Raw genomic sequence first — 68,267 nt, 5'->3', positions numbered from 1 at the left:
GTGGTGGGAGCCCTGGACATCGAGGTGGGAGGAGGCAGGGCCTGGGTGCCCGTCAGACTCGGAGCTCTGCAGAGGGTGGTGTAGGGTCTCTGATTCCTGTGGGCCCATGCTGCACAGCTGCCTCCAAGGCTCCTGGCTCTGCAGGTGACTGGGCTCCTCTCCCGATAAACTGCTCCCAGGTCCTGGCTTGTCCACTACATCAGGCTGCCCCCTTGGTCCTCAGTCTCCCCGTTGGTGGGCCTGGCCTCTGGCAAACCTCTCTGGGCGGGTGGGCTCCCCTGGACAACGCCCTGTGCCCCGCAACTTCACAGGTCCAGGCAGAGCATCCTGGAGGGAAGGGAAGGGGAAACATGGCCCAGCTCTGAGAAAGCCCTGGGATGGGAACGTGGTGTGGAGGCTCCTGGGAGCCTCATCCCACCCTCTTCCTACACAGGAGGGGAAACTGAGACTGGGGGTGGGCAGGGGCAGCTTTGGGAAGGAGGTTGTTCAGAGGGGCCTCTGCTCCCACTCGGGTCATGGCCTTCACGTGCACCTCGGCCAGCAGGGGCCCCTTACTGGACTCGGCCCGAGCGGATGGACAAGAAGCTGCTGGCTGTGCCGGCCGCCAACACCGTCCGCTTCCGCTGCCCGGCTGCTGGCAACCCCACTCCCTCCATCTCCTGGCTGAAGAATGGCAAGGAGTTCCGCGGCGAGCACCGCATTGGAGGCATCAAGGTGGGCGCGGCAGGGTGGCTCTGGGCCTGGCAGGCGCGGTGGTTGCTGCCTCCACTCACTTGTGCCCCGCTGCAGCTTCGGCACCAGCAGTGGAGCCTGGTCATGGAAAGTGTGGTGCCCTCGGACCGCGGCAACTACACCTGCGTGGTGGAGAACAAGTTTGGCAGCATCCGGCAGACATACACGCTGGACGTGCTGGGTGAGGGCCTTGGGCTGGCATGGGTCTGGGGCCGCAGTGGTGGCAGCGGTGAGGGAGGGGTGGCCCCTGAGCATCATCTGCCCCCACAGAGCGCTCCCCGCACCGGCCCATCCTGCAGGCGGGGCTGCCGGCCAACCAGACGGCAGTGCTGGGCAGCGATGTGGAGTTTCACTGCAAGGTGTACAGTGATGCGCAGCCCCACATCCAGTGGCTCAAGCACGTGGAGGTGAATGGCAGCAAGGTGGGCCCCGACGGCACACCCTACGTCACCGTGCTCAAGGTGGGCCACTGTGTGCTCATGGGTGCTGCGGCTCGGGCTCCTGGGCTGGCCCCAAGGGTGCCCCATGGCTGGGGGTTGCGTGAGGATTGGGGACTAGGGGTTGGAGCTTCGGGGGAAGAAGCTGTGGGGGTGCTCGTGGGGCCAAGTCTCAGCCACCCCACACCTCGAGCCACAGGCAGCTGCGGTGGGAGCTGTTTCTGTGTCTGCAGAGGGCCAGCCTCGGCCACTGAATCCCTGACATGGAGCTGCCCACAGGGGCCTCTCGGGGGTGGGTGTGACTCGGGCAGCAGTGGTGCCCCAGGACAGGAGGGCAGTGGCCAAGCCCGCCAGGCCCCCTCTGGACCTCAGAGGCAGTGGCCGAGCCCCGACTTGGCCAATTGGCAGTCGTCAGCTGTGTGCATTGGGGCCCGAGCTTACTGTCTGCCCGCCTCCCGGAGCCCTTAGCTCTGTTCCCACGGCTGCCGGGTGGGGGCCACTGAATTGGGACAGTTGCGACACTCAAAGCCCAAAGAGAAACATCTGTTCAGAGAGAAGACGGTCTGATGGGGGCGGGGAGCAGGCCCAGGGCGAGGGTGGAGTCCAGACCCTGCCCAGAGAGAGGCCACCTCCGGCCCTGTCCAGGGCCCAGGTTCTGCAAGAGCCCCAGGGAGGGCAGGCCAGGCCAGCGACCAGGGGCTGTCTGAGGGTCTGGGCTGGGTTGTTGGGGTGGAGGCAGAGACGTGCATCCTGTGGAACCACAGCCACCGTGAAGTGCCTCCACGCCTCCTCCAGGCAGCCTTCGGGGCTGACGCAGCCCAGCCTCCGTCTGTACCTTGGGGGTCTCCCATATCCTGCCTCGTGCCCGGCGGGGCTGCCTCAGGGGCGTGCCTGAGCCGGGTCTCTTGTCCCCGCAGTCCTGGATCAGTGAGAGTGTGGAGGCCGACGTGCGCCTCCGCCTGGCCAATGTGTCGGAGCGGGACGGGGGCGAGTACCTCTGTCGAGCCACCAATTTCATAGGCGTGGCCGAGAAGGCCTTTTGGCTGAGCGTTCACGGGCCCCGAGCAGGTAACGACTCTGTCCCATGCCGGCCGGCACAAGAGCTCCAGCTCCAAGGCCCTGGCCGCGCGCCCTGCACGCCCCGCACGCCCAGCCCTGCTCGCTCCCGCCCCCGGCTCGCGCTCCGCTCGTGGCCGCCTGGGCAAGGCTGGCAGCTCCAGCCTCCACCGTGACCGTCCGCTTCGAGCCCTGTGGTCTGCGCCGACCCTTCCCGCACGCCTGCGCCCCGCACAGGAGGTGCCCGGTGCCCACCGGGCCGGCTCCGTGCCGTCTGTGAGCGCCCCCTTCCGCCTCTCCGCCCCCGCCCGCTGCCTGCTCGCTTCCGCAGCCTGTGTGTCCGTGTGTCCATCCTCCACCTGCACCCGCCCGGCTCTGCGCTAACCCGCATGCTGCCTGCCCGCCTGCCGCTCACCTGGGACAGAGGACTCGCCGGTGGAGGGGCCTGGCTTCGGGCTCGGTACCGGTGCACCAGGCGGAGGGCCCTCGGCCGCGTGGCGGTGACCAAGTTGGCGGTGGCTGAGGAGTTGGTGGTGGCGGCGTTTTCCTTGCAGCGGCTGGATCCTGCCGTGTGGACTCTGTGCGGTGCCCGCAGGGCGGTGCTGGCGCTCGCCTATCGCTCTGCTCTCTCTTTGTAGACGGCGGGCGCTAATACCACCGACAAGGAGCTAGAGGTTCTGTCCTTGCACAACGTCACCTTTGAGGACGCCGGGGAGTACACCTGCCTGGCGGGCAATTCTATTGGGTTTTCCCATCACTCTGCGTGGCTCGTGGTGCTGCCAGGTACCGGCTTCTGCTGCTGCTGCTCCGCACTGTCTCGGGGACGCTGGCTCGGGACATGCCACAGCCGCCAGGACGGACGGGAATCCTGTAGCTTATGGCCGCCCTGCTCCTTGAGCCCTCACACTGGCCCTGTGCCCGGTGTGGGGACAACGTTGGCCTGGCCCGGTCCTGGTCCCAGAGGGGCCCCATCAGCCCCCTCGAGCCCCCTTCCCGTCTGGGTCCCCAAAGGCCCCTCCTGCGGCTCTGGTGTCTCCTGGGCGCCTGGTGGCGGTGTGGGACTGGCTGGCTCTGCTGGGCTCCTCCTCTCCAGGGTCTGGCCCTCCAGACTCACCCGAGTTACTGACCGCAAGACCTGCCAGACAAGGCGGGTGCTGAGGTTCTGAGCCCCCTCCCGCTCCCAGTGGTGCCTGCAGCTCTGAGCCAGGGGCATCCATGGGGGCCCGGGGTGGGGGCCAGGCCAGGCCTCAATGCCCGTGTCTTTGCAGCTGAGGAGGAGCTGGTGGAGGCTGACGAGGCGGGCAGTGTGTACGCAGGCATCCTCAGTTACGGGGTGGGCTTCTTCCTGTTCATCCTGCTGGTGGCGGCTGTGACGCTCTGCCGCCTGCGCAGCACCCCCAAGAAAGGCCTGGGCTCCCCCACCGTGCACAAGATCTCCCGCTTCCCACTCAAGCGACAGGTAACAGAAAGTAGATACCAGGTTCCGAGCTGCCTGCCCGCCGGGCCTCCCAGAGTCCCCCTCGGCCCACGCTGGTCCTTGGCTGTGCGAGCCCTCTCTGCAGCCAGGCGGGCTCACCTCTCCTTGTCTTTGGTCACCATGTAGAGCCCAGGGTACTTTGGGACACAAAACATTCTAAAAATCTTCATTCAATGCTGGTGGAAGTCAGAATGCCCCCGCTTCCGGCCCAGCACTGACCCCCAGCTGTACCTCCACGCCCCATCGCCCACACGGCGCCAACCTGCCCCTGCTGACCCAAGCAGGTGTCCCTGGAGTCCAACGCGTCCATGAGCTCCAACACACCACTGGTGCGCATCGCAAGGCTGTCCTCAGGGGAGGGTCCCACGCTGGCCAATGTCTCCGAGCTTGAGCTGCCTGCTGACCCCAAATGGGAGCTGTCTCGGGCCCGGTCAGTGGTGCTGAGGGCTGGCGTGGGCTGTAGGGGGCTCGGTGGTGGGGGTGACACAGCTGCCAGGCAGAGGCCTGGCTGCGTTTAGGGGCCATCAGGGATGTGGTGGATGTTGGGTGTGGCTGGGGCTCTGTGGAGATGCTCCTGGGAGGGGTGCATGGCAGTGTTTCAAGGTGCCGTATTTGGAGGGGCAGCAAGGGCGGGAGGCCGTAGGTGACACTCTTCATCCTTACGAGCAGGCTGTAGGGGGAGCATGGAGGGCTTCCTGGAGGTGGTGGCTCTGGGCCTCAAGGGCTGGGCCAGGCGGGAGTGGGGACCGTGGTGGGCTGAGAGTGGATGAGCTTGCACGCTCATGGCCCCTCTGCCTCCACTGCCAGGCTGACCCTGGGCAAGCCCCTTGGGGAGGGCTGCTTCGGCCAGGTGGTCATGGCGGAGGCTATCGGCATTGACAAGGACCGGGCCGCCAAGCCTGTTACCGTAGCCGTGAAGATGCTGAAAGGTGAGGAGGGGGCGACCAGGGGTGCAGGGCCGGGCTGGGGGTGCCGCCGCCTGACACAGGCCCTCCCTCCTTGCACAGATGATGCCACTGACAAGGACCTGTCAGACCTGGTGTCTGAGATGGAGATGATGAAGATGATTGGGAAACACAAGAATATTATCAACCTGCTGGGCGCCTGCACGCAGGGCGGTAGGTGTGGTGGTAGCGGCGGTGGTGCCAGGTGGGCAGCCCTCCTGGGTCTGGCAGCCCCTCTGAGGAGCCCGTGCCCCCAGGGCCCCTGTACGTGCTGGTGGAGTACGCGGCCAAGGGCAACCTGAGGGAGTTTCTGCGGGCGCGGCGGCCCCCGGGCCTGGACTACTCCTTCGACACCTGCAAGCCGCCTGAGGAGCAGCTCACCTTCAAGGACCTGGTGTCCTGTGCCTACCAGGTGGCCCGAGGCATGGAGTACCTCGCCTCCCAGAAGGTGAGCAGGGTGGCAGGTGTGGGTGGAGCAGGCTGGGCACTGCCCTGAGATGCTGGGAGCAGCGGGGAGAGGTGGAGGGGTTTCAGCCCTGCCTCCCATCCCTTCCCCAGTGCATCCACAGGGACCTGGCTGCTCGAAATGTGCTGGTGACCGAGGACAACGTGATGAAGATCGCAGACTTCGGGCTGGCCCGCGACGTGCACAACCTTGACTACTACAAGAAGACAACCAACGTGAGCCCGGCCCTGGGGTGGGGGGTGGGGGCCATGCCAGGAGGACACCTGGTGCCAACACTGCCTTCCCACCCCCTCCCAGGGCCGGCTGCCCGTGAAGTGGATGGCGCCTGAGGCCCTGTTTGACCGAGTCTACACCCACCAGAGTGATGTGTATGTGTCCTCCAGACCCCTGACTTCAGGGGTGGAGGCGGGAACTGGGCAGAGCCAGGACCCCAGCTGCAGCCCCCACGCCTGTGCCCTGGGGCTCTTGGGCGTGGTCTCTACCCCTCCCTGGGGCAGCAGCGCAGCCCTGGCCTGTTCCCCTGGTGCCCGCCCAGGTGTCTGTCCTGGGAGTCTCAGGACAGCCTGACCTCGCCTCCCCCTGCAGCTGGTCCTTTGGGGTCCTGCTCTGGGAGATCTTCACGCTGGGGGGCTCTCCGTACCCCGGCATCCCTGTGGAGGAGCTCTTCAAGCTGCTGAAGGAGGGTCACCGGATGGACAAGCCGGCCAACTGCACACACGACCTGTGAGCGCCATCCCTGGCCCTCCACTGGCTCCTCGGGTGGGAGGCCCTCCAGGGCTGGGCGGGGTAGGGACTGGCAGCCCTTCAGGCTGTTCCCGAATAAGATGGGAGGCGGCGGGGCTCACACCTGAGCACCCTGCCCGCAGGTACATGATCATGCGGGAGTGCTGGCATGCTGCGCCCTCCCAGAGGCCCACCTTCAAGCAGCTGGTGGAGGACCTGGACCGTGTCCTCACTGTGACGTCCACCGACGTGAGTGCTGGCTCTGGCCTAGTGCCACCCCCATACCCCCCCTGCCCCCGGCCATCCTGCCTCCCAGAGTGCTGAGGTGTGGGGCAGGCCCTCTGGGGCACAGCCTGGGCACAGCGGTGGCTGTGCGAAGAGGGGCTTTGTGGGACAGCGCTCACCCCGCCTCCCACCAGCAGGAGTACCTGGACCTGTCAGCGCCCTTCGAGCAGTACTCCCCCGGCGGCCAGGACACCCCGAGCTCCAGCTCCTCAGGGGATGACTCCGTGTTTGCCCACGACCTGCTGCCCCCGGCCCCACCCAGCAGTGGGGGCTCGCGGACGTGAAGGGCCACTGGTCCCCAACAATGTGAGGGGGTCCCTAGCAGCCTACCCTGCTGCTGGTGCACAGCCACTCCCCGGCATAAGACTCAGTGCAGATGGAGAGACAGCTACACAAAGCTTCAGTCTGTGTGCATCTGTGTGTGTGTGTGTGCGCGCGCACATCCGTGTGTGTGTCTGCGTGCGTGTGCATCTCGTGGCCTCCAGGTGCAGAGGTACACTCTGGGTGTCCCTGCTGCTGTGCAACGGCCTCCTGACGTGCTGCAGTACCAAGGGGCCTTTGTTCTGGGGGGACCCAGTGCAGAATGTAAGTGGGCCCACCCGGTGGGACTCCCGTGGGGCAGGGAGCTGGGCCCAACATGGCCCCAGCCTCTGCCTTTGCACCACGGGACATCACAGGGTGGGCCTCAACCCCTCCCACACCCAAAGCTGAGCCTGCAGGGAAGCCCCACGTGTCAAGCACCTTGTTCCTGGGGGTGTTAGTGGCACTGCCCCCCGACCTCCAGGCTTTCCCAGTTCCCACCCTGCCCCTCAGAGACTGAAATTACGGGTACCTGAAGATGGGAGCCTCTACCTTTTATCCAAAAGGTTTATTCCAGAAACTAGTGTACATTTCTATAAATAGATGCTGTGTATATGGTATATATACATATATATAAAATATATGGAAGAGGAAAAGACTGGTACAACGGAGGCCTGCGACCCTGGGGGCACAGGAGGCAGGCCCCAGGGGTCTCACCCATGCAAGCAGAGGAGCAGGGCCTTTTCTGGCACTGCAGTTTTGTTTTAAAACTGGACCTGTATATTTGTAAAGCTATTTATGGGCCCCCGGCACCCTCGTTCCCACAGCCCAACACTTCTAGCATTTAGCCAGCCACATGGCGGAGAGTTTTAATTTTTAACTTATTAACAGCCGACAAGGTTTATCCTGCCTGTAGAGGGACAGCCAAGAATGTACATCCAGCCTGCCCCGGAGCTGGAGGATTCCCTCCAAGCCTAAAAGGTCGTTAATAGTTGGAGGTGATTCCAATGAGTAAGGATATTTTATTTCCTTTGTCCTCCTTTTCAGGAGGAATTAGATTTCTATAGGACTTTTCTTTAGGAGGATTTATATTTTGGACTTCAAAGCAAGCTGGTATTTTATACAAATTCTTCTAATTGCTGTGTGTCCCCAGGCGGAGATGGTTTCCAGGGAGGGGCCGGCCCTGCGTGCAGGTTCAGATGTTACTAGATGTTACAAGTTTTATATATATCTATATATATAATTTATTGAGTTTTTACAAGATGTATTTGCTGTAGACTTAACACTTCTTACGCAATGCTTCTAGAGTTTTATAGCCTGGACTGCTACCTTTCAAAGCTTGGAGGGAAGCTGTGAATCAGTTGGTTGGTTCTGTACTGTTACTGGGCACTGAGTCTGGGCAGCTGTCCCTTGCTTGCCTGCAGGGGCATGGCTCAGGGTGTCTCTTCTTGAGACCCAGTGCATGGTGGCCAGAGGTGTCACCAAACCTGCAGGTGCGATTTTGTTAACCCAGCGACGAACTTTGCAAAAAATAAAGACACCCGGTTCCTAACCTGGCTCTGAGGTTTCTGCCTCCCGTTCTTCTGGGATAGGGGAGGGAGGGGTCACTGGCCGCTGGGTGGTCCCAGGTGGATGCTGGCAGCAGCCACGAAGGTCCCTGGTGGTCTGGGAGCCCCAAGGGCGAGGAGACTACGGGAGGGCCCCTGGTGGGAGGGAGCAGGGTGCCTGGGGGTGCACTGCCCTGGCTGCTCCCAGCTCGTGGGTTCCTGAGGTGGTGGTGGTGGGGAGGGTCCTGTCCCACTAGCTGTGAGGCAGGCCTTCCTCATCACCCCACCCCTGGCATCCGCCTTCCCAGTCAACTGGGGAGCTTTCTGGGCGTCCCCCCATGGAGCCAAAAGTAAGCAAAACCCTCTTGGGGCCCTCGGGGGCTACACAGGTGGCCACTCTCTGGGTCAGCCTCTGCCCTCCCAGGCTGGGCAACTAGTGCCCCCACTGCCTTTCGCTCCATCAGGGTCCCCCACAGTGACACAGCACCTTGGGCAGATGAGGTGCTGATGGGGGTGCTGAGAACCACAGAGATGGAACCGGGCCCTTGCCCAAGTTCATACCCCTAGCAGGGTGGGAGGACAGCCTGGTGAGAGCAAGTCTGGGAAGGCTTCCTGGAGGAGTGCCATCTCCTGACTCCCCACACCATCTGTGTTGTCCTCCACCTCTGCTCTCCTCCCTCTTGTCCTCCCCTCCGCTCTCCCCATCTGTGTTGTCCCCACCTCTGCTGCTCTCCCTCTGCTCTCCTCCCCATCCCCTCTGTCCTCCCACCCTCCCTCTGCCGCTCTCCCTCTACTCTCCTCCCCCATCCCCTCTGTCCTCCCCACCTCCCTCTGCCGCTCTCCCTCTGCTCTCCTCCCCCTGTCCCCTCTGTCCTCCCCACCTCCCTCTGCCGCTCTCCCTCTGCTCTCCTCCCCCGTCCCCTCTGTCCTCCCCACCTCCCTCTGCCGCTCTCCCTCTGCTCTCCTCCCCCGTCCCCTCTGTCCTCCCCACCTCCCTCTGCCGCTCTCCCTCTGCTCTCCTCCCCCATCCCCTCTGTCCTCCCCACCTCCCTCTGCCGCTCTCCCTCTGCTCTCCTCCCCCGTCCCCTCTGTCCTCCCCACCTCCCTCTGTCCTCTCTGCCATACTCCCTCTTCTCTGCTGTCCTCCCCGCTGCTCTTGTCCCTTCTGCCATCCTCCTTGTCTCTCCTCCCCTCTGCTGGCTTGAGAGCAGGGTTTCCCAACCATGGGCTGCATGAACTTTCACTCTATACTCTGGCTCCAAACTCACCTTTCAGGTCAGGGGGTGTTCCTGGCCCCCGTTTCCTGGGCAGGCAAGGGTTTAACTCAACCCCATTCAGGGAAGCACATGTGGGCGCAGGCCTGGTGGAAGCAGCACAGTGACCTCACAAGGGGCTTTCCCTAATGCCCACACCTGCCCAGAAACCCCATGCTGGGCCCGGACGGTGGCAGGATGGGGAGGCCTACATGGGCCTGAAGGTCACAGGCTGAGGCCTGCAGGGTAGTGGGGCGACCAGGCCAACAGGCAGGCAGTGACAGCAGTCACACCAGGCTGGCAGAGCATGGGGCTCGGAGCGCAGGCCGGGGGCGCCACCTAGCGCTGGCTGGCAGTGTCCCTGCTACAACTTGAGGCACTTCTCCAGTCAGGGCCCTGGTGGACCTCTGGTGGGCACAGTGGGACCCTGAATGGGTGCTGGGGACCAAAGGGCTGGGCCACCGGGAGAACAGTGGCCCATGAAGGTGCTGGTGGGCCAGTCTCCTCCTCCTCAGAGCGCTTCCTTAGAGAACCCAGATGGCAGGGCATAGTCCTCGAAGCTGCCCCACCAGGGGCTCACCAGCTGCCTCCCCCTGTCCCATAAGAAGGTGAGCCCATGAGAGACCCCAGCTGTCAGCACAGCTGAACCTCCACCATCAGGGTACCCTCTAGTGGCTGGGCATGCTCTGGCTGGCAGGGTCCCCGCCCTTGCTGTCTGCTGATGGCTTTCTGAGGGGGACGTGTCTCATGGGAGGCCCGGCTTCCAGGACACAACTCGTGGCTCCTGGGGTCACCAAGGGCACCAGGTTTGTTCATAGCTCTTGGGGTTGCTGTCCCCATGAATGAGCACCTCCCACCCCAGCTGTGGGTCCATCATTTCCTCTGATCAATAAGGGCCTAAGGGTCAAGGGAGGCCCTGAGGGAGGACCCTTAGTGTGAACAAACCAGCAGCCAGGGCCACAGAGAAGCCCGTGAGGCACCCACAGGGCCTGGTCCCAGTGTGGGCAGAGCCACCTAAGGGATGGCTTCTGTCTACCGAGAAGGGTTGGAAGCCAAGACGCCGCGCTGCTACCCTGGCACTGGAACCATCCATGCACTCCTGCAGCCGGGCCACGCTGAGGCAGGTAGGCATCCAGAGGTCCGGACGGGGGCTGCCCTCCATGCCCCCAGGCCATCACACGTCCCTCAGGGTGTCTGGGCCCTGCCTGTGGGCTAGACTGCAGGCTGAAGGCCCTGCCTCGTCCAGGACTCCTTAGGGCAGTACTTGGCGCCCTTTCCCCTCAGCTGCCTGAGGAGTCTTTCGGAAGAGCTGGCCCTCCTGGGTGACACCTCGGCCAGGGTCCCGGCCGCTAACCCCAATACTCCCAAGAAGACACTGAGGTCCCCAGAGCAGGGAGAGCATGACCAGGTGACAGGGCCACTGGCCTGGAGAACGTCCCACACTGTTCCATGAGCAGCTCACACTGTCACAAGACCTGGGAACGTGGGCCTCCTGACCCTGCAGACCATCCTGCAGAGCAGGAAGCGTGAAGCCAAAGGCTAAACCCATGGAGGGCGGCCCAGCACTCAAAACCCCAGGGATGGTGAGGCTCCTTCCGGAACTGGCCTCGCAGCCACGCGCACCCCAAGGCCCAGCCCCTGCAGCCACGTGGACAGCACTGCCGGCTTCCACTAGCTCCTGTGTGCCCAACGGTTCAGAAATATTATTACTCTGCACTGTTACAGGAACAGATTTGATGTTTTAATAAAAATACGAGTTCTACAAAAGGTGCTTAACACGGCCCAGGACGGGCTCTCCGGTGGTCAGCCCTAGGACCCCTGAAGGACACACAAAGACAAAGCCGGCTTGCCAGCACGCTCCTGCCAGCACCGGGACCCACTGGGAGCCACTGCAGGTTGTCCTTCATTAAAAAAAAAAGTCTGGATTGTGACATTCCAAAAGGAGTCTAGAAGCTGTATGCCCAATTCCTGAATCCCTACGCTAGAACTGAGTTTAGGCTGGGCGCAGTAGCTCACGCCTGTAATCCCAGCACTTTGGGAGGCTGAGACGGGTGGCTCACCTGAGGTCAGAAGTTCGAGACCAGCCTGACCAACATGATGAAACTCCGTCTCTTAACAAAAACACGCCCGTAATCCCAGTACTTTGGAGGCCAAAGGTGAGCGGATCACGAGGTCAGGAGATGGAGACCATCCTGGCTAACATGGTGAAACCCCGTCTCTACTAAAAATACAAAAAAATATTAGCCGGGTGTGCTGGTGGGCGCCTGTAGCCCCAGCTACTCGGGAGGCTGACGCAGGAGAATGGCGTGAACCCGGGAGGTGGAGCTTGCAGTGAGCTGAGATCCTGCCACTGCACTCCAGTCTGGGAGATAGAGTGAGACCCTGTCTCAAAAAAAAAAAAGCCAGGCATGGTGGCGGGTACCTGTAATCCCAGCTACTCGGTAGGCTGAGGCAGGAGAATTGCTTGAACCCAGGAGGTGGAGGTTGCAGTGAGCCAAGATCGCACCACTGCACTCCAGCCTGGGTGACAGAGCAAGACTACGTCTCAAAAAAAAAAAAAAAAAAAAAAAAAAAGAAGTGAGTGTTTAGCTGGAGTGAGGAGGAAATACTGAATTCCCAGGTCAGGAATTCCAGTTCCATTTTCACCAGGCACAGATATCCCAGCTCCTGAAAAAGGTCAAGACTGACGGTCTGGCACTGGGCAGGTGTAAGAAAGGACGGTTTCAAGAACCTTATTACACAAAGCTCTTATTTCTGGATCCACCACTGCTTACATTTGCACCCGGACACCACTTTGAGGTGCAAGAAGAAAGGTCAGGACATAGAGAAAAATGCACACAGAACGATGAGAGAGGATGAGGAGGGAGCAAGCCTGCATCAGAGCACGGCTGATGTCTCGGAAGCCACCAAAGGCACCCACCAGAGCCTTCCCCACCTGCCAAGCCCCTGCAGCACCCGGAGGGCAAGCCGGCTTCCTGAGGCCATGCGGAGTCCAGGGCAGAGGGGACAGTGGGAGGGGCTGCCTGTGGCAGTGGCTGTTCACATCAACAGCACTCAGCCGAGGCAGTGAGGATGAGGACGAGAGCCGGGGCAGCTGACTGGGCCCAGGATACAGCTCACAGGAGGGGCGTCTGCACACACCTTGCAACTGCAAGGCTTCTTCTCAAAGGCAAGTGCACTTGGACAAACCAACACGAGGCTACTGACACAGGGTGAGAGAGTTCATAAATATTAATTAAGGATCTAAAACAAACTTCTTTCTCAAATAATTGAAATCTGAAAGCTTTTGGAAGCCAACTGTCCCTGAACAAAGTTTTACAATCGAGAAGTATCTCCTGTTCCTATTTTGTCAAGTTTCTTTGATGGCCGAACAAAAAGAAGCTTCAAGTAATGGAGAAGGCATCATCGGAGTGCAGCTGCTTTCCTGGCTGCCTGTGCCGCTCCTGTCTTCCAAATCCTATGCTTGGAGGCCCCCGGAGGGACATTTTTGCCAGGAACCAACCTGACGTTAAAAAGATGAGTGTGACACAGCTGGCTGGGCAGGAGGGTGGAGGTGGCCACAGGAGTCTGCCCATGCCCTGGCCAGCCCGACCATGCTGCCGAGTGCTGAGAGGCCGCCCCACCCAGAGGGCACAGGGCAAACCCTAAGCACTGAGAGTTTTGCCCGTGAAGCCTCAGGGGATGCCCTGTGCCGCATCCTTGTGCCTCGTTGACCAGCCTGCTTGCTAAAGGAGCCCAGGGACCTGAGCCTGCAACACCGTGAGGGGTGAGAAGAGCATGCTGCTGTGGGTGCACCGGACTCAAACCTCCCATCAGAAGTTACAAAGAACCCCAAATGCGCTTCAGAGTTCCGCCAACCCCTGAGCCAGGCTCATCCCTGACACAGCGAACCCACTGCAGCCCCCGTGGCGCACACCCCAAGCACCACCCAAGGGAGCCCCATGGCCAGGGCTGTGTCAGTCGCGCCGCTTGGGGCAGAGATGGCTCTTGGGGCAGGCAGACCGGTGTGGGAAAATTCTACGCCAATCAACTGCTTAAAGAATTGGGGAAAATAGAAAGTCAAGAAAGGGCTCCGATACACAAGGGAAACCGCATGTGAGAACCGGCACTCCCAGCAGGGAGATGTCACTCTCCAGAGGCCATGGAGATGGCAGACACCTCTGTCTCCACAGTGACCCAGATCCAACTGAAAGTGTGCAGGAAGCCAGGTCTATTGACGCTGAAATCCAGAAACCAAGGTCCACAGGTGAATGGAGGCATCTTCAGCCCTGAGGAGGCCAGGCTGTGTCTCCTGATGCCTCTGAGGGTGGGCACAGCAGGCAGCTCCCTGTGGGCAGAGTCCACGTGGTCCTTATTCCCCTCCCTGGGGACAGGGCAGCACAGTCAGACGCTGAGACATGAGGCCACACGCAGGGGGGCACCTTCCTGCCTTGGCCTAGCCCGACCGCCTCTGGAGTCAGGAGGCCGTGGCAGCCACACCACAGTGTGGCTCCAGACACGATTCTGTGGACGGATTCCAGGATTCCAGACAGATTAAATCTCCGTGGAATGATGAAAATTAAAATTTACTTGATTATGGAAGTCTCTGATTTATTCCAGCCAAAATATTAAATGAGCCACTAAGAATCACCACAAAGCAATCGCCAGGGTGGCGGCACAGCAGAAGGACAGGTGCCCAGGCCGGTGGCTCTAGCTCTTCACCTCTGCGACCTCCTTCTCTGCCTTCTCTTTGGCCTTCTCCTTCTCCTCCACCTTCTCCTCTTTTTCCAGTGTTGCTACAATCTCGGCCACCTGGCTGGTGGAGATGTGAACATCTTCTTTGTCCACCAGCTCAATCACCTACACACATGGGAAAGGGAGAGGCTCAAGTGGCTGCACCCTGCAGCACAGTGAGGCGGGGCGGGTGGCAGCAGCATGCATGCAACCGCTGCCTGTGGGCCCCTGGGTCCTCAGAGCACCAGTTCCCCCAAGGGGGGCCACAGGCCCTGGGGAAGGGGCTCAGAGAGTGGGAGGACAAAGGAGCCAAGGGGCTGCCTTGGCAGGTGGCAGACAGCACAATGGGGCTGCCAGGGTTCAGTTCCTGCTCTGGTCGGGAACCTGGGCCATGGCTTCTCAGGGCAGAGTATGGTGACATGCAGGGACTTTGTCCCCATTCTGCCACCTAGAGCAGCAGGGAAGGGAAGGGCAGCTGTGCAGTAGATATCGGATCCTTGCTTCCAAACTGAACTGCAAGGAACCAGCCAATGTTCCTGATAGACGTTTAGAAAATCACTAACCTGAACCAGCCAACGCTTGTGATAGATGTCTGGAAAATCACTAACCTGACACATGCACTGGGAGCCACGAGGCAGCTTCCCCTCAGAGATGTCAGTGATTGGGAAAATTGGCGTCCACACTCAGGCTACAGCCCTGCCTTCCCTCCAGAGACTGGATCTTGGGCCAGGGTCTCCCGGGTTACCCTGGAACCTGAGTGGCTGCACTTGGGAGCTCAGCCCAGCAGTCACCTCTCAGCCTCGGTGGCCCCTGGCAGGTGTGAGCTGCCCCCCGGGTCCCGAATGCAGACGCCTCTCAGTCTCGGGGGTCCCCGGCTTCCCTACGCAGACACCTCTCAGCCTCAGAGGTCCCCGGCTCCCCTATGCAGACGCCTCTCAGCCTTGGGGGACCCTGGCGGCTATGAGCCGCCACCCGGTTCCCTGTGCAGTTGCCTCTCAGCTTCAGGGGCCCCTGAGAGGTGTTTGCCGCCCCCCGGCCCCCACTGTGCCACCAGCTGGGGGTGGGGTCCAGGGAGGCGCGTTGTGGTCACTCGGCGCATTTGTTGTCTCAACACTTGAGTTTGTAACTTCAGTAATTTCTCACTTCTGATGTTTCCAATGAGAGCAGTGGCTTAAAGGAGCAGTCGCAGCGACAGACCCAAACCCGACAGGAAGGGGTAGCTGCCCAGGAGGGTGCCGGGCATGCAATGAACAGTCCCCCTGCCCCGCCCCACCCCAGAGCAGGTGGCAGCTGGCCCGCGCGGTCCGCAGTGAGGCCCACCTTGACAAGGTCGTCGATGTTGACCTTGCCGTCCTTGTTTTCATCCAGTGCTGCAGCCAGGCTGGTGAGCTTGCTTTCAGGAATGTGCTTGACTTGCTTCATGGCACTGATGAGCTCGGCGACACTGATGACGTTCTCCCTGTGGGAGCATAGCCTGCATGTGGCCACGGGCAGATGTCCTGCTACACGGGGCCTCACTGCCCACACCTGTGGCTGCAAGTGGTCAGCACTGACACAGGCAGCTCCACGTGAGCCAGGAAACCCCCAAGGTATGATCCCATCCTGAATACACTGCCAAGAGCTCCCAGAGCCAGCCTGGACACAAACACAGAAACACCACCGGGTCCAGGGTTTCCACGGGCATGTCTGCCCCTCAGTGGCCACCCCTCCGGGGCCATGGCTGCTGGGCAGTGGTCCTCATGCCTGTGGCCACTTGGCAATACTTTCATGATCATGGAGGCTGTGGTGCTCTAGGCAGATGAGGGCCTCCAAGAGCAGGGACAAGAGCATGAGCAGGGTGCCACAGGCAGCCTGCCTATAACGCTGTGGGGGTGGGGGTGGAGATTTGGAGCCTGCAGGGCACCAGCTGTTGCCCAACAGCTGTTTCATTCGCCCAGAAGGGACTCACACAACGGCAGCTCCCTCAGCCACTGCTGCAGCAATCTGGGACATGTCGGGCAAAGAGAAGGCCGACTGCCGGAATTGGTGTCATTACTGAGTGTGGGTGGGGTCAGGAAGAGGGAGAGGCAAGAGAGAGCCTGGTAATTCGAGGAAACAGAAGCCAAGAGAGGCGGAGGCTGGAACAGGAGGGGAGAGGGCTGTGGGAAGAGGAAGAGGGGCCAGGAAGGGAGGAACTGCTCTCAGAGAGGCAGAGACTGAGATGCCAGTGGGTCCCTGGCTGGGACTGCTGGGTCAAAGGAGGAGAGGCAGCTAGGCAGAGGCCAAGATGTGCCCTTTGGAGCCAGAAGGGCCCAGCTTGGATCCAGCAAAGGGACCAGGCATCCTGCGTGAGTCTCCCATCCCTCTCCCACGCCCGCCACCGCACTCACCCCGTGGGCATGCCGCTGGCCGGGGCCAGCTTGCCAGCTTGCTGGTCCATCTCCAGCTGCGAGATCAAGCCGTCAATCTGCCCGATCATCTGCTGCACCCTTTTTGTCAGTCTCTTGCTGGCTTTAGATTCTTCCACGTATTTTTCTTCACCAGTCTTTGAAAGCTCCTTCTTGATCTCCTGCAAGTCCTAATAAAATTATTTTAGTTGTAAAAAGTTTGTCTTAAAAGAAAAAGGGGGCCAGGTGCAGTGGCTCACGCCTGTAATCCTAGTACTTTGGGAGGCCAAGGCGGGCAGATCACCTGAGGTCAGGAGTTCGAGACCAGCCTGGCCAACGTGGTGAAACCCCGTCTCTACTAAAAATACAAAAATTAGCTGGGCATGGTGGCAGGCGCCTGTAATCCCACTTACTCGGGAGGCTGAGGCAGGAGAATCGCTTGAACCCAGGAGGCAGAGGCTGCAGTGAGCTAAGACCATGCCAACGCACTCCAGCCTGGGCAACAGAGCGAGACTCTGTCTCAAAAAAAAAAAAAAGAAAGAAAGAAAGAAAAAAGAAAAAGGAATCTGGTTGGGCACAGTGGCTCATGCCTGTAATCCCAGCACTTTGGGAGGCTAAGGCAGGAGGATCACTTGAGGACAGGAGTTCGAAACCAGCCCAGGCAACATAGCGAGACCTTATCTCTACTAAAATTCAAACAAAAAATTAGCCAGGTGTGGTGGTACACACCTGTAGTCCCAGCTACCCAGGGGTATGAGACAGGAGGATCGCTTGAGCCCAGGAGGTCGAGGCTGCAGCGAGCCAAGATCACACCACTGCACTCCAGCTTGGGTGACAGAGCGAGACCCTATCTCAAAAAAAAAAAAAAAAAAAAAAGCTAATAAATTAACTTGTAAAGGTAATTAAATCCATTAATTCAAACCAGAGAAAGTTACAAACTGTATTTCTATCATACAAATTTCTTATTTTTGTACACTGCCTTTTTAGCAAAAGATACAGAATCTACTCTGAATCTCAATTTCCTTCATATTTGTTAAAGAAAAATTAAGTGAACGAATTAATCAAGGAAATTGTCTTTTTTTTTGAGATAGGGTCTTGCTCTGTTGCCCAGGCTGGAGTGAAGTGGCATGATCTCAGCTCACTGCAGCCTCCAACTCCCAGCCTCCCACTCCCAAGCGATCCTCCTGCCTCAGACTCCGGAGTAGCTGGGAGTACAGGCACACGCCATCATGCCTGGCTAATTTTTGTATTTTTTGCAGAAATGGGGTTTCGCCATGTTGCCCAGGATGGTCTCAAACTCCTGAGCTCAAGTGATCCTCCTGCCTTGACCTCCCAAAGTGCTGGGATTACAGGCCTGAGCCGCCAGTGCCCAGCTTTAAGTGTCTTTTTAAATTTGAAGTTGTTTTTTTCCCCACGAATAAACATCATGGGGAGGCGAGGAGAGGGGAGGGAAGGAACAAGCTGAGCTGGTGATAAGCACCTCACATCCAGTGGAGAACCCACAAGGCATGAGGCTGTCATAAATCCAGAAATGGCAAATTATTTTTGCCAATTGAAAAATCAGTCATCACTACCAACAGAGCTATGAAAACAGTTTTAAAAAAGTCATATTAGGGGCCGGTCGTGGTGGCTCACGCCTGTAATCCCAGCACTTTGGGAGGCTGAGGCGGGTGGATCACGAGGTCAGGAGATCGAGACCATCCTGGCTAACACAATGAAACCCCGTCTCTACTAAAAATACAAAAAATTAGCTAGGCGTGGCGGTGGGTGCCTATAGTCCCAGCTACTCAGGAGGCTGAGGCAAAAGAATCACTGGAACCCAGGAGGCGGAGGTTGCAGTGAGCCGCCGAGATCACGCCACTGCACTCCAGCCTGGGCAACAGAGCTAGACTTTGTCTCAAAATCATATTAGGAAGTAATATTTACAAAAAAAAAAAGAAAAAAAAAAAAGAAGAAAATCACCATGGAAGAAAAGAAAAGCCACTTTTACATAATCATGAATAAGATTTCATCATCAAGTGACCAAACTCTTCATGAGACACCTTCCCATGTTTAGAGACTAAAAGATGTGGCCAGGCACGGCGGCTCACACCTGTAATCCCAGCACTTTGGGAGGGCGATGCAGGTGGATCACTTGAGGCCAGGAATTCGAGATGAGCCTGGTCAACATGGTGAAATCCTGTCTCTACTAAAAATACAAAAAATTGAGCTGGGCGTGGTGGCACATGCTTGTTGTCTCATCTACTCGGGAGGCTGAGGCACAAGACTGCTTGAACCCAGGAGGTGGAGGTTGCAGTGAGCTGAAATTGTGCCACTGCACTCCAGCCTGAGCAACAGAGCAAGACCTTCTCTCAAAAAAAAAGGTGCACATGCATCTGTGGCCAGAATGGCACACAGCCACATTCTAGAAGATTGGTCCAGCCAGAATGGCTATGGAAAAGTTACTGTATAAGGTTTATTTATAATTTGCTTTCCTCTCCAAATACTCTCTGGCCAGCTTATCGAGTATCTGACGGAAGTATTATGTAATACTTTTGGGGCCAGTACAGCGATTTTACTCTTCTTGCAGTCTCAGAGTCCAGGGAGCAAATCCCACCCACCTCGCTGTAGTCCTGCATGTCCTCCTTCAGCAGCTCCAGCTCCTCCTTCTCCTTGGTGAGTGACTTCTTCTGTTCCTGCAGCTTAGAGCAGGCATCGCTGAGGATGTCAATTTCCTCCTTAGTGATCTGTTCCTCCTGAGATAAAAATGGTCAAATAATAAAGCCTGAGCCAAGGGAAAGAACTAGCCTGTTCCCAAGTGACCGGCTGCTCTGTTCATATTATATGGACAGCCCAGGGCAAGAGTCTCACTGGACGCTCATTGGTAACAAGAGACCAGCAGGGTTCAGGTTCAGTGCTATGCTGGCTGCATGCATGCAGTCACTGTCTGCCCTCATATGCCGAACCGCATTTGTTTAAAGCGTGTCATCTATGAATTGACACATGTACTGTGAAACCTTCACTACAGTCAAAGAGTCACCTCCAAATGCATCTTCATGTCCCCACTGGGACCCGCCGCCCACCCCCAGCAACCTCAGGTCCACCTCCTGCCACGGCAGACTTGGGTGCATTTTCTAGCATCTGAAATAGACGGATCAGCCAGTGCACGCTCTTTTTTTGTCTGGCTTCTCTCCCTCACTTATTCTGAGATGTGCTCCTGTGGTCGTGTGTTTCTTGTTGTTTTTTGAGACAGGGTCTCTGTTGCCCAGGCTGGAGTGCAGTGGTGCAATCATGGCTTGCTGCAGCCTTGATTGCCCAAGCTCAGTCTCCTGCCTCAGCCACCCCAGGAGCTGGGACTACGGGCACACATTGACATGTCTGGCCAACTTTTAATGTTTTGTAAAGACGGGGTCTCACTATGTTGCCCAGGCTGGTCTCAAACTCCTGGGCTCAGATGATCCTCCCACCTCGGCCCCCCACAGTGCTGGTATCACAGGTGTGGGCCCCGTACCCAGCCCCTCTGTTGGGTTTTTCTTTCCCTCAGCAACACTTTACAGCAAGCACTTCGTGGACAGCATTTGCATATCTTTTTCCAAATTTATCCCTAAGTAGTTCATTTCGGGGGGTGCCATACCGTTCAAACCTTCTCTGACTACTCATGACCATAGTGAAGCACAATTGATGTTCACACCATTTCTAAATAAAGAGTTTTCCTTTTTCCTTTCTGATGTATATGGTTTTGTTTTCTGTATCCAACTGCCCTGACTGAAACCCCCAGGCTGATGCTGAGCTCAGACACCAGCTGATGCTGAGCTGAGGACAGACACCCTCATCGGCATCTCACCACTGAGGGTGATGGCAGCTAGAGGTGTTTCAGCGGATGCTTTTGACTGGGCTGAGAAAGCTGCCCATGTGTGCAGGACATCTGCGTATCAGGAACGGATACTGGGTTCTGCCATATGCTCTTTCTGCAGCTACCGAGATAAAACATTCCCGGCTTTTCTAATTTAGTCGGTTGTTTTTTTTTTTTTGAGACGGAGTCTCGCTCTGTTGCCCAGGCTGGAGTGCAGTGGTGTGATCTCGGCTCACTGCAAGCTCCGCCTCCTGGGTTCACGCCATTCTCCAGCCTCCCAAGTAGCTGGGACTACAGGCGCCCACCACCGCACCCAGCTAATTTTTTATATTTTTAGTAGAGATAGGGTTTCACCGTGTTAGCCAGGATGGTCTCGATCTCCTGACCTCATGATCCACCTGCCTCGGCCTCCCAAAGTGCTGGGATTACAGGTGTGAGCCATCGTGCCTGGCCAATTTAGTCTGTTAATGTGGAAATTACATTTAAAAAAATTTTGGCCAGACGCAGTATCTCAAGCCTGTAAACTCAGCACTTAGGGAGGCCGAGGTGGGAGGATCGCCTGAGGTCAGGAGTTCGAGACTAGCCAGGCCAACATGGTGAAACCCCGTCTCTACTAAAAATACAAAAATTAGCCAGGTGTGGTGGTGGGCACCTATAATCCCAGCTATTCAGGAGGCTGAGGTAGGAGAATCACTTGAGCCTGGGAGGTCAAGGCTTCAGTGAGCCGAGGTCACGTCTCTGCACTCCAGACTGGGCAAGAGAGTGAGATCCCATTTCAAAAAAAAAAAATTCAAGCCAATTTGTATTTTTTGGACAAATCCCATGTAATCATGATTCTTTTTACATAATAGTTCTATTTGATTTGCTAAAAAGTTTAATTTTTTTTTTTTTTTTTTTGAGACAGAGTCTCATTCTGTTGCTCAGGCTGGAGTGCAGTGGCGCAATCTCTGCTCACTGCAAGTTCCACCTCCCAGGTTCACGCCATTCTCCTGCCTCAGCCTCCTGAGTAGCTGGGACTACAGGCGCATGCCACCATGTCTGGCTGATTTTTTGTATTTTTAGTAGAGACAGGGTTTCACCATGTTAGCCAGGATGGTCTCAATCTCCTGACCCCGTGATCCGCCCACCTCGGCCTCTCAAAGTGTTGGGATTACAGGTGTGAGCCACTGCACCTGGCCCCAAAATTTTTTTTATGGCTGGGCACGGTGGCTCACCCCTGTAATCTTAGCATTTTGGGAGGCTGCGGCGGGAAGATCACTTGAGGTCAGGCGTTTGAGACCAGCCTGGCCAACATGGTGAAATCCCGTCTCTTCTAAAAATACAAACATTAGCCAGGTCTGGTGGTGTACGGCTGTACTCCCAGTTACTTGGAAGGCGGAGGCAGAAGAGTCGCTTGAACCTGGGAGGCAGAGGCTGCAGTGAGCCGAGATGGCGTCACTGCCCTCCAGCCTGCGAGTTTAAGATGGAAGGCACCAGGAGGCATCCCATGTAGGCAGCACAGGTGCCTGGAGGCTGCACCTCACAGGCTGGCATGGGGAGTCTGAAGATGCCGCAAGCCCAGATCACCCCACAGGAGGTGACGGCAGGTTGGGCCTGTGGAGGAGGCTTCACCTTGAGGGGCCACATTGCCCTCCATTGTCTGCGCAAGCTGACAAAGGGCCCTGAAAGCTGCCGACTGGCATCTCTACCTGCCACACTGTGGGCCAGGGTGCCAAGTTCCTGGCAGCCTCAGCTGTCGTGCACCCAGGCACAGTGCAGAGCCCAGCCGGACTCACTCTCTTCCCAACCACCAAGCCTCCCAGGGGCCCACTGGCCTCATCCTCAACCCCTTGCACCATCTCCTCTCACTGAGGGCTATAGGTGCCCCAGCTAACCTGTCCCCATCCCTGCCCCACAACGGTCCACAAAGCCAGGCCACGCCCTCCTCAGCCTCCAGTGCCCCAGAACCTGCCTCGTTACCTTCAAGCCCCCCAGCACCGGGGCAGTGTCCTTCAGGGTCTCTGACCGCAGGACTGTGTCAGACACTTCTGGCTGCAGCTCAGCCCCTAGCCTTTGGGGAACGGCTACCACACGTTCGGGCTCAACGTCCTTCTGAAAGGCAAGGCGACACCGGCCCGGTGCCCGCCGTCACACAGAAGCAGACTTCTCAATCCCTGATGCTCAGAATGGATGGCAGAGGCCACATTGGGAGCAGGCCTGCCGGTGACAGCGGGCAGCACACCTGCCACAGGAGGTCCCTAGGGAGGCTCCATGCAGCTGCCAGGTCACCTGGGGCCCTCTCTGGAACAGGCTAGAGCACCTCACCCATCTCTGGTCTCCCCATGACTCCACCAAGCTGTCCTGTCACTTGCAGAGAAGGAGGCTGAGCCTGTGGGTGGGCACCATGCATGTGACCCAAGAGGACCACAGGGCCCGCGTTGAAGAGGAGCCCAGAGCCTGGGGTAGTCTGAGGCTCCTCTGCCAGCGCCCCTCACAGCAAGTCCCTGAGGAGAGAGTGGGCACTGCTGTGTGCTAAGCTTGCCCCTCTGAGATGGCTAAGGTACATCTCCCATGAGCACCACCGTGGCCATCAGGGAGTCCCAAAGTCAGAGTTGCAGCCACCACACCCGGGCACCCTGTCTCCCTGACCACTCCAGGGGGAAATAAAAATGCAGGACAGAGCTATAGGGCCACGCACGTGGGGGGCCAAGCACGCGGGAGGCCAAGACTGTGGGCTTGTGGGGTTTCTTTTTTTTTTTTGAGACGGAGTCTCGCTCTGTCGCCCAGGCTGGAGTGCAGTGGCGCGATCTCGGCTCACTGCAAGCTCCGCCTCCCGGGTTCACGCCATTCTCCTGCCTCAGCCTCCCGAGTAGCTGGGACTACAGGCGCCCACAACCGCGCCCGGTTAATTTTTTGTATTTTTAGTAGAGACGGGGTTTCACCGTGGTCTCGATCTCCTGACCTTGTGATCCACCCGCCTCGGCCTCCCAAAGCGCTGGGATTACAGGCGTGAGCCACCGCGCCCGGCCGGCTTGTGGGGTTTCTAGGGAGGCTGGGTCAGGACAGCCTCATGCCCCACGGAGCAGGGCCACCGCTTACTGCCGCCTCCGAGCGCTTCTGCAGCTCCTTCTCGCGGTGCTCCTGCTGGATGGCCGCCTCCTCTTGCAGCGTGGCCTCCAGCTTGGCCTTGTTGTCCACCTGCTCGCCCTCCACCTCGGCTGCTTTCACCTGCGCTTCCTTTGCCTTCAGAAGAGGGTACACCTGGGAGTGAGCCCCAGAAACTGCCAGAGGCCCCTGCTGTCCCTAACCTCTGTCCTCTGCCCCTGTCACCAGCTGGGCTTCACACACAGGACAGAAGGCACTGCCGAGGTGCCGCCTGCAATTGCTGGGAGTCCTCTGGGCCACCCTTTGTGCTCGCCCGGTGACTCCTGACGTGCAGGGAAGGAGCACAGGCGCTGCTGACACAGTTCCAAGGGCCGTAGCACAGATCCACAGCAGCCAACATGTGGCCAGGTCAGGACCACACAGGGGATGGCAGGCTAGGGGCCGGTGAAGAAGGATGGAAGGAAGGGGACAGGTGGCTGGGTGGGGGCAATAGCAAGGGGGTAGAGGGGAGGTTGTGTGGGTGGGGGGCTCCTTGCCCATGGTTGAGGAATGAGCGCTCTTGCACGCCTCCCCCGACCACAGAAAAGCCACCCCAGAAGAGCGGGGCCAGCTACGCAGAGAGGAGGTAAAAGGGTCTCCGACAGCACGCACCACAATCTCTGGGAGGGTCTGCAGTGTGGACTTGAGCTGGTCGGCTGGAGAGAGGGTGTCCGGGAGGTACATGGCCCGGGACAGGATGAGCAGTGATGTGGGGATTTCCTGATGCAGGTGCAGGTCCAGCCACTGCAACCAAAGCCACATTCAGCAGATGGGCAGCCCCTCAACCCCACCGCCAACACAGCAGGTCAACCCATCTCATCACCAGAAGAGCCCTCAGAGAAGATGGTGTCTCAAGTTCTAAAAGGTCTATTTGTTGCTCTGCTGTGTGACCCGATGACGGCCTTAGTAAACAAAACACCAGAGAGGCTCAGGGGTCAACAGCCCCCACAGCGAGGACCCCAAGGGCCTCAGAACAGGGCACCAACTCTCCACTTAAAAACACCCCAGGGGCTGGGCACCTATAATCCCAGCACTTTGGGAGGCCCAGGTGGGCGGATCACCTGAGGTCAGAAGTTAGAGACCAGCCTGGCCAACATGGCGAAACCCCATCTCTACTAAAAATACAAAAATTAGCCAGGCATTGTGGGGCGCGCTTGTAGTCCCAGCTACTTGGGTGGCTGAGGCACAAAAATTGCTTGAACCAGGGAGGCAGAGATTTTATCGAGCTGAAATCGCGCCACTGCACTCCAGCCTGTGTGACAGAGCAAGACTCTGTCTCAAACAAAGAAAACCAGCCCAGGTCAACATATAATGGGCCCGCAGAGGCAGTGCCACTGAGGCCGGTCAGCACTCAGGCCCCCGCAGGCTCTGCACAGACCAGGTTCTGGGACTGGCTGCTTGAGTGACACCAAGACAATCCTCCAAATGCGCAAGAAAGACCGTGACAATGTTTGGAGACAAACTGAACATGGGGCAAAACATGAGAACAAACCCTAAGAGAAGAAAGGCAACGCTGAGAGGTGGGTAGAGAAGGAAAGTGTAAACACATGACACTCGGGCCCCCAATGCACCACACTCCCCTGGGGGCTGAGGGGCTTGGGAAGGGACGGCATCTGCCCCCCTGCTCAGATGCCCCTGTGTGTGTGGCCCATGTCCCCACGGAGCTCCAGAAGGCTGGGCAGAGTGCTAGGGAGGTTAGCACCCATGCCAGACAGAGAAGGCTCTGCTGGGGAATCGATGGAAGACGCAGCTGTGGAAGGCAGGGGGTGCCACAGGATCACACCATAAATACTGTCTGTGTCGAGAGGGGAAGTGTGTTCACACACTTTCATCTACTCTTGCAGGTTGTGTGAAAAACCCGGCAGGAGGATGACGACCAACAAGGGCATGCCAGTGCCAGGGCACTGGGAGGAAACTGGCTGGAGCCCTGCACCCCTTAACCTTTCCATGTAAGAGTGAGTGGCCGGGGCCACCACTGCCCAACCTACAAGCCACTTGATCTGACGGCATTGGGAACAGGCACCTGCTCAGGGCACGGCCAAGAGAGGGGGCAGCTCCAGACGTCAGACCACGCCATGCCACCCAAACCTTCCATGGCCCCAGTTCAGAAAGAATCAAAATGTGAACATATCTGACATCTCAGAGGTGAACTCTAGTCCTCATCTGACTACAGATAATCAAAATAGTAAGTTACTAAGGTCTTTAAAATCAACTAAAAGCAAACAAGAAAAAATCAAAGCAATATTCAAAAGGCAATGAAAAGCGAGAATGCAGGGGTGTGAATGTGGTAAGACCAGAAGAGGTGAGAAACAGCCCAAACATCCTAGCCGTCCCCAGAGAGGTCAGAGTGTCGCCTCGCCAGGCCCGCCCAGAGTTTGAGAAAAGCCTCCAAGTGGCCTTTCAAGGCTGACGTTTCCCTTGAGCCAATGCTGGCCTGGCATAAGGCAAGTATTCACGCACCTGCTTCAGCTGGCCCCTCAAGCGGTCTTCCGTGACGCCCAGGGCCCGCATGCCTCGTGCCCGACATGCCGCCTGCAGCTCCTTGACGTTCAGGCTGTCCACCCCTTCCTCAGCAATCAGCTAGAAAACAAAGCAGTGAATTATCATCCGGGACAGCTGCTGGTGGGTCACCGTGTCTATGTGAACACCTCCAGAGTAAGTGGCTAACAGGTTTTGCCAAGCAAGAATCAAACCACTGCCACCAAAGCCCAGTTCTAGGTTTGAAGTGGCTGGAACCCTGTGATGGAGGGTCAGGATCTTGGGAAGTGCAGAACGGCCACGACCAATCCCCTGAGACAAAGAAGTCCACCTCCATCCCTCTGTCCTGATGGCAGAACCAGCCCCACCCTGGCTACTCCTGTCACCTGATGTTTCTCCTGATCCCCACAGTCCACCATCTGCCAAAGTGTGCCCAGGATGGAAAAGAAAGAGGGACAGAAGGAGAGGGAACCAGATACTCTGAAGATACATCCTGACCCCATACCCAAAGGGCCCCTCTCTTCTGCTCAGCCCAAGGTCACTGTGACCCCAACTGGAAAAGCAAACAGGAGTCCCAGAGATAGAAGACACCAAGGCATACAGGGAGCAACAGGTGAAGAGAGACACAGAGAAGTAATGACAGCCACCACTAGGTAGATGCTGGCAACAGGGCTCCCACGCCAGGACTCTGCAGCAGGGCCCATCATTTTAGAGTTCACTCCACCTCACAACCACCCTGTGGGGTAGGCAGTACCACCATCTCCACTTCTTTTTTTTTTTTTGAGACAGAGTCTTGCTCTGTCGCCCAGGCTGGAGTGCAGTGGCCGGATCTCAGCTCACTGCAAGCTCCGCCTCCCGGGTTTAGACCATTCTCCTGCCTCAGCCTCCCGAGTAGCTGGGACTACAGGCGCCTGCCACCTCGCCCGGCTAGTTTTTTGTATTTTTTAGTAGAGACGGGGTTTCACCGTGTTAGCCAGGATAGTCTCGATCTCCTGACCTCGTGATCCGCCCGTCTCGGCCTCCCAAAGTGCTGGAATTACAGGCTTGAGCCACCGCGCCCGGCCATCTCCACTTCTAAAACCAAACTTGACATAACTGTGGACACACATCCAGTTTTAACAAGTAACAGAGCTCCTGTGCATAAGATGCCTCCCCTAGTGTAATGTCTCACCAGCAGCACTGCAATGAGCACATGCCACCCACCCAGTCAAGACAGAGGCCACCTTCCCCAGCTCCCGGTGCTGTCCGTTCAGATACGCTTGTCTCCACGTCTGCAGCTGTCACCTGGAGTGCTCTCTGAACAGGATCATGCCGGACATCACCTCTGGGGTTCCCTGAGGACCCACTGGGGGTGCTGTGGGTGTGCTGGGTTAGGCCTCTCACTGCCACGCAGCATTCCACAGCGTGCGTGCCCTCCTTAGCCAAACCCTTCGCCCACCGAGCTGGGCTCCTCTGGTTGATCAGCAATGAAGCTCTTTCTGTCTGCTTTCTCCTCCCTGTCCTCCTGTGGGCTGGCTGACCTCTGTTAGCTTTCGCTCTGGGGGTCTGAGTCTCTGTGCAGCATTTTTAGTGTTGCTCTGCGGATCGCGACACACAGTCCACGGGCGCAGCTCACTGCAGTGCGGTGGGGTCGGCACTCCCCCACGAAGGCAAGCACTGAAGCCTCCCCTCCGTCTGTTCTCAGCTGTCGCCTCCACCGCATCGTCACCTCCACCCCACCACGGAGCACGTCCCTCTGCCTCGCTTGCTACAGAAGGTGCAGGGAGAGCGCAGCCTGCTGTGCCGACCCTCACTCTGGTTGCTGGGAACTCCTCCTGCTGCCACGAGGTACTTTCTCTTACTGTTTCCTCTCTGGTCGAGGAGCTTCCCTCAGCCCTTCCTTTAGGGGAGGTCTGCTGGTGACAGTCGCAGCTTCCTTCCCTCTGATACTGCCTTGGCTCCCCGTCATCGCTATATTTTTGCTGGTGATAGATCCTGGGTTGACAGTTCTTTTAACAATTGAAAAATAATGCTCCACGTCCTGTGGTCTCCACAGTTCCTGGACCATTGTCATTCAACTTTTCCCCTAATAGTAAAGATGTCGTTCTTGGCCAGGCACAGTGGCTCACACCTGTAATCCCAACATTTTGGGAGGCCGAGGTGGGAGAATCACTTGAGCCCAGGAGTTTCAGACCAGCTTGGGCAGCATAATAGTAAGACCTCATCTCTACAAGAAAAATAAACAAAACTAGCCGGTGTGGTGGCGCACACCTGTGGTCCTAGCTACTCGGGGGGCTGAGGTGGGAGGATGGCTTGGTTCTGGGAGGTCAAGGCTACAGTGAGTTGAGATTGTGCCACTGGACTGCACTCTAGCCAGGGCAACAGAACAAGACACCATCTCCCCCAAAACCCAAAAAAAAGACCTGGCATTCATAAATGAAACAACAACCACACACACATACACACACGTGTACGTGCACACACATACACACACACACACGATGCCTTTCTCTCTTTGCCTTAAAACTATTGTCTTCAGGTTCATTAGTTTGACTCTGATGTGACTTGGTGTGAATTTTTTTGGATTTATCTTATTCAGGGTTCACTCAGCTTCTGACATTTGCAGATTTACATCTTTAACTGAGCCTGGGAAGTTTTCAGTCAGCCATTATTTCTTGAGGTACTCTTTCAGCCCTGCTCTATCCTTTCTCCTCCGGAACACCAGATAACACAGATGGTCAACACTTGCTACAGCACAGGCTGTGGGGCTCTGTTCAACGTTTTCTACTATTTTCTCTCTGTTGTTCAAATGGGTAATTTCTATCATTTTATCTTAAAGTTTACTCGTTCTGTATTTTATCTTCTCCATTCTGCTGTTGACCCCACCCAGGTTTTGACTTTGGATACTGCATTTTTCATTTGGTTCTTCTTTTTTATTTTTATTTTTTTAAGAGACAGAGTCTCCCTCTGTTGCCCAGGCTGGAGTGCAGTGACACAATCATGACTCACTGCAAGCTCAATCTCCCAAGCTCAAGCAATCCTCCCGCCTCAGCCTCCTGAGTAGCTGGAGCTACAGGCGCAAGTCATCACGCCCAGCTAATTTAAAAATTTTTTTGTAGAGGTGGGGGTCTCACTATGTTGCCCAGGCAGGTCTCAAACCACCGGGCTCAAGGAATCCTCCCACCTTGGCCTTCCAGAGTACTGGAATTACAGATGTGAGCCACCGCACCTGGCCTTAGTATCTTCTCTGAATATCTTTTAATATTAATATTTAATAATATCTTTTCTTCTCTTTCTTTGCCAAGATCTATTTTTCAAGTGTTTTACTCTGTTGTGGCTTTTGTAGCTTTGCATTGGTGGCTGTTTGAGGCCCAGGTGCAGGGTCTCTAACTGTCATCTCAGGGTTGGTACCAGGCGTTGCCTTTTCTCATTCACTGATACCTTCCTGCTTCTTCAATCTAGATCTGACTTCCAGTTTGTCGCAGCTGACCTCCTCTGGTGCATGGTGGCATGGGTGGTGGGTATTCTAATTTGCACAGAGTTTGCAATTGATGATCTGGCATCTACTAATCCCAGGGCCAAGCTAACAAGGCCAAAGCTGTTTCCACCTCCCTGTGGTCCAGCTTTCAAGCACCAACCACAAACCCCAACGTCTGTGTTTCCCTTCCTGCCCAGTCAGACATGTCTCCACCTGCTGCACACAAGGAAGGCAGGCATCGTCCCCCCGAGCTTACTGCTCCCCATGCGTGTGGAGGCTTTGTGGGGCCAAGTGACAGGGAAGCTGTGGGTAACACATTTCTCTCAATGGCAATGACCTCTCCATGTTGTCACTCATTCACATCCATAAGCTAAATCCTAGGCATATTTCAGAAGTGGTGGGAGCGCTGCCTCGGAAGAAGTGCAGGCTCCCCACCCAGCCTCCACAGACATCCGCGGGAGCGGTGCTGCTTGCTACCGCTGGGAGCGGGTGCGTGGGAGTTCCAGCTCTCACAGGTGCCTCTCCCAGCAGGAGGGCAGAAGCATCTCAGTACTGTCTCCTACCTGGCTCCCACGGGCACAATGGTAGACATGGCCTTGTTCCTGCTGGGCAGTGGTCAAAGTCCCAACTCCCCGCTGGGTCCCCCAGGCCACCCCAGCGGTGGGGAAGTGTGGCGGACACACTATCAGATGAGAGGAAAGCTCAAGCCCCCGACGTGGTCTCCACTGACACTACAGGGGCTGGCCCCGCTCAGCCTTCTCTGACACCATCCCCGCCAGGGCTAGGGTGCCTGCTGGGTCCCAGCAAGGGCAGGATACAGGCTTCCCACATGGCCTTGCCTTGATTCGTAGGAATGACTGGCCCTCAACCTGCTCACCAGAGATGCAGGCATTCCCTTCCTGGAAGAGGCCAACACTGCCCTGAACCTCTTTATCTTCCATACGCAACGCCTGCATCCAGGAAAAATGAAACACTGCAAACAAAATCAAAAGGGAAAGCAAAAGAAAAAGGCCTACGGATCACCCAGTTATTAGAGTAATCAATGTGAACTAGAGTTAGTGCGTTCAAGAAGACAAATGACAAAACGAACAGTTTTACCTGAGAACTGAAATCTTAAATTAAGAGCTCCTAATATGAATAAAAGAGTAATTAGCTGGGCACAGTGGCTCACACCTGTAATCCCAGCACTTTGGGAGGCCAAGGTGGGCAAATCACTTGAGGTCCAGAGTTCGAGGCCAGCCTGGCCAACGTGGTGAAACCCTGTCTCTACCAAAAAATACAAAAAATAGTCAGGCATGGTGGCGGGTGCCTGTAATCCTAGCTACTCCAGAGGCTGAGGCAGCAGAATTGCTTGAACCCAGGAGGTGGAGGTTGTAGTGAGTTGAGATCTCGCACTGCACTCCAGCCTGGGCAACAAGATTGAAACTCCGTCTCAAAAAAAAAAAAAAAGAGGAGTAATCAGACCCAGAAGGAGGGCAGCGCCCTGAAAGCACAAAAGGGCGTGAAACACAGTCAAGCGCGTGCGATGGACGGGACAGGGCAAAGGGGCAAACGGACCCTCGATGAGGCCCCTCCTCATGGGAGGAGAGAGGCACGGAGGCGCCGTCATCAATAAGCAGGACGAACACAAAGACAGACACACCTAAGCAAGTTATTGTAAAACGGATGAAATCCAAACACAGAGAGATCATCCGAGAAGCTGCCAGAGAAAAGACATCCATCTTCAAAGGATCTGCAATCTGCAAGTGGCAAGACTTCTAGTGAGCTTATTTTCCATTGTTCAGCATCTTCCCGAGTCTCTACAATGAGGACATGCTGCTTTTGTCATCAGGAAAAAAAAAAAAGGTAAACGCTATAGCTGTGGCACAGAGTGTGGCCGGCTTACCTTGTCGTCTGCTTTTATGGAGCGCAGCCGCATGGTGAGCTGGAAGCGCAGGAAGTTGTTGGTGCCGATGGACTGTAGCTCCAGCAGCTTGCACAGGGCCACCAGCTGCGGCCGCGTCAGGTTGTCCAGGGTAAGCTCATCCTCAAATAATTTGGAAAAACGCATGATTTCCTCATTGCTGGGCCTCTCCCCCGTCTCCCGGATCTGCGGAAGTGGTCACAAGGGTCATCCCTGGGGTACGTGCCCACCCAGCTCCCTCCCATGACCAATCACATTCCCAAAAGGTGCTGCCTCTCATCCTCAGGGACTCAAACCATTGACTTCTTTTTTTTTTTTTTTTTTTTTTTTTGAGACAGGGTCTCGCTCTGTCGCCCATGCTGGAATGTAGTGGTGTAATCTCGGTTCACTGTAACCTCCGCCTCCTGGGTTCAAGCGATTCTCCTGCCTTAGCCTCCCGAGTAGCTGGGATCACAGGCTGCGCCACCACGCCCAGCTAATTTTTGTATTTTAGTAGAGACAGGATTTCATCATGTTGGCCAGGCTGGTCTCAAATGATCTGCCCGGCTCAGCCTCAAACCACTGACTTCTGACTCAAGTGCTGGGCTAGCCTGGGGAGAGGTGGTATCTGGCCTCTGGACCTGCCCTTCCTGAGCCAGTAAAGCTGAGGCTGCTGTCTGCTGGGGGAGAGGCCTGGGCCTACCGGCTGCTGCATGCAGGTCCTGTGATCCTCTCTCTGCCACAAAAGTGGCTGGGACCCTGCTGCTCTGGGGCAGGAAGAGGTGCACCCGTATGCACCGACATCTCCCACAGATGACTGCCTGAGCCTTGGGGGAGGGGTGTGCCATCTAGCTCTTTAGGGAGAGCTAGATTCCCTTAGCACAGATCACTCAGAGCCCTTTGGGTGACCCTCTGTGGTTCCTCCCACCTGAGGGACAAGCCACCAGCTCAGTCTCTGCCAAGAGCTGGGTTAGGAGGGTCCCTAGCAGAGAGGACAGACGAGGGAGGACGAGCCTGACTTGGTGCCCAGCTCAAATCGTAACATGCAGGATGCCAGCTCCAAGACATGGTTTCAGGTGTGCTCCTGGGGGCCAACCTATGCAGCACACCAAAATGCGGGTGACCGCAAGCACGTCCTTCTTGGCAGCTCGGCAGCCCAGGAAAGGTTGGGACGAGCCCCTCCTCCCACTCTGCAAGGTGCAACATCCTGGGTGAGGCTCCCAAAGCATGGCTCCCCCTAGAACATCTTGCTGGAACCACCACCCACTCCTTGGGGGCTCAGCAGCCCCATGGCCGTGCCGCCTCCTTCCAAGAGGCTTCTCTGTGGTTAGGCCTTGGCCTGGCAGTCTTTTCTGTCAAGGGTCAGACAGCAAGTATTTCTGGCTTTGCAGCCATGGAAACCACTCGCCTCTGTGCTGCAGTGGGAAAACCCCACAGACAAGGCACACGCATGGCTGGAGTTTCTAGCCCCAGGTTTAAGCTCTTCCTGCACTTCAGACATCCTTCTGACTCCGAAGTGTCCCAAGTCCCTCAAGCCAATTAAACTGGCCTCGTCAGCCCCATCTGGTCCTCAGGGATCTCGTCCATGGCACCCACCCTCTCCCCCATCCTCACCTCACGCCACATGACCACAGGAAACCTCGAGGGCCGCTCCTCCTCTAGAGCCCCCACTGCTCTCACAGTCCAGGCCTCTGACCAGCCCCTGGGACCTGGGACCTTCTTGACTGAGTCTAGCCAGAGGGCAGTGCCCAGCAGAGGAGCCCGGCCAAGCCACCCACACCTCACAACATCAGGGTCTCGGGCCCCTCACGGGTCAGATTCTACTGTGCCTGGAGGACTGCAGGGTGATGAGACACAGACACCCGTGATTCTGAAGGCTGACGAGGAGCAGCCACCACAGCTCAACTCACTGGGAGCTCAGGGAGGCCAGACTCCTGACACTCCACTGGCCCCCAACTGAGCCTCCTGGGTAAAGTCTCAAGCGCCAGCCAGCCACCTGGGGGAGCTCCACTCTGCTGAGCACAGCGAAGGGGAAACAGAAAAGCAAGGAAGGCTCCCTGGTGAGGTCACAGGGACTCAGACGCATCACAGCACCTTCTGGAAAAATACAGAGAAGTCTTTGGTGGCGCTGCCCTTGGCTGCCTTGTTCTTCAAGGCCATCTCTTCGATGGTGTCCTGGAGGAACTTGGCCAGCTCCAGCTTGACCCGAAGCTCCTTCTTCAGTCTCTCCTCCTGCAAGGGCAGAGAAGGCACTGCACTCCAGGCCCCGGCCTCTCCTGCCGGCACCTAGACCCTGGGGCCTCCTGGAGGGTGGGCTCAGGAGTGCACTCCAACTGCTCAGACTGTGGTTTGGGCAAGGAAAACATCTCACGTTTGTGCCCAACCCCCACCCCCAGAAACATTTCACAAAACACTGACTCATATAAGTGCAATACATTCTCAAACCCTTTTATTTCATGGTTTTAAAAAATACCCCTGTGGGCCAGGCACGGTGGCTCATGCCTGTAATCCCAGCACTTTGGAAGGCCAAGGTGGGTGGATCACCTGAGGTCAGGAGTTCGAGACCAGCCTGGCCAACATGGCAAAACCCCGTCTCTACTAAAAACACAAAAATTAGCCAGGCATGCACACCTGTAATCCCAGCTACTTGGGAGGCTGAGGCACAAGAATCTCTTGAACCCAGGAGGTGGAGGCTACAGTGAGTTAAGACTGCACCACTGCACTCCAGCCTGGGTGACAAAGTGAAACTCCATCTCAAAAAACAAAACAAAACAAAACAAAAAACAAACAAACTCGTGTGATCCCCTAAAGCAAAGGTTGGCACACTTTCCATTAACAGGCTAGACAGGAAAGCATTTGGCCTTCATGGGCTGTGTGGTCTAAAACAACTGCTTAATTCTGCTGGTGCCTCACAGACAAGACACATGATTGGGCATCGCAGGTTCCCACAGGGGACTGAGAACAGGCAGGGTCCAGATCTGGCCTGTGGGCTGCAGCTGGCTGACCCTGCCCCAGAAGGACCTCACAACTCCCCTACAGCATGAGGAACACTGGTCTAGAAAACCTGTATTTTAAAACACATTGAGCTGGAAGCAGTGGTTCACACCCGTAATAACAACACTTTGGGAGGTCATGGCAAGAAGATTACTTGAGCCCAGGAGTTTGAGACCAGCCTGGGCAACATAGCAGATCTTGTCTATAAAAAACAAACAAAATAAATTAGTCAGGCATGGTGGCTTAGCCTGTAGTCCCAGCTATTCGGGAACTGAGACAAGAGGATCACTTGAGTCCAGGAACTTGAGGCTGCAGTGAGCAGTGATCGAGCCATTGCACTCCCGCCTGGGTGACAGGGCAAGACCTGTGTATGGTGGTACACGCCTATAATCCCAGCTACTTGGGAGGCTGAGGCAGGAGAATCTCTTGAACCCGGCAGGCAGAGGTTGCATGCAGTGAGACAAGATCGCACCACTGCACTCCAGCCTGGGTGACAGAGTGAGACTCTGTCTCAAACACAAATAAATAAATAGATAAATAAATAAATAAATAAAGAGAAACAAATCCAAAACCCAGCATCCACTGAATAATTATCGCATAGCACAAGGACGATATGAAGATACATAAAGTCTCGAAAATGTCTAGCACTTGAAATAGTCACAAACAAGGAAGCTACCACAATGAATTTCAATCTTGTTCCAAAACAAGCAGTTGGGATGCTGCCCTCACCTTGATGGACTGAGTCTCAAATGTGGATGGCAACATGTTGGGGAAGAGCTTCACAGCAACAGGCAGCAGAAACTCCATGAACGGCACCACCACGAACACGAGGAATGGCACCAGGCGGAAGAGGTCAGCGCAGATCCGGAGAAACTGGAAAGGGGTGGAATCCATCAGAGGGGAGTAGAGCACATGTGGGAACAGGGGCAAGGGGTGTGAGCATTTCTCCTGTAACGGTTTACAGGCACAACCTCAGGCAGCGACTCACACAACCCACCGAGGACTCTAAGTTCTAGAACCACTCAGCAGACCACTACCGAAACCCACTTCTTTCTCAGGGTCCAAAGCAAGTACCAGCAGCCTCCAGAAAAGGAGGGTATAGTGCTGATACCAAGGGCCACTGGGTGCTCCCGGCGATTCGGTCCTCCAAGGACACTGGCCAGCAATCCGGGCTCGGGGCCAGCAAGTGAGGGCTCAGGCTGAGGACTGGGCATGACTAGAGTGGTGAGGGGTCACCAGGATGGGCTGACCCATACCTTCTCCTGGAGGGTGCTCTAGAAGCAGGGCTTCTCTCGTGTTTCCTCAGACTATACTACAAAGCAGTCATTAGGAAAAAACCCAAGTATTTCATTGACATAAACAAACTAGTGCTTGATGCCATTAAAGAAACACCCAATATGAAACAATCAGAAATCCCCGTGAAGCCTGAACAACTGCTGGAAAACAGCGTGGGTGATGCTGCCCCTCCTCGGTGCTGCTCACATGGGTCCTTTGGCCAAGGTGTTCCGTGTAGTTCCTATGTTTCCACTGGCAATCCCAGGTGTGAGCAATCCCAGGGAGACGCCCTGAGAGCAGCAATGTCCTCTTCCTCCTCCCCAGCCTCTCTCTCCCGACCCTGCATTCATGGAGCCAGCCTCTACTCTCATGGACACAAAACAGAAGCTCCCTAACTCTCCTATCTGTCATCTGTAGGAGGGGAGAACCCTGCCTTCCTGTACATTCATTTTTCTATTTATTATTGCACTGGACCCATGGACTCCTATATTTTTTTCACTGATTACAATTTATGACTGTCTTTATTCCCAAACGGTGCCGTATTTGGGCAGGACATATCCTTAAAGCTGGTACGTGTTTTTTGATATGTCTCATTAATTTTTTTAGCAGTTCTACTGAGGTGTAATTAATATACCATAACATTCACCTATTTTAAATAAATTTGGCCGGGCGCGGTGGCTCAAGCCTGTAATCCCAGCACTTTGGGAGGCCGAGACGGGTGGATCACGAGGTCAGGAGATCGAGACCATCCTGGCTAACATGGTGAAACCCTATCTCTACTAAAAAAATACAAAAAACTAGCTGGGCGAGGTGGCGGGCGCCTGTAGTCCTAGTTACTCGGGAGGCTGAGGCAGGAGAATGGCATAAACCCGGGAGGCGGAGCTTGCAGTGAGCTGAGATCAGGCCACTGCACTCCAGCCCAGGCGACAGAGCGAGACTCCATCTCAAACAAACAAACAAACAAACAAAAAAATAAATAAATTTGATGATTTTTGGTAAATTTATACATTGTGAAATCATCACTAAAATCCAAATTTACAACTTTTCTTTTCTTTTTTTTTTTTTGAGACGGAGTCTCGCTCTGCCGCCCAGGCTGGAGTGCAGTGGCCGGATCTCAGCTCACTGCAAGCTCCGCCTCCCGGGTTCTCGTCATTCTCCTGCCTCAGCCTCCCGAGTCGCTGGGACTACAGGTGCCGCCACCTTGCCCGGCTAGTTTTTTGTATTTTTTAGTAGAGACGGGGTTTCACCGTGTCAGCCAGGATGGTCTCGATCTCCTGACCTCGTGATCCGCCCGTCTCGGCCTCCCAAAGTGCTGGGATCACAGGCTTGAGCCACTGCGCCCGGCTCTTTTTTTTTTTTTTTTGAGATGGCATCTAGCTCTGTCATCCACATTGGAGTGCAATGGTGCGATCTCGGATCATTGTATTTTCACCTCCCTGGTTGGAGCGATTCTCCTGCCTCAGCCTCCCAAGTAGCTGGGATTACAGACATGTGCCACCAAGCACAGCTAACTTTTTTATATTTTTGGTAGAGACAGGGTTCACCATGTTGGCCAAGCTGGTCTCAAGCTCCTGACCTCAGGTGATCTGCAGCGCTGGCCTCCCAAAGTGCTGGGTTACAGGCGTGAGCCACTGCACCCAAACAAGAAAATAACTTCTTAAATGTTTTAAACACAAAAGCGGAACTACAAATCCCATCCTCTTAGAGCACATTTAAGTGCACAGGATTATCTTTATTTTTTTTATTTTTATTTTTTGGAGACGGAGTCTCGCTCTGTCTCCAGGATGGAGTGTGGTGGCGCGATCTCAGCTCACTGCAACCTCTGCCTCCCGGGTTCAAGTGATTCTCCTGTCTCAGCCTCCTGAGTAGCTGGGATTACAGGTGCCCGCCACCACGCCCAGCTAATTTTTGTACTTTTAGTAGAGACAGGGTTTCACCATGTTGGCCAGGATGGTGTCGATCTCTTGATCTCCTGATCGGCCCACCTCGGCCTCCCAAAATGCTGGGATTACAGGCGTGAGCCAAGGCACCTGGCCAGGATTATCTTTAAAAAGGAAGGCTGGTGCCGGGTGCAGTGGCTCATGCCTGTGATCCCAGCACTTTGGGAGGCCGAGGCAGCAGGACTGCTTGAGGTCAGGAGTTTGAGACCAGCCTTGGCAACACAGTGAGATCCAGTCTCTACAAAAAATTTAAAAATTAGCCTGGTATGGCAGCAGTATCTGTGGTCCCAGCTACATGGGAGGCTGAGGTGGGAGGATCCCTTATGCTTGGGAGGGCTGAGGCTTTGGTTAGCTTTGAGGGTGCAACTGCACTCCAGCCTGGGTAGGGGAGCGAGACCCTATCTCAAAAATAAAAATAAGTAAATAAATACCAGAGTCACACAAACGCGATATAAACCCCAAGAGCTAGAAACCATGAGGTGTCCTTGGGAGGAAAGGGTGGAGCGGACAGGAGATGAGGCTGCACCTGGGAGAGTGGACTTGATTCTCACACAGGGCTGCACTCTCTGCGGCCCATGGTGTCCCACGGCTCTCACAGAAGCAAACGATATCTGTGCTGAAGAAAACTAGCTCACCACCTACATCATACAAGGTGTACCCCTCTGAAGTGAGATTCCATCTCTTTTAACTTAAAAAAACTAACTAAAAATAAACTAATCGAGCTTTTAGACTTAAAAACATAGCCACTGAAAATAAAACCTCAGTGGTTGCATTAAATAAGATTACTTCAGCTGAAAAGAAAATGAGTAAAATAGAAAGAAGACATCTAGATTGCAGCCCCGGGACAAACACAGAAAATGGAGAATCTTTTTAGAACCGTGAAGGACAGCAGGAGCTGGTGCACCAGAGGCCAAACCAGGAGCCCCAAGAGCCTGGCCACTGGTGAGCAAGCAGGTTCTACGACAGATGGCAGATGTGGAACCTTGGGGTCAGGAGCACGGATCCCAACAATAAAAACAAACTCACCCAGAGAGACACACACAGCCCTCCAGACAAACCTGGAAGCAATAAGACAGACAGGGCCTGCACCTGCACCAGAAGTGCAACAGTGCCGACGCAGACCCCTCCCTGGAAACAGCAGCGGGGAAGGGGAATGGCATCGAGAGGGTCAAGGCATCGAGAGTGGGTGGAGGTGTGTGCTGAAAACTGCTGGTGGGAGAGTCGAAACAGGAGCAGACGGTGTTGCAATTCAATTCAGTGGCTAGGTGCGACTTTGCATAGGTGTGGTGTTATGACAGGTATTAGTTCCTGGCTCAACTGCCCTTGTTACAGTCTTTTGTGATAATGTTAGGTGTGTCGGGCCTCGGGGGCAGGCCTCTGACCTCCCTACCCTCCTTTCACCTGCCCTCAGGCAGGTCACTAATCTTCCCAACTTCTTGACTATGGGTTTTAAGACCCTCCCTAAAGAGGGTTCCGCCCTATGCCCTGAGGGAAGGAATGCCCAAGAGGACTGGGTTCAAGGAGCTTCCAGAAAGCTGAACACGGTAGAGGTTCACCGGGAGTTGCGACCCGGGAAGCATGGAAGCTCCATGCCCCTTCCCTGTACATACCTTGCCTGATGGTCTCTTCACCTGTATCCTTTGCACTATCCTTTATACTAAACTGATAAGTGTTTCCCTAAGTTCTGTGAGCCACTCCAGCAAATTAATCGAACCCAAAGTGGGGGTGGGGGTGCCATCACACCTCATGTAGCCCATAAATACATGTACCTACTATGTACCCACAAAAATAAAAAATTAAAACAATTTAAAAACAAAGAGGGGGCCAGGCATAGTGGCCCATGCCTATAATCCCAGCACTTTGCGAGGCCAAGGCAGGTGGATCACTTGAAGCCAGGAGTTTGAGGGCAGCCTGGCCAACATGGTGAAACCCCTCTCTACTAAAAATACAAACATTAGCCAGGTGTGACGGTGTATGCCTGAAATCCCAGCTACTCAGGTGGCTGAGGCAGGAGAATCACTTGAACCCAGCAGGCAGAGGTTGCAGTGAGCCAAGACTGTGCCACCACACTTAGGCCTGGGCGACAGAGTGAGACTCTGTCTCAAAAAATAAAAATAAAAATGAAGAGGGGTTGGTGGGAACCTAACTTGAAGCCAGTCTGTTAGAAGTTCCGAGAGGCCTGGACTTGAGACTGGTGGGCGGCATCCTGGGGACAGAGTCCTCACCCTGTGGGATCTGATGTTATCTCCAGGTAGATGTTGTCAGAACTGAATCAGAGGACACCCAGCTGGTGTCTGCTGTGTGGTCTTCTATGTGGATGACTGTTGCAGTGGAGGGGAGATGAAATACACGGGTAAACCGAGTTTTTCCTAGGCAATAGGTTTTTTTCTCTACCAAACAGAAAGCAAGCCCTAAAAATAACTTTCAAGCAATCTATAGAGTGAAAAGAATTTGGGCACGGCCCAGCACGGTGGCTCACACCTGTAACCCCGACACTCTAGGAGGCTGAGGTGGGAGGATTGTTTAAGCCCAGGAGTTTGAGACCAGCCTGGGCAACAAAGTGAGACCCCGGATCTACAAAAAACAATTAGCCAGGTGTGGTAGCACAAGCCTGTGGTCCCAGATACTCGGCAGGGTGAGGCGGGAGGATTGCCTATGCCCCGGAAATTGCGCTACTGCACTCCAGCCTGGGTGATACAGCAAGAAAAAAAAGAAAGGACTGGACATGTCCCCATTACCTGCCTGCGCTCCCGGCGGGTCAGGGTGTGGCCGTTGAGGATGCGCCAGAGCATGCGTGCTGCGATCTTGGTGTCGATCCATAGCAGGCGGAAGCCATGGTAGTAGTGCTTCAGCTCGTCCAGCACCCTCTGCCCCAGGGACTTCTTCACCACCACCTCTGCGGGGGGGCTGTACACTGGGCCACCTTCCTCCAGCTTCTTGTTTTTGTCCTTCAAGGACTTGAGGGACTTCTCTACTACCGAGTCATCGCCAACAGGGCGTGAAGAGTGCCAGCCGCGCACAGGAAGGCACCGAGGTCCCACGACCACAAAACCCACAGAGGTAGAGGTCCATGGCGCTCCCAACACCGTGCGAAGGCACTCGGGTCTCAGAGTCCAACAGCCGAGGTGATCACCTCTGAAGGATGGGTACACAGGGTGGATGGAAGTGCAGCAGCCAAATGGAACATTCCTTGAAAAGGGAAGAGTAGAAAACAGTATTAAGAGCCAGCACTGGCCAGGCGCGGTGGCTCAAGCCTGTAATCCCAGCACTTTGGGAGGCCGAGACGGGCGGATCACGAGGTCAGGAGTTCGAGACCATCCTGGCTAACACGGTGAAACCCCGTCTCTACTAAAAAATACAAAAAACTAGCCAGGCGAGGTGGCGGGTGCCTGTTGTCCCAGCTACTCGGGAGGCTGAGGCAGGAGAATGGCGTAAAAACCCGGGAGGCAGAGCTTGCAGTCAGCTGAGATCCGGCCACTGCACTCCAGCCTGGGCGACACAGCGAGACTCCGTCTCAAAAAAAAAAAAAAAAAAAAAAAAAAAAAAAGAGCCAGCACTAGCCTTTGACAGCTCAGCACCAAACACCAACAGCAGCAAAACCCACATGCCCCGTGCCATGCCATGTCACAACCACACACAGTCCCACCTACTTCCTGATGTTTGCACTGCCCCTGGGGAGCCCTTCGGAAGGGAGGCCAGGACAGCGTGCAGCCCCCTCAGCCCCACACCTCGTCGGACAGCAGCATGGGCTTGCTGATCCCCACAGAAGGGCGGGCAGGTCAGACACAAACACAATCAGCAAAGGATGGATCCCTGGGTGGGTCTCCCAGGCCCACTCCCAGAGACTTGGGGAGTTAGGGTGCATCGCTTTGGCACTTCGTGGGGGAATGGAGGGCAGAGTAGAGACTTTGTTGACTTTGGAGGTCCTCTCCTCCAACAAGTGACTTTCTGGAAAGACCCGTGGCTCTTGAGCAAGACCTGCAGATCAGTAAGGGCGCTCGCTGACCTCAGATCTCTACACTAGCTGTCTGCAGGCACCGGAGCAAAACAGTAAAATCCAAAGAATAAGGCCCAAAGCCCATCTCCTCCTCCTCTACGCACCTGTCCACTCTGGCACCAGCAGGCTCTGAGATCACAGCCTCACACCTGCCCCCTTGCCTGGACATCCCGAGCTCACGCCCTTGCTTTACTCAGACCTCCCTGACCACTGCACCGCTCTGGCCTCTCATCCACAGTGCTGCCTCCTAGCGGGTGCCCTGCTGACAACTGGTCATCTTAGAGACCAGGTGCATACTGTGTGCACCACACTTGCTTTCTCCCAACCGGAATGTGGGTCTGCGAGGGCCAGAGAGCAGGCTCGAGGCCTCACAGGCGGCAGCGGGAGGCTGGCACTAACCCAGACCCATCTCGGTCCAAGCTGCATCGGCCCCAGCAGCCGCCTGTGCCGTATCCATCACAGAAAGGCCTTGAGGAGGCCACTGCAGCCCGAGCATCTGCAGCATGGACTGTGCCTGGCCCAGAGACTACGGTTTGTGTGCAACACAGAGACTATCATTTGACCGCAGCGTGGTGCCACAACACCATTTACAGTCCAAAATTCAAACAGCTGACCTGTGCGAGGCCCTTTCAGGCTCACGATCTCCTGCGTGTCTTGCCTGGCACACTAGAAACTCCCCTGCAATTGGGCACAAATCCCCCCTGGGTGGCCCGAGCTCACCTAAAAGGCCATGTGTGTCGCATAACTTCACATCAGCTCCTCCTGCTTCCATCAGTTCTCTGTGCCTGGCCTGACACCAGCGGCAAAGCCGGAGTTCCGGAGCAGACTGTTGGAGCTCAAATTCCAGCTCCACTACTTACTGCTGTGTGACCTTGACTGAGTAATTTAACCTCTCTGTGCTTTGGGAGCATTTCTCGTGAATTCGTGTGTTAATAGATACTAAGTACCAGGACAGTAACTGAGACATGAGAACACCCACCAACGATGTGGCTCCTGTGATTACCACTGCCTCACAGCCTCGGAGAAGCCACCGATCAGAGCTGAAAGCCAGGCGGGGACTCTCCGGACCCGCTGCTTGTCTCTCAGATGGGGATACTGGGGGCCTGCAGACACAGGCCTGCCTCGGCTTGTAGCCCGGAGAGGGCAGTGCGACTGGTGCAGGGCACTGTCAGCCCAGGGCAGCTTAGAGTGAGCGCACACCAGGATCAGAAGCCCAGGCAGCGGGGGCTCCTCTCTGCACCAGTAATGGTCTGGGATCTCCCACAAGAACTCTCCCAGGCTCAGAGTCTTCCCTCAATTGCAGACAAGCAAACCCAACACTGACCTCATGGAAAGGTTCTCAAGAATACGGGAAACAGACACATGGAAGGTGCCTGGTGGACACCAGTGAGGCCTGGGAGGGGCAGAAAGGGGGACAGGCACCCCCCCTTGGTCACCTCCCCAATCCCTGTGAGGGCAGCTCCAGGCTCTCTCCAGGGTGGCCCAGCCCCACCCACCATGTCTCTAGGTTCTCCCCAGCTCTGGAGTCACCTCTGAGCCAGGAAGAGGCCCCTGAATCCACACAGTCCAGAGTGAAGGCATGCTGAGGGCCGAGCCACACAGAATGCAGCAGAGCCCACGCAGCCTCAGACTGCCCCCTGGCCAGGCTGTGTTCCTTCTGTGAGGTGGGCTCACCTCCCAGTGTGGGTGACGACAGTGCCCGTGCATGGGAACACACCTCCTCCCTACATCAAGCTGAATTCCACAACTTCCCAACCCTCAGTTAGCAAGGAAGATGGTGGCTTCCACAAGAAGGCATGATGCCAGCAGTCACGGGGTGTTGACAGGCAAAGACGAAGACTCAAAAAAACAGACCAGGCAGAGAAGCACAAGGCGGACTCAGTGAAGGCAGGGAGCCATCCAGAGTTGGACACACCCACAGGGGCCTGGTCCTCACCACAGTAACGTCCCCCGGCAAATCCCATCAGCATTCACACTAAGTACAGATTTAGAAACAAAAATAGCCTCACATCAGCTGAGGTCTCCCCACTGAATGAGATTCAGGTTTGCTGGGTCTCACAACTGCTGTCTGACAGTCTGCTTAGCCAAAGTCTGGGCGCTGCTTCTCTGCCTTTGTTTCTATGGGAAAGAACGCTGGAAGCTGATACATAATGTCCATGATGTTCTCTTGGATCAAAAATACTCTGGCAGGGCGCAGTGGCTCACATCTGTAATCCCAGTGCTTTGGGAGGCCAACGTGGGTGGATCACTTGAGGCCAGGAATTCAAGACCAGCCTGGCCAACATAGTGAAACCTTGTCTCTACTAAAACTACAAAAATTAGCAGGGTGTGGTGGCACACACATGTAATCCCAGTTACTTGGAGGGCTGAGGCATGAGAACTGCTTGAAGCTGGGAGGTGGAGGCAGCAGGGAGGCAGAGGCTACAGTGAGCCAAGACCGTGCCACCACACTCCAGCCTAGGTAACAGAGTGAGATTGTCTTAAAAAAAAAAAAAGCTCTATCAGCTGAGCACCATGGCTCACACCTGTAATCCCAGCACTACACGAGGCCAAGGAAGGAGGGCTGCTCAATTCCAGGAGTTCGACCCTAGCCTGGGCAACATAGTGAGACCTTGTCTCTACAGAGAAAAAAAAAAAAAAAAAAAGGCCAGGCGTGGTGGCTCACGCCTGTAATCCTAGCACTTTGGGAGGCTGTGGCGGGCGGATCACAAGGTCAGGAGTTTGAGACCAGCCTGGCCAATATGGTGAAACCCTGTCTCTACTAAAAATACAAAAATTAGCCGGGCGTGGTAGTGCATGCCTATCATCTCAGCTACTTGGGAGGCCGAGGCAGGAGAATCACTTGAACCTGGGAGGTGGAGGTTGCAGTGAGCCAAGACTGTGCCATTACACCCCAGCCTAGGCGATAGAGTGAGACTCCGTCCCCCGCCGCCCAAAAAAAATGATCCACCTACTCACCCTCAGAGATCTGGGCCATTTCAACTGAGGATTACCTGCATCTGTAAAATAACTGTTTAAAAAAACTAATGTAAATGGTTACGATTTATAGCTACTTGTCTGGTGACTCCAGGTGTGTATACTGTGTGACCAAAATAAAAAGTAAAAGTTTTTGGCTGCTGAAACATTACCACCATCCACAATTCTTTTTTTTTTTTTTTGAGACACAGTTTTGTTCTGTCACCCAGGCTGGAGTATAGTGGCACAATCTGGGCTCACCGCAAGCTCTACCTTCCAGGTTCACAAAGTTTTCCTGCCTCAGCCACCGAGTAGCTGGGATTACAGGCATGTGCCACTACACCCAGCTAATTTTTGTATTTTTAGTAGAGATGAAGTTTCACCATGTTGGCCAGACTGGTCTCAAACTCCTAACCTCAAGTGATCTGCCTGCCTCAGCCTCCCAAAGTGCTGAGATTACAGGCATGAGCCACTGCACCTGGCCTCATCCATGATTATTATACATATATTTTTGAGACAGACTCTCCCTCAGTTGCCCAGCCTGGAGTGCAGTGGTGTGATCCTGGCTCACTGCAACCTCCACCTCTTGGGTTCAAGTGATTCTCCTGCCTCAGCCTCCCAAGTACCTGGGATTACAGGCGTGCAGCATCACACCCAGTTATTTTTGTATTTTTAGTAGACACGGGGTTTCACCATGTTGGCCAGGCTGGTCTTGAACTTCTGGCCTCAAGCGATCTGCCCACCTCAACTTCCCAAAGTGCTGAGATTAGAGATGTGAGCTACTGTGCCTGGCCTCATCCTTAATTCTTGATAAGTAAACAAGTCCATCAAAACAGCTGTACAGTCCTCATTGTTTAAATTTTCAAGTAGACGTTCAAAACTGGGAACTTTAAAAAAAGTTACGTGACTAAAGTACAGCTTTTATGTTTTGTTGTTGTTGTTGAGGCGAGTCTCGCTCTGTAGCCCAGGCTGGAGTGCAGTGGCGCCATCTTGGCTCACTGCAAGCTCCGCCTCCCGGGTCCCACTTCAAGCAATTCTCCTGCCTCAGCCTCCCAAGTAGCTGGGATTACAGGAACATTCCACCATGCCCAGCTGATTTTTAAATTATTATTAGAGATGGGGTTTCACCATGTTGGCCAGGCTGGTCTTGAACTCTGACCTCGTGATCTGCCCACCTCAGTCTCCGAAAGTGTTGGGATTACAGGTGTGAGCCACCGTGCCCGGCCAGCTTTTGTTTTAGTATGAAATTTAAATGCTAAAAAGTTGCTGGACAAATTCAACATCCATTTCTAATAAAAAGAATAACAGACAGAACAGGCCGGGCGCGGTGGCTCAAGCCTGTAATCCCAGCACTTTGGGAGGCCGAGACGGGCGGATCACGAGGTCAGGAGATCGAGACCATCCTGGCGAACATGGTGAAAACCCGTCTCTACTAAAAAATACAAAAAACTAGACGGGCGCGGTGGCGGGTGCCTGTTGTCCCAGCTACTCGGGAGGCTGAGGCAGGAGAATGGCATGAACCCGGGAGGCGGAGCTTGCAGTGAGCTGAGATCCGGCCACTGCACTCCAGCCTGGGCGACAGAGCGAGACTCCATCTCAAAAAAAAAAAAAAAAAAAAAAACCAGACAGAACAAAGATTACTTAAACCCAAAAGCTAACACCATATGTCACAAACACTACATTCTGTATTTCCTGCTATTGTGATACTGCATGACTGACTACAGCTGCTCTGACACAGATCTGGCTACTGAGCTAAGAACTGAAACCACCCCAGAAGCAGAAGCCCTGGGAAAGAAAAGGCAGATAATTACTGTGTACTAAGATCACAGCCATAAACTAAACCCGGGCTGCTACAAGAGCTGAACAAATAACAGGAAAGGGGTCAGATACAAGAAAATTGTACAACTTAGCAACTTACGGGACAGCAATAATCACTTAGAAAAGACAATGAAAAGAAATAGAAAATAATAAACATCTGGAAATTATCTAAAATGCAATGCATGTGACCTATACAAAGAAAATAGGCCGGGTGCAGTGGCTCATGCCTGTAATCCCAGCACTTTGGCAGGCCAAAGTCAGGAGGATTGCTTAAGTCCAGGAGTTTGAGACCAGCCTGGACAACACAGTGAGATCCTGTCTACAAAAAATACCGAGAAGAAAAAAATTTAGCAAGGCGTGGTGGTACGTGCCTGAAGTCCCAGCTACTCAGGAGGCTAAGGTGGGAGAATGGCTTGAGCCTGAGAGATCAAAGCTGCAGTGAGCCATGATTGCACCACTGCACTCTAGCCTGGGCAATGAACAGAATGAGACCCTGTCTCAAAAAAAAAAAAAAAAAAAAAAAAAAAAAAAGTAATATTCCTTCCCAACTGCTTTGATGGGTTTAATGACACTTCAGTTACGATCCTAAAAAGACTGCTTTAGAAGTGAAATGGTTCAGCTCATCTAGAAGGACAGACAAACACTCAAAGGAAAGTCCAGAGAGATGAGGTTTGGGGGAACTGGTCCCCAGGGAGGAACACCTGCTGGAGAACTCACTAAAGAAAATAACGGGAGCAGCTAGGCGTGGTGGCTCATGCCTGTAATCCTAGCACTTTGGGAGGTTGAGGTAGTTGGATCACCTGAGGTCAGGAGTTCAAGAAGAGCCTGGCCGATGTGGTGAAAATTCTGTATTTTCGTACTAAAAATGCAAAAATTAGCTGGGTGTGGTGGCAGTGCCTCTAATCCCAGCTACTAGAGAGGCTGAGGCAGGAGAATCACTTGAACCCAGGAGGCAGAGGTTGCAGTGAGCTGAGATCACGCCACTGCACTCCAGCCTGGGCGACAGAGCGAGACTCCGTCTCAAAAAAAAAAAAAAAAAAAAAAAAAAAAAAAAGAGACTGTCTCAAAAAAAAAAAAAAAAAAAAAAAAAGAAAATGCAACCGCAAGCAAAAAGACATAAGAAAACCAAATTTTTTTCTCATCCAAAGTTATAATAAAATTACGCTATTTGTGGACCTTAAAGTTGCAGTTTCTGCCGGGCATGGTGGCTCACAGCTATAATCTCAGCACTTTGGGAGGCTAAGGCGGGCGGATCACGGGAGGTCAGGAGTTCAAGACCAGCCTGGCCAATGTGGTGAAACCCTGTCTCTAATAAAAATACAAAAATTAGCTAGGTGCAGTGGAGCATGCCTGTAATCACAGCTACTTGGGAGACTGAGGCAGGAGAATCACTTGAACCTGGGAGGCAGAGGTTGCAGTCAGTAAGCATGTGCCACTGCACTCCAGCCTGGGTGACAGAGCAAGACTGTCTCAAAAAAAAAAAGTTGCAGTTTCAAAGAACCAACAGACATTAAATGAGACTTGCTGTACACCAAAATACTGACACTAGACACTTTGAAGGTTCAGTGGCCAGTGCCCACTCCAACTGGGAGTCCAAAAATTAAATTCCATTTAATTCCTGTTAGGGGACAGGAAGGCTTCTGTCCCCAGCCCTCCAAGTGCAACTGGGCACTGAGGTTAGGAATGCTTCTATACTTCCTAAAGATTAACTGAGGCATGTGACAATCATTTTCAAAATGGAAAAATAAAGGTTTAAAAGAAACAAAGAACAGGAAAGTACGATACACTGTTTCCCTCAAAAGTCAAGAGTCACTGGTGACTCTCCACCATTTTCAAACCCTGTTTTCAAATAGACAGGTGCAGAGTGATACTGATTTACTCACAGGCAGCTCCTCAACCCCAGGGTGTTGGCACAGCTGAGATGAGCAGGATCCCCCGGACTACCTATAACAGGAACAGGGGAAAATAAATAAGTAGTAAATCAGGGATTTATACTGATACCTTTTTTTGTTGTTGGTTTTTGGAGTTTCGCTCCTGCGTCCAGGCTAGAGTGCCAATGGCGTGATCTTGGCTTACTGCAATCTCCGCCTCTTGGGTTTAATCGATTCTCCTGCCTCAGCCTCCTGAGTAGCTGGAATTACAGGTGCCCACCACCATGCCCAGCTAATTTCTGTGTGTGTGTGTGTTTTGTTTTTTGTTTTTTTTAGTAGAGATGGAGTTTTACCACGTTGGCCAAGCTGGTCTCAAACTGCTGACCTCAGGTGATCTGCCTGCCTTGGCCTCCCAAAGTGCTGGGATTGCAGGCATGAGCCACCGTGCCCAGCCTTTTGTTCATTTTTATTTATTTATTTGACTTTGCCCAGGCTGGAATGCAGTGGTACAATCACGGCTCACTGCTGCCTTGAACTCCTGGGCTCAAGGGATCCTTTTGCCTCAGCCTCCCAAGCAGCTGGGACTACAGGCATGCACCATCATGCCCGGCTAATTTTTGTAAAGACGGGGTTTCATTTTGTTACCTATTTGCCTAGGCTGGTCTCCAACTTTTGGCATCAAGCGACCCTCCTGCATTGGTCTCCCAAAGTGTTGGGATTACAGGCATGAGCCACCACGCCCAGCCTGATATCCTCTAAGTCTGAAAGAAGGTGGGGTGCCGTGGCTCACGCCTATAATCCCAGCACTTTGGGAGGCAAAGGCGGGTGGATCACCTGAGGCCAGGAGTTCAAGACCAGCTTGACCTACGGTGAAACCTCGTCCCTACTAAAAATACAAAATTAGCCGGGCATGGTGGCGCATGCTTGTAATCCCAGCTACTTGGGAGGCTGAGTCAGGAGAATCGCTTGAACCCGGGAGGCAAAGGTTGCAGTGGGCTGGACTGTACCACTGCACTCCAGCCTGGGTAACAAGAGTGAAACTCCGTCTCAAAAAGAAAAAAAAAGGTCTGAAAGAGTACAGATCTCTTTTGTAGAAACCTGTGTGTGGGCCGGGCGCGGTGGCTCAAGCCTGTAATCCCAGCACTTTGGGAGGCCGAGACGGGTGGATCACGAGGTCAGGAGATCGAGACCATCCTGGCTAACACGGTGAAACCCCGTCTCTAACGAACATACAAGAAAATTAGCCGGGCGAGGTGGCGGGCGCCTGTAGTCCCAGCTACTCGGGAGGCTGAGGCAGGAGAATGGCGTGAATCCGGGGGGCGGAGCTTGCAGTGAGCCGAGATCGCGCCACTGCACGCCAGCCTGGGGCACAGAGCAAGACTCCGTCTCAAAAAAAAAAAAAAAAAAAAGAAACCTGTGTGTGTAAGTTTCTGGAACCCAGTTCTGAGTGTTGGAAGGTTTCAGAACATAAGTGAAGGGTCTGCCCCAGTTGGGAAAACAGTATCTCAAAGTAGTCCTAAAGAAAGATGGGGAGCCTCAAGTAGACCCTGGCTCCAGACACCCCAAGAGGGAAGCCAAGCAGGCCAGCCCTAGGGAGGGAGCACTCCTACCAGTTGGCACCATCCCCACTCACTTCAGCTGGCTCTGGGAGAAACGTGATCTCTATGCAGACAGCCCTACAGAGCAAGCAATGACCCCAAGGGGCAAGAGCTGTAAGAATTACTACAACCACAGGCCGGGCGCAGTGGCTCATGCCTGTAATCCCAGCGCTTTGGGAGGCCGAGGCGGGTGGATCACCTGAGGTCGGGAGTTCAAGACCAGCCTGGCCCACATGGTGAAACTCCATCTCCACCAAAAAAAAAAAAAAAAAAATTAGCCAGGCATGATGGCAGGTGCATGTAATGCCAGCTACTCGGGAGGCTGAGGCAGGATAATCACCCGAACCCGGGAGGCAGAGGTTGCAGTGAGCTGAGATCACGCCATTGCACTCAAAAAAAAAAAAAAAAAAAAAAAAAAAGAATTACTAGAACCACAAACACCAAGAGTAAGCCATTTCTTGTATAAACAACAAGTGATAAGCGTACAGCACATTTCTAGGATTTCAACATGTTTTTGATGTTTTCCCTAACTTGCTGTAGTTCCTACAAGCATAAAGTCGGAATTAATTCATACTACCGACATTCAGAGCCCACTGTGGTCAAACTTCATGCTGGGAACAAGACAGGAATAGAAGCAGCAGGGCCAGAGGCACCAGCCCATGGAGGTGTCAGGCCAGGCTGTGCAGAGGCTAGGTAGTGCCAGAGCCAGCAGGTGGCACCTTGAGATGCCCAGTGGCCTTGAACCTCTAGGCAGTGGGGTTGCAATGAGTCCTCAGCCAGGGAGCAGAAAGTGCAGGTTTAAGATGGGGGAGCTCACTCCAGCCAGCCACGAGAGCCAGCATGAGAGGAGGGACAAGATGGGGAGGGCAGGCACTGATCCTGCTCCCAGCGGACCCATTTGTCACTTCACCTCATTTAACAGGAGGCAACCCTCATGCTTCTGTGGGGAAGGAAATTCCTAGCACGTGCCACATTTAGGGCTTGTAACAGTCTGGTCTGTAAATTGGGAGCTGGGTTAAGGGAAAAATGTTAGCTATGTTCTCATACACATCAAGTTACATTTTAAGTTAAAATTTAAAAGCACAGTGCAAGTGAACACACCAAGACCCTTCTCACTCCAGCTGAGACCAGCTTTGGTCCCTCACCTTTCTCCACATGAAGGGGGCCCAGCACATTCTCCACTATCCTCCCCACACCATGGCACCTTCGGCCCCTCCACCCCTGCCCTGGCCAGCTCCTGCGCCTTAAGGGCTCAGCCCAGCAAGCAGGAAGGCTGGCAGGTCCCCAGAGCTCCCTGATCTGCCCCCCGCAGTGATCCTACCTTCTCTCTAACACTTGCTGTCCCACGGGCTCCCTTACTAGGCTCTCCCTAAAACCTGTTCTGATGGCTTCTGTTCCCAGCTCTCCAAGGAACCCCAAGTCAAGGCCATCCAGGGCGATGGGGATCACTGTTCCATGTCCCTCATGAGCACAGATGTCATCTGTGGCCAGGCCCTGCTGGGAGCCCTTCTGTTCTTTTTTCCAACATCAATGAATTCTCCAACTGGGAGTCCAACAATTTAATTCCATACTGACACTACCCGGAGTTAGCCTACAGGGTGAGGGCTCAGTCGACAAGACTGCCCCCACTCCATATGCCAGGCTACCCACAGTTCAGCTGACTACAAATTTGAGGGTTCCCATGACTGCCTTGGTTTTGATAATTCACAAGAATGACTCAGATGCCAGCAACGGGCTCTACTTACTATCACACTTTATTATAAAGGGTGCCTAGGAACAACCAGATAGAGAGGCCAAGACGCCAAGGCCAGAGAGGTCCTGAGCACAGGATCCTTTGTCCTGTGGAGCAGGGTGAACACCAATGGGAAGCCTCACCAGCCTCCTCACCCGGAAGTTCTTATCAAGGCTTCATGATTGATTACAGTATTGGCCTACTGGCCATGGGGACTGAACTAAATCTCCAAACCCTCTCCCCTCCTGGAAGGGGCAGGAAGTTCCCACCCTCTAATCACATCACGGCCAGCGCCTCAATCTATCTAAGGGCTTGCCTAGAGTCACCTCATTAGCATAAACTCAGGTGCTGTGATAATGAATAATAGAAGACACTCCCAATCTCACGCCTGTAATCCCAGCACTCTGGGAGGCCAAGGTGGGTGGATTGCTGTTGAGCTCAGGAGTTAAGCCTGGGCAACACAGAGAGACCCTGTCTCTACAAAAAATAAAAAAAATCAGCTGGCAGGAGGATCGCTTAGAGGCTGCAGTGAGCCATGATCAAGCTTCTGCACTCCAGCCTGGGTGACAGAGCAAGACCCTGTCAAAAATACAAATAAACAAAAAAAGACACTCCCATCATTCAGGAAACTTCCAGGGTTTTCAGCCCTCAGTGCTGGTGCCAGGATCGGGTCAAAGAACAAATATATTTCTTATCATAACACACCTTTCTTCACCTGGCTTCCAGGGGACAATGATCCCCTTGCCACTGCTGGGATATCCTCCCTACCTGACCTCCACCTCTTCCCCAGGCAATCTCTTCCCTGACTTGAATACACACCCCCCACAGGTCTGATGAGCACTGCACATTCCACACCTCCAAGAACTCTCAACTCACCCCCTGCCTTGTGCTCCTCCCCAGTTTCAACAAATGGCACTGTTGTCCCCAGACAGCTCAGGCCAGAGGTCACCTCTCCTACACAGCCCTTAGGGTCAACCCCGCTTCTACTCATAAAGCGATTTCCTTCCAAAGAGGACAATATGGAGAGGCAGGAGAAGAGTAACTGGGCAGTGAAAACCTGACCAACACCACTTCAGCCTACCAATCAAGGTCAACATCAACAGTGACAAATCATTTGGATAGCATGGAGCCTAGATATGATGTGATGAGGATGCTTCACCTCTGTGGTCTTCCTCCAGAAAAACCATCTTTCCCAGCTTGATTATGAGGAAACATCAAAAAATACCAGTAGAGCAGCAAGCACCCTACACTCCACCTGAGCACTACTCCTCAAAGATGTCAAGGTCACTGCAGACAAGGAAAGCCTGAGAAGTAATCAAGGTGGGTAGTGCAGATGGGTCCTGGGACAGAAGAAAGACCTTAGAGTGAAGAATAGGAGAGTAAAGAAAATCTGAACTTTGGGAGGCTGAGACGCACAGATCACCAGGTCAGGAGATCGAGACCATCCTGGCTAACACGGTGAAACCCTGTCTCTACTAAAAAAATACAAAAAACAAGCCGGGCGAGGTGGCAGGCGCCTGTAGTCCCAGCTACCTGGGAGGCTGAGGCAGGAGAATGGTGTAAACCTGGGAGGCAGAGCTTGCAGTGAGCTGAGATCCGGCCACTGCGCTCCAGCCTGGGTGACAGAGCGAGACTCCGTCTCAAGAAAGAAAAAAAAAAAAAAAAAAAAAAAAGAAAATCTGAATACATTATGGACTTTAGTGAACAGTAACAGATCAAGGTCAGTTCATTAACTGTGACAACGAACCCTACTCATGTAAGATGTTAGTAGCAGGGGCCTGCAGCACTCCACTTGATGTATCACTCATAGGGGTTCAGGGACCTCCTCCACAGTCCAGCCCTGGGTTGTGCTGGCTCTGAAATCCCTATTGTTCCTACAGCAGACCTGCCAGTGTCCCTGTCACAAAGTGCAGTAGTAACTACGGAAGACATTTGTTTTCCTGAAATGACAGAATCACACATAAAAAGTTAATTATTGGCCGGGCGCGGTGGCTCAAGCCTGTAATCCCAGCACTTTGGGAGGCCGAGATGGGCGGATCACGAGGTCAGGAGATCGAGACCATCCTGGCTAACATGGTGAAACCCCGTCTCTACTAAAAAATACAAAAAAAAAAAAAAAAACTAGCCGGGCGCGGTGGCGGGCGCCTGTAGTCCCAGCTACTCCGGAGGCTGAGGCAGGAGAATGGCGTGAACCCGGGAGGCGGAGCTTGCAGTGAGCTGAGATCCGGCCACTGCACTCCAGCCTGGGCGGCAGAGCGAGACTCCGTCTCAAAAAAAAAAAAAAAAAAAAAAGTTAATTATTATTATTTACCAAAAACCTGCTACATAAGCATGAAGTGGCAAAAGTACTTTTATCACCATCAAGAGGTCCAGAGAGAGCTCTAACATCTAACACAGCAACTGGAAAGACCAAATGCTGAGCTCCACCTTCAGACTGTGCAGTTTCACCACCCAACATCCTCCCACCACTCCAAAAGTTTTAGTGGCTAACCAGCCATTATTGTTAAAAATTACAAGAATTGGGGGCCAGGCGAGGTGGCTCACGCCTGTAATCCCAGCACTTTGGGAGGTTGAGGTGGGTGGATCACCTGAGGTCAGGAGTTCGAGACCAGCCTGGCCAACACCAGGAAAACCGTCTCTACTAAAAATACAAAAATTAGCCAGTCGTGGTGGTGGGTGCCTGTAATTCCAGCAACTCAGGAGGCTGAGGCAGGAGAATCACTTGAACCCAGGAGGTGGGGGTTGCTGTAAGCCAAGATCACACCACTGCACTTTAGCCTGAGCAACAGATCGAGACACTGTCTCCAAAAACAAAAAAAAAAAAACAAAAAAAACCCACAAGAATTGGGAGGATACATTCAGGGCAACTTCAATCTCTCTCTCTGGGGGTGGGGAACAGAGACAAGAATTGAAGCTGGGTGTCTGGGCATGGTGGCTCCTGTAATCCCAGCACTTCGGGAGGCCAAAGCAGGAGGATCACTTGAGCCTTGGAGTTCAAGACCAGGCTGGGCAACATATCGAGACCTGTCTCTACAAAAAAATTACCAAAAAAAAAAAAATTAGCTGGGTGTTGTGTGGCACAATTAACAACTTGGGAAGCTGAGGCAGAAGGACAGCTTGAGCCCAGGAGTTGGAGGTGCAATTCGCACCACTGCACTAATTACTTTGAGTCCCCCTTAGCAAGTTTTATGTTTATTCCAATTTTACAAATAAGGACATAAACTCAGATAAGCTGGTTAATGAGAGAGAAGGAGGAGGTGGGCACACCCTGGAAGAGCATTCACTCCAGGCAGCACCTTAGGTTAGGGTGGCTAAGGCCACGCACCCTGAGGACCCTCAGGGCTCCGGAGTCCGCGTGTCCCCGGGTGCAGGTCGTGGCCTAATCACACCACAGGGGTCTGTGGGTGCTGGCATCACCTCATGGGTGACGGACCAGGAAGGCTCCCGCGGCCCAGCAGGTCCTGCTCGCCGGTGTCTGCCCGGCCCATCCAGTCTCGTCTCCGGGACCCCAAACGTGACTTAAGGGCACGGCCGACCTCGTGCGTGGACCACACGTTCCACGGAGCTTACTCGCGCAGGACGCGCCAGGGCTGCCCAGCCCTTCAGAACTTTCCCAAGCCTGTCTCGGAGGCAGTGACCCGCGGGGAACCGGCCGCTTAAGGTCACAGCACCAGGCAGAGGCCCAGCGGCTCCGCCCGGCGCTGGCGGTCCAGCCTGCGACGAGATTCGGGGCCCCCACCGGCCCACAGGGGCTCCGGAGGCCGGGACCGCCGGGACTCCACATCACGCGACAACCAGCCCGAACCCGAGGGTCGTCCGCGCTCCCGACCCACCAGCCCGGAGCCGGCCCCGCCCTGGGCGCCCGCCGCTTACCCCGCGGGGCGGTGACCCGAGACGGCGGAGGGAGGCGGGCGGGCGCCCGGCCGCGGCAGCTCCTCAGTAAGATGGACGCCATGTGCCCGGGCGCGGCAGCCGCTCAGGCCTCCCGAGCTGCCTCCTTCTCCTTCTCCGCGGCTGCCGCGTCTCTATGCCGTCCCGGCGGCGCCTCAGGCCCGGCCCGTGCGGACGGCTGACTGCGGCGGCTGGCCTCGGACTGGCGGCGCTCAGCTCAAGGACCCGGCACCGGCGGCGGCCTTGTCCCAGCACAGACGTCCAGAGGCGCAGGGCGGGGCGGCCAGGCCGCAGCTCCCATTGGGCCCCTCAGCGCCCGCCGCCGGCCAGGTGAGGGGCGGACCGCACCACCGCGGACTACCGGTTCCGGCGTGCACCGGGACGGCCTGCACTCTGGGGCGCGGACTACCGATCCCGGCGTGCACCGGGGCGAAGGACTACCCTGAGGCGCGGACTACCGCTCCCGGCGTGCACCGGCACCGGAGCAGTGGGCTTCCGGGGCTCGCTGTATCCTGGTTCCCGTCGTACCGTGGACGCCACCGTTTGCAGCGTGGCGGCGCAGGAGCTGAGGGAGTTGGCGGCGCTTGCGCGGGTATTGTCTTTTCGTCTCCGGGCGGCGGCAACACCGGGTGTGTCCGGAACTTTTCTGGGACTAAGTCCTGCACCCACGAGTAGAAAACGGCTCCTGAGAGCTTGGGGCTCCAAGGGCAAGTCAGGGGACGCTGGGGATGGAGAGGCGCCCTTGTCGCCCTCGGCCGCGGTCCCTCGCCGGTCTCCCCTGCTCTGTGGCTCTACTTTCGGAGGTTTGCACTCCGGCGCGCGCAGCCCTGAGTGCCTCTTCCCTGCGTACCAGGCGGCCCTCCCCAGATACGGCGCTGCTCGGCGTCGGGGGTCCCCGGCCACCACTAGGGGGACGGGAGCGCAGGGTCCTGCCCCGAAGGACAGGGCCATGCCGGCCCCTGGAGGCGAGGGCACTAGGCTGGGCGGCGGCGCAGCCAGTACACCACCGCCAACCCCGGCACACCGCGTCCTCCCGTCTGAGCGGGAGGGATGGACGTGGGTCCTGCGTGGGCGCGGGGGGACCCCTCGTTTCGCTCTGGCCTAAGCAGCCCCTGGGGTCCTGGGCGCCGCAAGGGCGCCAGGTTTCCTAACCTGGGCCAAACCCCGTCCGCTCCACCTCCCAGTCCAAGAAGGAACAGCCGAAGGCCAGGACACCAAGGACCTGGCTCGGAGTCTCCAGAATTCCCGCCAGAGCTGGGCTGGGCTCGCGGACCGCTCATGCGCTGTCTCCCAAGAGCCTCCCCGCAGCCCATTTTAACAGCCAACCTGACTAGTCCAGGGAAGAGAGACCGTGCAGCCTCCTAGCAGACCGTGACCTCTGAGCCCCACCTTCCCCTTCCTTCCCTAAGATGAGGATCCCTGAGTTGGGGCAGAGAAAGCAGACAGTGAGAAATATGGGGACCTGCGGCGCTGGGGGCCCAGCTGGTCGAGATCTCCAGCTAGGAGATCCCCAGCACGGCATTTGCCCTGCCCTCTGTCTTGTTCAGGGATGTAACCTGCCTCCTTCTGCTTCTCCGCGGCACCTCAGGACACTGCCTGGGGAGGGTTTTGTAGTGCACACTCAGCATCTCTGTTCCCTGGAGCACATGGGGTGTGAAACGCCAGATGCCAGCCAGCTCCCCAGTCTTGAGAGGCTGGTTGAATGGCACATCTCCCTAGGAGGCTCCCTCCCCAGGGTCCCCTCCGCCCCTGCTGTCCATGCAGTCGGTCCTCACCTATCAGGAAAACTTGGGTTTAGCCTGCTTGCCTGGGTGGTTTTCCCAAACAGGAACTGCCAGGTACTGGGCCTGGATGCGCTTGGATTCCCCATCTCAGGTGGGAGAAGGGGACATTGTTTAGTGCAGGGCACTCTGAAGCCGTTTGTAAGTCCCTGTGTCCACACTGGTCAGTGGGCACTGCAGACATCAAATGCAGACTCAGTTTAAGCACAACTAGGCCTGAACCTCGGCCTGTGCTGCCAACAGACGTGAAGGGGCCCCGTTTCCACACATCCCTCAGGAGACAAAAGGGGGATACAGAAGGATAGTCCTTGTCTCCCCACCCAGGGTCAGGCCTGAGCTGGAGTGGACAGTTGGTCAGGCTCAGAAAGAACTGGACTTTTTATGGCTCAGCTGTAGGACACTGTCCTAGTCCTGGTCGGGACATTGGTCCTGAGCACCAGATGACCCTGCCCGATGCTAGCTAGGGAGGGAGACCCCAGGGAGGGGAGAAACGGCTCCTCCTGTTGATGCCGTGGGGTCCCAGGTGTCCTGACAAGGCCAAGCAGGAGGTGGTGACTGCCCCATCTGTGCTAGTGTCTGTTTACAGGACTTTGAAGGACACTGGACGAGGGGGGAAGCCCTCCCCGCAGCCTCCACCCTGCCCAAAGTGCCAGGTGTGAGGAAATGTGGAACACGCCCTTGCCTGCAGTTGGGATGAACCACCATCCCTGGACCAGGACAAGGAAAGCCTGGCAGTGGAGAGAACCACCATCCCTGGACCAGGACAAGGAAAGCCTGGCAGTGGAGAGAACCACCATCCCTGGACCAGGACAAGGAAAGCCTGGCAGTGGAGAGAACCACCATCCCTGGACCAGGACAAGGAAAGCCTGGCAGTGGAGAGAACCACCATCCCTGGACCAGGACAAGGAAAGCCTGGCAGTGGAGAGAACCACCATCCCTGGACCAGGACAAGGAAAGCCTGGCAGTGGAGAGACAGTAGCAGGACTGACACAGGCAGGTGCTGTCTGCCATGCTTGTGCAGCCCAGGCAGGGTGGGATCTTAGATAAATTAATTTTCAACAATTAAAATAGCCGTGGTCAGGCGCAGTGACTCACACCTGTAATCCCAGCACTTTGGGAGGCCGAGGCAGGCTGATCACGTGATCAGGAGATCGCGCCCATCCTGGCCAACATGGTGAAACCCTGTCTCTACTAAACATACAAAAATTAGCTGGGGATTATTAGGGTGCATCCCTGTAATCCCAGCTACTCGGGAGGCTGAGGCAGGAGAATTGCTTTAACCAGGGAGTCGGAGGTTACAGTGAGCCGAGATTGCGTCACTGCACTTCAGCCTGGTGACAGAGTGAGATTCTGTCTCAAAAAAAAAAAAAAAAAAAAACCAAACTAGGTCAAAAGAAATAAGTAGAAATCTGGCATCCAGCCAGCTGACTGTGTACTCTTAAGGCTGGAATGAGGCCTTCCAGTCCCGCATCTCCATATGCAGCAGAACAAGGTCACAGAACCATGGCGCAGGGTTTAATAGCAAGCACTGTTTTCAGCCTTTCTCTCTCGCTGTCTCTTTTTTTTTTGGTTTGGGAAACTTCCTTTTCCTTCTCCCTATGTGCCTCACAAATCACGCATAACCTTCCATAGTCACTCATGTGTATACAAGTGACAGAGTAGAGAAACAGGGCAGGAAGGCCAGGTACACACAGCCGCATTAGGGAGGTTACGGATGTAGTTAGGGAGGGGGTTAGGGACCCAGTTAAGGACGGGGTTAGGGACTAGTCAGGGAGGTTAGGGAACTAGTTGGGTTTAGGGATCTAGTTAGGGAAAGGGGCTAGGGATCTAGTTAGGGAGGAAGTTAGGGATCTAGTCAGGGAGGTTAGGGAACCAGTTAGTGAACTAGAGAAAGAAGGGCTGTGTGCTGTACTTGACCCATGCTCTGGTGCAAAGCAGCCAGAGTTGCATTTGCCCAGATTGGGAGTTTGCTGGGAAGTAGGATGAAAGAAGAGAGTCAAGGATGTTTGCAAGAGACTATGAGGCTTGTCCCAGGAATGTAAACTGAGGAGAGGGAAAGGGAAGAACAGGAGGGGGCAGTGGGAGACAGCAGAAGATAGCAGGATCACTGGCCTGCGGGCTGAGAGGGGTTTGGAGCCAGGTACCAGAGCAAGTAAGCTGACGAGAGTGGGGTGCTCCACACACCAAGGGTGCTTGCACTTACTGGTGATGGCAGGGGCAAGGGTGACAGCACGGGAGAAAAACCTTGGATACCAGGTCACCTTCCTGCAGCTGGGAGAAACTTTCGCCAGGTGCATGCAGCAGAAGCGGAGGTCAGCCTCAGCCTCCAGCTTCCTCTCACCCCACTGAGGAACCACCTGCACATAAAAGTGGTGACTTTGGGCCAAGCGCGGTGGCTCACACCTGTAATCCCAGCACTTTGGGAGGCTGAGGTGGGCCGATCACGAGATCAGGAGATGGAGACCATCCTGGCCAACATGGTGAAACCCCGTCTCTACTAAAAATACAAAAAAATAGCTGGGCGGGGTGGTGTGTGCCTGTAATCCCAGCTGCTTGGTAGGCTGAGGCAGGAGAATTGCTTGAACCTGGGAGATGGAGGTTGCAGTGAGATCGTGCCAGTACACTCCAGTGTACATGTACCCTATACTACGTTACACTTTTTGAGACATAGCTAGACTCCATCTCAAAAAAAAAAAAAAAAAAAAAAAGTGGTGGCTTTGGGTTGGGACATGGGAGGGCTGTGTATTTGTATATATATATATTTTTTTTAAGACAGGACCTTACTATGTTGCCCAGTCTGGGGTGCAGTGGTATGATCACGGTTCACCACAGTCTTGACCTCTGGGCTCAAGCAATCTTCCTGCCTCAGCCTCCTTGAGTAGCTGGGACCACAAGCATGTGCCACCATGCCTGGCTAGTTATTTAATTTTTTGTAGAGACAGGGTCTCACTATGTTGCCCAGGGTGGTCTTTAATTCCTGGCCTCAAGTGAGCCTCCTGCCTCAGCTTCCCAAAGAAATGCTGGGATTAGGCAAGAGGCACCATGTTGACCTAAATTTGTTGGTTTTTTTTTTTTTTTTTTTTGAGACGGAGTCTCGCTCTGTCGCCCAGGCTGGAGTGCAGTGGCTGGATCTCAGCTCACTGCAAGCTCCGCCTCCCAGGTTTATGCCATTCTCCTGCCTCAGCCTCCCGAGTAGCTGGGACTACAGGCGCCCGCCACCTCGCCCGGCTAGTTTTTTGTATTTTTTAGTAGAGATGGGGTTTCACCGTGCTAGCCAGGATGGTCTCGATCTCCTGACCTCGTGATCTGCCCGTCTCGGCCTCCCAAAGTGTTGGGATTACAGGCGTGAGCCACCGCACCCGGCCGGTTTTTTTTTTTTTAATTTTTTATTAGAATCAATGGAACCCACTTTTTTTTAAGATAGGGTCCCGTTCGGTTGCCCAGGCTGGAGTGCAGTGGTGCAAAATCGCAGTTCACTGCAGCCTCCACCTCCTGGGCTCAAGGGATCCTCCCACCTTAGCCTCTAGAGTACCTAGGACTATAGGCACACGGCCACCATGCCTGCTTAATTTATGTATTTTTTGTAGAGATGGGGTCTCGCCACATTGCCCAGGCTGGTCTTGAACTCTAGGGCTCAAGCAATTCACCTACCTCGGCCTCCCAAAATGCTGGGATTACAGGCTCCCTGGTCCCTTTTGGATTTCCACTCTGGGAACAGCCAGCTGCCAGGTCACGAGGACACTCAGATAGAGAGGCACACATGGGGAAGAACTGAGGATAATCCATTTTCAGCAATAGATAACCAAGACAGGCTGTGCCTAGAGAATTTGCTCTAGGACACCATCCCAGTTCCCAGGGCATGGGTCCTGGTGTCTCAGCTGCATACCAAGCCTGTGGGCTGAGACGGGTTTGGAGCCAGGTACCAAAGCATTCATGAGGGACATCAGTGAGGTTAGAATGAGGTCTCTCCATGCAGGCTGGGCCAGAGTTTCTATGGCAGCTTGCTTCCTGTTAAGTCCAGGTGGCCTCATCCTGAGCAGGTGCAGCCCACTCCTCAGCCAAGGACAGTGATATCTCAGGCTTCCCTGCAAACACTTTCCCCTCCAGGGCCTTCCCCACAGATTCCAGCTGTGCTACTGCCCCCAGTTCAGTGGGGTGCTGCACACTAGCGCTCTGGCTGGGCTCCATCTTCTGCATATAGATTTTCTTTTTTTTTTTTCTTTAGTTTTATTGTACTTTAAGTTCCAGGATGCATGTGCAGAACATGCAAGTTTGTTACGTAGGTAAACATGCGCCATGGTGGTTTGCTGCACCTAGATTTGCTTTTTATTTTTTATTTTTTGAGACAGAGTCTCTGTCACCCAGGCTGGAGTGCAGTGGTGTGATCATAGCTCACTGCAGCCTTGAACTCCCAGGCTCAAGCAATCCTCCAGCCTCGGCCTCTGGAGTAGCTAGGACTACAGGCATATGCCACCATGCTCGGCTAATTTTAAAATTTTTGTAGAGATGAGGTCTCCCTATGTTGCCCGGGTTGGTCTTCAACTTGGGTTCAAGCCGTCCACCTGCCTGGGTCTCCCAGAGTGCTGGGATTACAGCAGTGGGAGCTACTGTGCCCAGCCACATTTGCTTTTTAGATCCTTCTACATTTGTGGGAAAACTGGTGAACTCTGAATAAACCCTGGTGATCAGTTAATAGTAAGGGACCAGTGTTGGTTTCCACAAAGCTACTCTGGAAATGTAAGATGTTACCATTCGGGGAAACCAGGTTGGGGGGCTGTCTATGATCCTCGCAGCTTGTCAGTAAATCTAAAATTATTCCAATAAAAAATAGTACAACATCTGGCTGGCTGGCAGAAGGGGAGGCAGCCTCCATCCTGTGTGGCTGTCCCAGACTGGCTGGGGTGGCACTCTGGCTGTCCCTGGTCAGTCCCTAACTCAGGCTGCCAAAGACGGTCGCCATTCCAGGGAAGAAGTGGCCCAACGCGCTCCCCAAAGTCGTCGCTGCAGGCACAGGGTCTAGGAAGAACTTTTATTTTCTTCCTTCTGCTGCTGTGGGTTTTAATTTCCTGCCATTTTCATAATTAAAAAAAGAAGTGCTATTTTAGCACAAAACTGTTTCTTTCGCCAAAGCTGGAGTGAGTGGGCAGCAATGGCTGCGCGCCCTGCTCTGGGTGGTCCCGACCCCGGGGAAGTCCCTGTGCAGAACGGGGGCTGCGGGGGCGGCAGGAGGAAGTGGGGGGCGCAGCACCCAGGCCTCGCTTTCTTCCCTCCGAGGGACCTCGAGCTGCAAAATCTGAAGAGCCTGGCTGGGGCCAGGTCGCGGGGTGCGCGGGAACCGGGGCCTGGGAGGCGGGGGGCCTAGCCAGGGCCTCTACGGAAGTGAGGCCAGGACTGGGCCGTGGAGGGGGAGTCGTGGCTGAGCGGGTGCCCTGTGGGCGGTCGAGGAGCCTGGGGACCTCTTCTCCTGCCTGGACACTGCGCTTGCCTGGCTGTCACCAGTCCCAGCCCTGCCGCCCTGCACGCCCTGGTGTGCAGGTGAGTTCCACGCCCTGGGGCTGGCTCTGACCTGACACAAGGTCCCAACTGTAGTTGCTAAAGTCCTGCAACTAGTTAGAGAGGTGTTGTAGAGCCAGGTGCTCATGGTTGTAATCCCATTGCTTTGGGAGGTGGAGGCAGGACGATTGCTTGACCTTAGGAGTCTGAGACCTGTCTAGGCAACTAGGGAGACCCCCGCTCTGGAAAAAAAAAAACAAACCAAAAACCAAAAACGAAATCGGTCGTGGTCTTATGGGCCTGTAGTCCCAGGTACTCAGGAAGCAGAGGCGGGAGGATCGCTTGAGCCCAGGAGGTCAAGACTGCAGTGAGTCGTGATCACGCCATTGCACTCCAGTGTGGGCGACAGAGCTGAGATCTTGTTTCAAGAGAGATTTTTGGGCCCTAACCCAGTATCTATAAGTGCGAGCTCATCTGGAAATAGCGTCTTTGCTGATGTAATCAAGGTAAGATAAGGTTATTAGGAAGGGCCCTACTCCAATAGATCTGTGGTCCTCATAAGAGAAAACAGACTCAGGCAAGGCGGAGGCCACGTGACCACAGAGCCAGGGTTCAGAGGTTGCCACCAAAGGATTGAGGCAAGCACCGGAAGCTGAGGAGATACCAGGGAGGACCCTCCCCAGAGCCTCCCACCCTGCTGGCACCTTGTTTTCAGGCTCCTAGCCTGCAGAACGATGAGGGTAACTTTCTGGCATTTTGTGGCCCTAAGAAACCGGTAGGAGGGAGAAGCAGGCCTAGGAGCCCCTAGTCCAGTCCAGAGGTAGTGTTCACGGGGATATGGGGGATGAAAGAGGGCTCTGGAGGAAGTTGTCCCTCAGCTAAGAGCTGGCACAGCGAGAGGGGTAAAGTTCAGGTTGGTGCTTGCCAAAGGTGGGTGTCTGTGGCTATCCAAGAGGTGACACCAGTGGGGGTCACCTTTCTGGCCTGGGGCTCTGCTTGCTTGGGTGGCCTCTCCAGGAAGCATCTTTGTGGGGAGATGGATTTCCAGTTGCCCCCAGGACTGAAGCCTGGTCCTGATATGTGGTTTATTCCTGGAGGTGACCACTGGGACTCAGCCAGGACACGGGGAGGGTCTCTTTAGCTGGATTTCAGCGCCCATGTCCATCACCCCTACTCGATGGGGACCCCAACTCAGTGGAAGCTCTGTTCACATGGCCCCGAGAGGCTTTGCAGTGCTGCCCGTGGGCTTCCAGTGGCTGCAGCTGTCACTCCCATGGGCCATCCCAGGGGACCAATGTGGCCTTCAGGCTGAGTGGGAGCTGGGACAGAGCCAGATCTTGGGAAAGGTGAAGTTCCAGCCCGAGACCAGAGTGGTTAGGGCTGGGAAAGGGTTGTTGGGAGGCCCTTCTGGCCGTGGCTGCAGCTCTGCTTCGGCTCTGGACCTGCTGGGCCCTGAGTTGAGGGGATGGGGCCTCCTTCCCTCCCCTCCTTGGAGGCAGGAGCCACCTGGGGCCTGGGAGGCGGGGCAGCTTGAGACTGCTGGTTTCCACTTGGAAGCCCTCTTTATCCGGCCTGGGATGGAGAAAGGCTGGGGTCAGAGTGCACACATCTCCATGGAAACGGCAATGAGCCTGGCCCCTGGGGGACCCCAGCCCTGGTGGGGGTTGGGGAGGCCAAGCCGGGGCTCAGGGGCTCCTTTGGCAGCAGCCTTTATAGGGAGGTGCGGGCCAGGAGGTGCCAGACATGCAGCCATGAAGAACCACATGGAGGGAAAGAGGACTCTCCCTCCTAGGGCTGCAGGCCCCAAGTAGGCGGTGACTCTACAGCTGACAGCCAGATACGGAGCTTTTCTTTAGAGGAAAGAGGAGAGTCATAAAGAGATCAAAACAAGGCTCCGCCTGGCTGCTGCTGTCCTTAAGCACCTGCTCAGTGTCACTCTGGGCCCACCCAGGACCCAGGCCCCCCTCCAGTGGCCCCTACCAACCTGCCTGAGGCCTGCTCTCCAAGAACAACTTCTCTCAGCCTCCAGGGATGGGGAAGCAGCCCTGGCTGTCAGAACATCCCAGCAGTCTGTGTACCCAAAGCGTTGCCCTGCGGGACTGAAACATCAACAGCCCATCCTGGAGCCTCTCAGATGAGCTTGGACGACACACCTGCAAATGGCGAGCACCTCAGACCAGGGCCTCCTTTCCCCAGGAACCCACCAGAGGTGTCTGGTGTGGACCTCTTCCTTCTTTTTTTTTTTTTCTTTCTTGAGACAGAGTTTCTTACTCTTGTTGCCCAGGCTGGAGTGCAATGGCACAGTCTCGGTTCACTGAACCTCTGCCTCCCAGGTTTAAGTGATTATCATGCCTCAGCCTCCCAGGTAGCTGGGACTGCAGGCATGCACCACCACACCCAGCTAATTTTTGTATTTTTAGTAGAGATAGGGTTTCACCATATTGGCCAGGCTGGTCTCAAACTCCTGACCTCAGGCATTCCACCCGCCTCGGCCTCCAAAGTGCTGGGATTATAGGCATGAGCCACCACCCTGGCCCCTTCAGGCTCTTGAGAGCAACAACACGCATCACCTTTGGGGAGAGGCCCTTGGTGTGTATGGGTGGGGATTGGGGTACAGAGCTGGCCAGACTCACTGCAAGGGGCTCAGGATCACCCGAGAGAGCTTGTCTGGGCTGAGGGAGGCTTGTGCTGGGCAGGAAAAGACCAGCCAGCCCCAGATAACTTTCTTCCAGGAAATCCACACACTTGCATGTTTTGAATACATTTACATGTTGATTGTACTATTCAAAATGCAGGTTTTTTGGGAAAAGGAGCCCTAATTCCAAATCCGTAGAATGAAATGAGACGTAGTGGTATTCCTCTTACGCTGCGGAGATTTAAATGGTGTGGGGAGGCAGGCGGTTTCCAGGCCTGTGCCCTAGAGGGATCCAGGGCTTGGAGAGGCACCTGTCCTCCTCCCCATAGCCAGAGGCTTTTGGCCACTGCCCAGATAGACACTTTCTAGGGGCCTCTGGCGGCCTGAGGTGAGCTCTGGCAGTGACGGCTGTGGGGCATCTCCTGGCAGCTGCCCAAGCCTACACTCTGCACAGGACCCAGCAGGGCCTCATCACTTAGGGTTTGGAGGAAGAATAAATAATTTGGTAACCCCTTCTAGTGGGGACCCTGGGGAGGGCTTCCTTGGGCCCCAGTGTACTCCGGGGCCAGTCCCTTCTCTAGTGGGAAGCAGAGGTAGCCTGTGGCTGATCACCAAGGGGTCTTTTCGAGCAGGCTTTGTTCTGTCCGCCTGCCCTTGAGGCTCTTTCTGGACCTAAAACCTCAGGCTCCCCACTCTCATCCTGCTTGCTTTTAATGGACCCTGCCTGGCCTTAAGGACCTTTTTCTCATCCCTTTCAGACCAGGAGAAGGAGTACTGGACTTAGCACTCCTGAGTGGCTGGAGAGACCTGGAGGATTTAGGAGTAGGCTGGGCCAGGGTTGGAGCCTTGGGTCACAGCACCTTGTCTCAACAGCAGGGCACAGCTGGGTACTTGTTTCTATCTGCAGGTGACCTGGCTGCAAAGTCTGGAGGCTGCACCAGCTGATGTCTTATTCTGCAGCCTAAGGTGTCTGAGGCCCAGGAACCAGGACTGTGGGTACACAGCCTTGTCCAGAAAGCTCACATCTCAGCTCCCGGCACCCCTTCTAGTACCCACACCAGCACCTGGAGTTGGGGCCTGGGCAGGAACCCAGTCTACTAGAAAAGAAATGAGCGCAGGCTGAGCACCATGTGGGAGGCTCCCAGGCTGGCTCCTGCCATGTGCTTCCCATTGTACAGACAGCCTCCAAGGGGTGGAGGGGCTTGCCTGGCTCCCACAGCTCCAGTGCCAAAGGCTGTGCCTCTGCTGTGGGGACAGTGCTCAGGATCCTGGGAAGTAAAAAAGCCACTGCTCACCTCCCTCTGCCCCTCATACCTGCCCCAGCCCCAAGTCTTTGTAAATGTCTCTGTCTCCACTGCCTGAGTCCAAGCCCGCTGTCCTTGCCACCTCACCCCCATGTCCCCGACTCTAATCCAGCCACTTCAGCTGCCATAGGCCAGGTTCTCCAGAAGCCTTATTAGGGACAGTATCAATCTGCTCGGGTTACTGTAGCAAACACCACAGACTGGGTAGCTTAAACAGTTTAAGAAGCCAGACACGAGAGATCAAAGTTATTTCCAAAGTTGGTTCCTTCTTAGGTTGCCAGGGAGAATGGGTCCCATCCTCCTGCCCGCAGTCATTGGCGTTAGGAAGCATCACCCTGACCTCTACTTTCATCTTCACATGGCTTCTCCTTGGTGTGCCTGTCTCCAAGTTTTCCCTTTTTATAAGAATACAGTCATACTGGATTAGGGCCCACCCTAATGACCACATTTTAACTTGATTACTTCTGGAAAGACCCTCATCTCCAAATGAGACCACATTCTGAGGTATTGGGAGTTAAGACTTCAATGTATCTTTTTTCTTGACTAATAAAGTTTAATTTTTATATATTTATTTCTTCAGACAGAGTCTTGTTCTATTGCCCAGGCTGCAGTACAATGGCATGATCTCGGCTCACTGCAACCACCACCTCCTGGGTTCAAGCAATTCTCCTGCCTCAGCCTCCAGAGTCGCTGGGATTACAAGCACGTGCCACTATGCCCAGTCCAATATTTGCATTTTTAGTAGAGACTGGGTTTCACCATGTTGGCCAGGCTGGTCTTGAACTCCTGACGTCAGGTGATCTGCCTGCCTTGGCCTCCCAAAGTGCTGGGATTACAGGCGTGAGCCACCACACCCGGCCTTTTTTTTCTTTTATGAGACAAGGTCTCACTCTGTCACCCACTCAATTTTTGTGGGGTTTTTCTTTTTCTTTTTGAGACGGAGTCTCGCTCTGTTGTCCAGGCTGGAGTGCAATGGTGCAATCTTGGCTCACTGCAACCTCCACCTCCCAGATTCAAGTGATTATCCTGCCTCAGCCTCCCGAGGAGCTGGGATTACAAGTGGCTGCCACCACAGCTGGCTAATTTTTGTATTTCTAGTAGAGACGGGGTTTTGCCACGTTAGTCAGGCTAGTCTCGAACTCCTGACCTCAGGTGATCCATCCGCCTCAGCTTCCCATGCTGGGATTAACAGGGGTGAGCCACTGTGCCCAGCCTAAAGTTTAGTTTTTAGAGCAGTTTTAGTTATACAGCAAAATTGAGCAGAAAGTGCACCCAGGTCCCATATAGTCCCTTCTCACCCACACACCCAGCCTCCCCCATCATCAGCATTCCCCATTAGAGTAGTACATTTCTTATAATCAATGACCCCACATTGTCACATCATTATCACTGAAAACCCAGTTTTAGGTTCACTCTTGGTGCTGTACATTCTTGTATCCACTGTTACAGTGTCATATAGAGTATTTTCACTGTCCTAAACATCATCTGTGCTCTGCGTATTCATCCCTCCCTGCCCTAACCCCTGGCTAATTTTTTTGTCTCCATAGTTTTGCCTTTTCCAGAATGTCATGGAGTTGGAATCATACAAGTTTGTAGCCCTTTCAGATTGGCTTCTTAGTTTTCTGTTGCTTATAGCAGACTACCTGAAACTGGATGATTCAAAAAAGAAAATGAATTTATTTACTTACTTATTTTTGAGACAGGGTCTCACTCTGTTGCCCAGGCTGGAGTGCGGTGGCAGTGGCACAATCATGGCTCACTCAACCTCAACCTCCTGAGCTCAAGTGATCCTCCCACCCAGTCTCCTGAATAGCTGGGACTATAGGCATGTACCACCACACCCAGTTGATTTTGCAGTTTTTTTTTTTTTTAATAGAGATGGAGTACATCCTGGCTAACATGGTGAAACCCC

General features: G+C 54.8%; 2 protein-coding genes across 7 annotated transcripts; one reads left to right on the top strand and one right to left on the bottom strand.

Annotated features, from left to right (window-relative positions):
• The first annotated feature begins 511 nt into the window (after positions 1 to 511).
• Positions 512 to 7,976, top strand: LOC105483839 (fibroblast growth factor receptor 3). 4 transcript variants are annotated; one of them, XM_071093924.1, is made up of 14 exons: positions 512 to 714; positions 790 to 913; positions 1,003 to 1,193; positions 2,864 to 3,008; positions 3,494 to 3,684; positions 3,984 to 4,132; positions 4,510 to 4,631; positions 4,710 to 4,820; positions 4,904 to 5,094; positions 5,205 to 5,327; positions 5,410 to 5,480; positions 5,698 to 5,835; positions 5,979 to 6,084; positions 6,258 to 7,976. In XM_071093924.1, the coding sequence occupies exons 1-14, from the start codon at positions 574 to 576 to the stop codon at positions 6,402 to 6,404; spliced, it is 1,950 nt and encodes a 649-aa protein (XP_070950025.1). In that variant the 5' UTR covers positions 512 to 573; the 3' UTR covers positions 6,405 to 7,976. The 4 variants fall into 4 exon arrangements, with proteins under 4 accessions (XP_070950025.1, XP_070950024.1, XP_070950026.1 ...); XM_071093923.1 differs by lacking the exon at positions 2,864 to 3,008 and adding an exon at positions 2,087 to 2,237 and having other exon boundaries at positions 3,987 to 4,132; XM_071093925.1 differs by having other exon boundaries at positions 513 to 714; positions 3,987 to 4,132.
• Positions 7,977 to 12,433: 4,457 nt separating this feature from the next.
• LOC105483840 (leucine zipper and EF-hand containing transmembrane protein 1) lies at positions 12,434 to 55,457 on the bottom strand. 3 transcript variants are annotated; one of them, XM_011744851.3, is made up of 14 exons: positions 55,125 to 55,457; positions 47,934 to 47,994; positions 40,019 to 40,469; positions 34,795 to 34,938; positions 33,166 to 33,303; positions 31,075 to 31,278; positions 25,715 to 25,834; positions 23,867 to 23,998; positions 23,210 to 23,353; positions 22,091 to 22,219; positions 18,900 to 19,034; positions 16,303 to 16,490; positions 15,254 to 15,392; positions 12,434 to 14,059 (listed from the first exon to the last, which is right to left on the bottom strand). In XM_011744851.3, the coding sequence occupies exons 1-14, from the start codon at positions 55,204 to 55,206 to the stop codon at positions 13,910 to 13,912; spliced, it is 2,217 nt and encodes a 738-aa protein (XP_011743153.1). In that variant the 5' UTR covers positions 55,207 to 55,457; the 3' UTR covers positions 12,434 to 13,909. The 3 variants fall into 3 exon arrangements, with proteins under 3 accessions (XP_011743153.1, XP_011743152.1, XP_011743154.1); XM_011744850.3 differs by having other exon boundaries at positions 22,091 to 22,222; positions 55,125 to 55,455; XM_011744852.3 differs by lacking the exon at positions 22,091 to 22,219.
• Between the last annotated feature and the right edge of the window lie 12,810 nt (positions 55,458 to 68,267).

The sequence above is a fragment of the Macaca nemestrina genome, chromosome 3 (genome assembly GCF_043159975.1).
Source record: "Macaca nemestrina isolate mMacNem1 chromosome 3, mMacNem.hap1, whole genome shotgun sequence".
NCBI lineage: Eukaryota > Metazoa > Chordata > Mammalia > Primates > Cercopithecidae > Macaca > Macaca nemestrina.
The sequence above is the reverse complement of the archived record's forward strand: the minus strand, read 5'-3'. Positions and strand labels throughout refer to the sequence as shown.

What these genes read in the sequence shown, in the direction of transcription:
- LOC105483839 (XM_071093922.1), top strand. Translation starts at nt 574, where the DNA reads ATGGACAAGAAGCTGCTGGCTGTGCCGGCCGCCAACACCGTCCGCTTC. An exon ending in CCTACGTCACCGTGCTCAAG is followed by an intron (nt 1,194 to 2,086) that starts GTGGGCCACTGT and finishes TTGTCCCCGCAG; the next exon opens with TCCTGGATCAGTGAGAGTGT. An exon ending in TGGGAGCTGTCTCGGGCCCG is followed by an intron (nt 4,133 to 4,509) that starts GTCAGTGGTGCT and finishes CTCCACTGCCAG; the next exon opens with GCTGACCCTGGGCAAGCCCC.
- LOC105483840 (XM_011744850.3), bottom strand. Translation starts at nt 55,206, where the DNA reads ATGGCGTCCATCTTACTGAGGAGCTGCCGCGGCCGGGCGCCCGCCCGC. An exon ending in GCCAGCGGCATGCCCACGGG is followed by an intron (nt 15,393 to 16,302) that starts GTGAGTGCGGTG and finishes ATGCTCCCACAG; the next exon opens with GGAGAACGTCATCAGTGTCG. An exon ending in ACATCGACGACCTTGTCAAG is followed by an intron (nt 14,060 to 15,253) that starts GTGGGCCTCACT and finishes CCATGTGTGTAG; the next exon opens with GTGATTGAGCTGGTGGACAA.